Source organism: Colossoma macropomum, unplaced genomic scaffold (assembly GCF_904425465.1).
Source record: "Colossoma macropomum unplaced genomic scaffold, Colossoma_macropomum, whole genome shotgun sequence".
Lineage (NCBI taxonomy): Eukaryota > Metazoa > Chordata > Actinopteri > Characiformes > Serrasalmidae > Colossoma > Colossoma macropomum.
Genome location: NW_023494807.1, coordinates 22,583,512 through 22,655,600, shown reverse-complemented (window position 1 = coordinate 22,655,600; position 72,089 = coordinate 22,583,512). Strand labels below are relative to the sequence as shown.

The 72,089-nt window shown below is 38.4% G+C and overlaps 4 protein-coding genes, 1 non-coding gene and 1 pseudogene across 7 annotated transcripts; 2 read left to right on the top strand and 4 right to left on the bottom strand.

Annotated features, from left to right (window-relative positions):
- Positions 1-4,755: 4,755 nt before the first annotated feature.
- trnal-uaa lies at positions 4,756-4,838 on the top strand. Its single transcript has one exon. It is a non-coding gene; the product is annotated as a tRNA-Leu (tRNA).
- Positions 4,839-23,221: 18,383 nt separating this feature from the next.
- Positions 23,222-27,970, bottom strand: xcr1b.2 (chemokine (C motif) receptor 1b, duplicate 2). Of its 3 annotated transcripts, none has more exons than XM_036556791.1 (3): positions 27,889-27,970; positions 26,598-27,704; positions 25,021-25,129 (listed from the first exon to the last, which is right to left on the bottom strand). In XM_036556791.1, exon 2 carries the CDS (start codon positions 27,701-27,703, stop codon positions 26,639-26,641), a length of 1,065 nt encoding a protein of 354 aa, XP_036412684.1. In that variant the 5' UTR covers position 27,704; positions 27,889-27,970; the 3' UTR covers positions 25,021-25,129; positions 26,598-26,638. The 3 variants fall into 3 exon arrangements, with proteins under 3 accessions (XP_036412682.1, XP_036412684.1, XP_036412683.1); XM_036556790.1 differs by lacking the exon at positions 25,021-25,129 and adding an exon at positions 25,149-25,261; XM_036556789.1 differs by lacking the exons at positions 26,598-27,704; positions 27,889-27,970 and adding an exon at positions 26,291-26,589 and having other exon boundaries at positions 23,222-25,261.
- A 2,894-nt stretch (positions 27,971-30,864) lies between these two features.
- On the bottom strand, positions 30,865-33,234 carry LOC118797099 (chemokine XC receptor 1-like). The gene is made up of 2 exons (XM_036556328.1): positions 33,154-33,234; positions 30,865-32,869 (listed from the first exon to the last, which is right to left on the bottom strand). Exon 2 carries the CDS (start codon positions 32,860-32,862, stop codon positions 31,804-31,806), a length of 1,059 nt encoding a protein of 352 aa, XP_036412221.1. The 5' UTR covers positions 32,863-32,869; positions 33,154-33,234; the 3' UTR covers positions 30,865-31,803.
- Positions 33,235-36,410: 3,176 nt separating this feature from the next.
- LOC118797243 (chemokine XC receptor 1-like) lies at positions 36,411-37,214 on the bottom strand. The gene has a single exon (XM_036556521.1). It carries the CDS (start codon positions 37,212-37,214, stop codon positions 36,411-36,413), a length of 804 nt encoding a protein of 267 aa, XP_036412414.1.
- Positions 37,215-39,478: 2,264 nt separating this feature from the next.
- Positions 39,479-40,571, bottom strand: LOC118797533 (annotated as a pseudogene).
- Positions 40,572-42,096: 1,525 nt separating this feature from the next.
- Positions 42,097-71,411, top strand: fyco1b (FYVE and coiled-coil domain autophagy adaptor 1b). Its single transcript, XM_036556320.1, is given in 19 exon segments — positions 42,097-42,178; positions 44,206-44,316; positions 45,266-45,372; positions 46,904-47,029; positions 49,796-49,902; positions 51,915-52,058; positions 53,591-53,678; positions 55,660-57,918; positions 59,348-59,440; positions 61,166-61,228; positions 61,230-61,285; positions 61,393-61,560; positions 62,065-62,208; positions 62,920-63,131; positions 64,881-65,022; positions 65,697-65,804; positions 66,478-66,688; positions 67,200-67,309; positions 70,470-71,411. Coding segments are annotated over 18 exon segments (4,272 nt in total). The 5' UTR covers positions 42,097-42,178; positions 44,206-44,258; the 3' UTR covers positions 70,546-71,411.
- Positions 71,412-72,089: the final 678 nt, after the last annotated feature.

The following is a 72,089-nucleotide window of genomic DNA, read 5'->3' as shown; positions in this document are numbered from 1 at the left end:
GGACAACCAAAAACCTAATATTATATAGTAGGATGTTAGCATATATGAGTAATACATCTCATCCATATATGAATAATGTTTTCTATCATATATTGTTAAATATATGTAATACATATATTTTATACATGTTCATATTGGGCTGAAATATGTATATTCCAGATGTGACATGGGAAGTTCATTTACATATGTCATGTATTAGAAATGCATATGTAGACCTATATACAAGATTTCCATATGGGAGAACACAAGCAGTTCATAAACAATCCACTTTCCAGGCTGGAAAGGCTGCAAACTGAAAGTATATCTGTTCAGAATCTAAGTACACTTAGAATAATCTGACAGACTCCTTCGTTTCACAGTGGAAAGGTCTACAAGAAAAATGTGTGAAAGTCCACCGATTTTTTAAAATTTCTGCATAATTAAATGGTTGAGATGTAAACAAAGTCATTCTGCATGTTTGATGTGAAATACTCCATTCTAGAGAAATCTTGAATTAGAATTGTTCACAGTAGTGGTGATGGGAACCAGACATCCAAAGTGTTTAACGCCTCTAAAAATAACCTGACAGGGTGTTATTACCCGACATGGTTAAGAATATCGTGCCCAAGACATTGTTTTATGATGTTTTTAGATAAGGTTTTCACACATCAATCCACTGAATGATTTTGTTTTACAATTTCAACGAGTGAATTATGCAGAAATGATGAAAAATCAGTGGAGTTTCTCTTTATGTAGATACATTCTTTATTGTTAGCATTGCCAGCATTATCTAATATGACACTTTAGCAAAAGCCAGCTCTGGTAAAGCTTTATTTTGTCATTTCTGGTCCAAAATACTTCAGTTCATTAATAACACAGCTTTACCTTATGGCCTCTTTAACTCAGTTTACTTTAACACAGGTAAAAGCGATTACGCCACAAAAGCTAGCCAGAATTTCCTTTTAAGTGTTTCAAAGTCCTGGTTACTCTGAGCACATGAGCCTTGAAGATTAGGCTGTGGGTACACTCCTCAAGGTTCAGGTGTTCTTGACCTAAACCCCCTGGCAGATGTGAGTGTGTGTTTTTGTGCTAGTAATTACAGAGCTGTGCACTAATCCAACAAAAGCAATGAAGTCAAAGTCATTTAGTGTCCTCAGAATCTGGCGAGCATGAGAGGGCATGAGGTCTAAATTACCATACATGTTTGTCCCAGCATTTGTGTAGTGTATGACATCACTTGAGGTTAGTTCAGGTGGAATAAGAAAAGTGCAAAGAAATTCCATCAATTTTTAGTATGCCTGCATAATTAACCCCTTAAATGGTCAGGGCCCACCAGCAGGCCCAAAGTTTTATTTACACACTTCTACAATCTAAAAACAGCTTAGCCAGTTTACACTTAAGTCTCCATAGTTATTGAATAATAAGCCTTAGTATGTAATAAGCCTGGGATTTTAAAGGGTTAAATGGTTAACATGTTTAAAAAAGTCATTCAGAGAGGTTTTGATGTAAACTGAAGAGTGTCATGTGTCTAAAAGCTGCCTCATGGAAAGCTATTATAAGAAATGGTTACAAATATGTTTTGTGAAGCTTGAGACATTGTTTTACAGAATATTTGAGAGAAATTTTGGCTGTATTTTGGCCTAAAATATGTTTTTAAAAAGTCATTCATGTCAGAGAGGGACAAGTATGTTTTAAGTTTCCAAAGAATTTATTATTTTTTTTTAACATTTATCACTATTTTACCATCATCAACATTACATATAAAACATTCTTTATATGTTAATGTAGGTACACTGACTGTTTTGCATGACAAATTAAATGGCTATATTTGCATTGCAGACTTCTGGACTCATCACCATTAAAAGGAAACTGGCTGTAGGTTTCTCTACTATGAACCATTTCACATCAAACTACTTTGAATGACTCTGAATGACTCAACAAAGGAATTATGCAGAAATTTTGAAAAATAGGTGGATTTCCCCTTTACATTGTCATTAAACCATTACAACAGGAAGGGCTGTTCCAGTGACCACAGAAGGATGAAGAAAACTTAATCGACAAGGATCACACGCATGACTTTGTGCCATTTTTTGAGTCCCAACCAGAGAGTTACCCGATTCCTTTGAAGGAAATAAACCTTCAACCAGATTTAATCTTTTCTGTCAATATTTAAAGGGATACTCCAGTCAAATACATATAATACTTTGAGCGACATTTTGTTAACTTTAACCATTAACTTTTATTCACTGTTAACATCATTGAGATTATTGTTGTCTTTGCAGATATAGTTCAGAGAAAAATCCAGTTTACATACTTTTTCTCAAATTTATTCCAAATTTAGTCAACCAGCCAAGACGTGTTTCAGATGAGTGTCTGAAGTGTGCCTCTTTAGTTCTACACCAAGGCTAATGTTGCAAACAAGTATGACCACCAGCACTGTACAAACTAGCCACAAACTGTGTTGAGCTATGTGGAAGAAAATTGACAAACATTTTGACAAAATTCTGACTTCAAGATGGATATTTTTAGCTATATGACTTATTCTTTTATTCATTTTTATAACAGCATTTCATACAGTGTCAGAAACCACATTAGCAAGCCCACTTATCAAATCAATGCAGTTAATGCAAGTGAATGATGATTTATGGAAACTCCAGTCCTGGAGGGCCAGATTCCTGCACAGTTTAGTGATTTTTCTGCTCAAGCACATCTGATTCTCATCAGTTAATTGCCAGGTTTAGTTGAAGTGCTGGAGTAGGGAAATCACCAAATAGTGCTGGAGTCCAGCCCTCAGGTCCTCATCCCTGATTTAGGTGTACAGTTAGCACAACACTAATTGGTGGAGAAGCTTCCATAAACTGTCAGCTACATTAACCTCATAGCTCCAGTGCCACACTTGGCTGATTGACAACATTTGTGGAAAGGGAAATGATGTAAATTTGATACATCACAGATATTCATCTGCTTGGATCCTCCATGTGCAGCTTTGACTCTTCAGAATCAGTTTAAACCCAACTGATGTTCCCAAGAGCTCTTCTCTCCATCAGTAAACCCTTCCTCTCACTCGATCACCATGCTTAAAACAGCCATTGACATTCCAGGCAACACCTCTCCAGTCCTGTACGCCAACGCACCTCTACCATTCAATCCCATGATGCTCCTCTTTCCCCTCTCGTCCTCTGGGATTGTGCCCGTCTCTGGGACTCCACCCCCTCCCCACCTGCTGCAGCCATTGGAGGGAAGTGAGAGGGGAGCAAACTTGGGCTGGATCCAAAAAAGCGTCAGACGGGACACGCATGGTCTGCTGGAGGCTGGGACTGGGGCGCTAATGGGCCCCACAGCCGGCAGCGCCACCTGGGGATTCGAGAGAGGGGGAGGGAAGGAGTGAGAAGCACAGAAATGCTTCAGAGTACTGAAATGAAGTGTTTTCCACTCTCCTTTAGGTTTGAGTAGGTGAAGCTGTGAAGTTAAGGGATATGGTCAAGTTAGCATGGTAAATGATTTGTTTTATCAGTGATTTGGGCTGGACTTACTAGCTTATGCAGGGTAATCTCTTTAAAATGACCAAGTGAAGGCTAACTGAGTTAAACAGGGCACAAAGTACACCTAATCCTCAACAAACTGAATAATGCTGGCTGTTCACTTTTAATCAATGTCCCTGTATTGGGACAGTTTGTCTATGAGCTAATACGAAATGGAGAATAACATCATTCAGAACCAAACAGACAAATATCAAGCATTACAAAATAAACAAATGAATTAAGTATTTGAAGCAGAAATGACAAAATAAAAATGGTTATTTATTTTTAATGGTCATTAAATTGTCATGTTATACCCTGTGAAAGACTCCAGCTCCTCCTGCAACCCAGGAAGATAAGCAGCTTAGATCATGAGTGAGTGACTAAATTGTCATGTTAGCAAGTATGCTAGCATTGCTAACAACAGAAAGGTGCAGGAAGCGTGGTTAAGTGGTTAAGGCGCTAGACATAACACACAATGGGTACAGGACCACATGAGTTCAATCCCTGCTCCTGGTCAGTTGTTTAGGACTAATAGAGGGACTTTGCTACAAGTTGAAGAAAGTACCTTGTGCTACAAAGCTAAATTGCAAGTTTGAGCTGACCAAAGATGTTTGGCTTCAAGGAAGGCTGCCTTGAGGTATTAGTCAAAAGCTAATGTTGCTAACATTGATTAAAAGTGAACAGCCGGCATTATTCAGTTTGTTGTAGCACAACTTAGATGGAGTCATGTTAATTTGCGGTTACTATATTCCATTTATTGTTAGCCCTGTTAGCATGGTTGGTTAAGCTGTTCTTTTAAAGTGATCATGAAAGATAAATGCAGATTGATAATAAATAGTAGTTTTTTGATAGCATAGCGGATTGTTAATAATAAAAGTGACTAGTCAGCATTACTGAAATAGCTTTAGCATTATTCAAATGGAGTCATGCTAGTTGGTGGTTACTATATTCCATTTATTGTTAGCCCTCTTAGCATGTTTGGTCATGCTATTCTTTTAAAGGGAACATGAAAGATGAATGCAACCTCATAATTAATAAAACAAGAAGAAGAAAATAGCTTTTGAACATCATAGTGGATAACAGAAAATCAAAGTTTGATCTTGAAAGTCACCTTAGATGAAGGTATCTGATAAAAACCGTAAATGTATTTGTGATGCTGCTTTAGTTCATTGGTGTATCAGTAAGTTTACAGTGTCAACTGTATACAATCTAATTGGGCCCATTCATCAGTCTACTCTTTAGCACCAAGAGTGCAACCAGGATGGCCGAGTGGTTAAGGCGTTGGACTTAAGATCCAATGGGCAAATGCCCACGTGGGTTCGAACCCCACTCCTGGTAGGTTGTTTATGGCCTATGTAACAAGTAATGAAAAAGCTTTGTGTTAATTATTAGCCTAATAAAAGATTTAAGTAAGGTTACCTGAAAGGAGCAATTCAGTCAAAAAGCCAATGTCACTAACAATGAATGAAAGTGAATAGTTGACACTTTCCAAACAGTATTAGAACTGTTCAAACATTGTTGTGCTAATTGATGACTAGTATATTCCATCCATTGTTAGCCCTAAACTTAGAGTAATGATCCATGCAAGAGTTTGTTAAGGGGAAAGTTCAAGGTAGTGTTGAGCTGACCAAACACCAAGAAAGGCTAACACAGTTCAGGCCAAAATGTCGCCGATAGTAAACAGTCAACATTATCCAAATAGCCATAACATGATTCAATTTGGGTCATGCTAATTGTTGACTACTAGCTTAAATGTTAGCCATGTTAGCATGTTTGGTCAAGCTATTCCTTTAAAGTGGCAAACAAGTTGAAAAAATGTTAACAGTTAGATAGCATAGTGCAGGGGTCGGAAACATGCGGCTCTGTTACTGCCCTGTTGCAGCTCAACAGCAGAATTAGATTTTAGGTAAAAATAAAATAATTATCCTTTGCAGTTAAATAAAGCTCTGCTGATTGTTCTAACACAGTTTAAACAATAAATAGTCTTAAACCCTGGAGTTAATGTAGGCTATACCTGCTAATTCACCAACCTTTAACCCTGAAGCCTGCTGGTCACAACAACGCACACAAAAATCTCACCTACCTTGTTGCTAACAAAATGGCAAAGTGAAAGATTTATGACAAACATCGATAATTTGGAGATGAATGGACTTTGCATTTATAAGCACTCAGCTGGTTTCCTAAAACATTTAATCTGCATTGAGAAACTGTCAAACACTAAAAAATTGCAAAGCTGAAGTTCGAATTGCCCCGTTCCACCTTAACCTGGTGCAGCAGTTACATTCTGGCGCCTCAGGCTCCATTTAAGGTGGGACGGGAAAATTTAAACAAAAAGCTGGCGAATGAGAAGTCGACTTCAGCCTCATAAAAAATCAAACACTGAGAGACATTTTACAAGGAACTATTTTACTTCTGTGGAAAAGTTTCCTGCCAGAGATGTGAGAAAAGCAGCTATAGCTTAGCTAACTCAAAGCTTAAAGCAGAGCAAAGTAACTCTGCATTATTTTTAGCCTATACTAGTATATTAGCACATACTGAGACATATTTATAGCTAAGATGGACATAAAATGTTGTGGCTCTCAAGGTGGTTTGATTTTTGTTGAAAGGACAAAATGGCTCTTGTTAAGCTTTGGGTTGCTGACCCCTGGCATAAAGGATAACACAAATGTCTACACACAGAAAATCAAAGGTTTGATCATGCAAGACACACGGAATTGAAAAAAAGGATATGTTGGCAAGTGAAAATAAGTGTAGAAAAAACATCTAATATTTCTTATTATGCAAATGTTGCAAGAATGAAATGATTATTTGGCATATTTCTAAACATTTTTACTTATTTAAGCAATTATCTGAGTGTATGGGTGCTATGCTTATATTTATCTATATTTTATTGCTATATTTATTATTGTCTCAGTGCATTGGCAGATCATTTTGCTTGTTTGTTTGTTGCAGAAATAATGCTTGATGGAAATAAAATGATCTGCCAGTGTGATAATCCTGACATCACTTTTTATAAGTACTTTCTAGAAATAGATTAGCAATTAGACTAGAGGTATATTCTCACTGCAATCTCATAATAAATAAAATCCAAAATATATTTAAACACATTCACCTCTGATGTGGAATAAAGTGTCTACGTTTAAATATAATTGTATTCTTGCATCTCTTTATTAATGAATCTGTCTGTCTATCCCAGTGTTAACTGTACTCATTGTCACTCTTTCTATTCATCTGTCCACTCATTACCACTGGGCCATGTAGAGGACAAACTGTATCTGGAGTAAATGCATTTCCCTGAATTATGCATTTTGAAGTCTCAAGAGAAAATAGACGTTCCCCTTACTGTCAAGGTATTCTCAAACCACAAGGTGTGAATATTTTATCCTGCGTAAACTGCTTGCTTTCATTTAAATAGGATAATGCTATATTTATAAAGGCAAAGAAAAACATAAATTATTTCATTATAAGCTTGTTAGAAGAAAGAAAGCTAGGTTTGGGGGGAGAGAGAGAGAGAGAAAGAGAGAAAGGGGAGAGAGAGAGAGAGAGAGAGAGAGAGAGAGAGAGAGAGAGAGAGAGTCGTAAACAGCTAGGGCAGGTGTTGACGATGCAAATGAAACGGATGACAGATGGCGAGCTTCTCTGTCGCTCACTGTGCGGATAATGGATGAAGGTAATCAAATTCCTCTGTGGCTTTGTGACTTTCTCCACAACTTTGTCATCAATAGTACCATCAAACGCTGCCGCATGATCGTCTGAAGGAACGAGAATGCACACACACACACACTTACACACTCTCTCTCTCTACCCCTATCTCCGTCTCTTTTATGTAAAGATCATAAAAAATAAATATGTCGGTACTTTCAGCAAAGCGAAGCAGAAAATCCAAAGTTCTTTTTATCGTTCTTGTCGTGGTTGAACGTTACAGCTTGTGGCCTTCCTGGGAGGTAGACCAAAAATCAGCTTTCTGAAAAAAAATAATAAATCATGTATCGCAATGCAGTCATTAACAAACAAAGGAAGAAAAAGCAAAACACAGTGACAACACTTTTGCTAACTTCATTGCTTATTAAAACCAAAAATGTATTAGTTTCACAGGACATGATCTCTTAACGAGAATGTCTGAGGACAACCATATGAAATATTGGTGGGAACGTAGAGTTATTAGGGTGGGAACAAGCTCAGTGTGAATTCAACGCTCAAAGTTTGTGACAATGATGGACTTGTCAAAATTGTCTGAAGGACAACAAGCCTGTCGCTAGCCCACCAATGCCATGTAAGTTAGCATGGCTGAAAAGTCTCCCTAGAAAACTCAAAATAAACGTGTGTTGCGCAGGGCTGGAAGTGGGCCAGAATGCATGAAAACTCCATTCTGGGAGTAAAAGTTGGGAAGGAACGGCGTTCCAGCTCAGATTTTGAAAATCTCAGTAACAGTGTTTTCACTGGAAAACCACATATAGTTTTACTCTGTTTTAAAGTGTGTGCACAAAACAAAGTGTCTGGTGAACACACATCAAGTTCAGCCTACAGCCCATTCAGCCATTGGTAAGTCCCTGTGCTGCAGCAAGGTCGGTCTACCCTGACTCCATGGAAACAAATGGTAACACGTGGTGTGTTTGGAATGTGAAGGTGGCCAAGAAACTCCATAATAAATGTAGTGGGTCACACTTTATTTGTATGGTTCCCTATAGATGCTCTACAGATACTTAGATCATTAATAAACATTCTGGTGATGTTCAGTTGATTATCAACATTATTGATTTTATGGTTGGGGTTAGGGTTAGGATTAGATGTAGGTTTTGCCTTGAGGCTAAGGTTAGGTTTAGGGTTAGGTTTAGGGTTGGGGATAGATTTAATAAACGTTTTCACACTGAACTTAAAGTTCAGTTGCATTTAATGGATATTTAGTTAAATGTTACTGAAAAGACAGAATGAGCATTTAGAAAGCACCTCCAGTGGACAATCCAAATAACACTCTACTTCAAGTTCAGTTGCATTTATTAGATGTTTAGTTGAATGTTACTCAACGACATACTGAGCATTTACAAAAAAAAGTGTTACCAAGTGATGATTTACTTTCTAATTTCCTCAAACCTAAGTGTTATTCATTTGGATATCTAGTCTACTTACTGTAACTGATACACTTAAATCATTTTTATAACATTTTCTGCAAATTTTAGTGCACAATTTCTATTTATTTGCTGATTTTAATGTATATAAAAAAATAAAACATAAAATATAACATGCACTATAACTTTTAAACGTATTTTCTGTTTTCTTTTTTTCCCCTAATATATTAAATACAGCAAATAAACAGTAATTGTATATTAAAATGTGCAGAAGTGTGTTCTCTGTAGAAGGTGCATTAACTTATTTTCACATAGAAAATAAAAAAAAAACATGTAATTTGACCAGGAGCACTAAACCTTTTGCACATGACATTACAGACCACAATGTCAGCAAAGCCCTACAACTACACATGGTATAGTTTTCACAACAATATGCAATAATTAATGCTATATACATCATCGATGCAACATCAGCATCAACAACAGGACCATTATTACAAATCTGTGTACATTTACTGAATTACATAGTAAGCATTCATTCAGATATGTATATAATAACATATTATTAAAGTTAAATGTAAAAGACAATAAAAAAAGATGTGTTAGTGGGATGCAGGAGATACATGGCACTTTTTATGTATCTCCTCCTGCAAATGTTGTATCAATGTGCTAATTACGCTTAACACAATTTCACGGCGCTGCGACATATTGGATAAGAGAGGTGTTTAAAATCAGTCTTGGGGAGGGTGCATGTGTATAAGTATGTGTGTGCGCTTGTGTGTATATGTATTTAGTTCTTTATGGGGACCAGACATCCCCAGTATGTTGGAAATATTTTGAAATTGCGGGGACATTAATTATTTTTGGCCAGTGTTTAATAGTAAAAAAAATTAAACCGGCCAAAATTGATATTTTTTTTTTTTGCTGAGGTTAAAATTTGTTGTCAGCATTTAGCATTTAGCACATTGAAAAACCCCACAAACACAGGAATACTCACTCTTGCATGGGTGTGTGTGGTGTGAAATACTTGTTTTGTTATTGTTACCCTCATTTTCTCAGCCTTTATGTTTTTTCTTTCTCTGCACTAAGTTGCTGTGACAGCGATTTAAATGAGTTGTTGGTAACAGAATATGTTGCGTCGGAATAAAACACTGCTGGGGGCTTTCGTTATCAATAGCTCTGCAACATTCTTCCATAACGAACTTACAAATTCAAATTGCATTCATTTTGAGGGCATCACAGATAAACATGCAGTTCAAAAGCTTTCTTATATTTCCATGGAAACTATAGGAAGTTAGCAGGAGGTTTTTAATCAGATGAAGGTACAGTATATCCAAGAATAAATGCCGCATGCCAGCTTCTCATCTCAGGATCTAATTACCTTCACTGCATCTCATACCTGCCTGCAGTCCTTTGTAAATAAACACACTAATTGGTGGAAGGACATGCAGCTCACAGGAATAACCAAACTAGAGTATGAAAAACAATCGCATAAGTGCAAAGACGCATTTGTGTATGGATGGACACAAACACATATTTGTTTTATAATGTCAGGACATGGGGTCATATACCTATTTTAAATATGTATATACACCATTTTACTGAATTAGTTTGAACTGCACAGTGAAAAAAAATCTGCATTCAGGCTTTAGGTATTTAAAAGAATTACCCTGACCCCAAAACTTACACTTGTGAAAAAAATGTTTTTTTCCCCTTTTTAAATGCCATTTTTAAAAAGATACGTTTTAATTTTTTTTAAAATTTCTTTTAAAGTGAATATGAACAATTTAGATTTATCATGAGATAATTTTATTTAAATAAAAAAAACTTTAATTTAATAAATTTAATTTCATGTCATTACTAAAACACTGATTTTTGGCTGTAGGCAGAGCTTTTATTTTAGCCACACCCCTTCATTTTAGAGCAGGAAGTGAGACTCCATGTCTGTCCCTCATGGCCACATGGTGAGCAGTTTGAAGTGAATGTGTTTCAAAGTCTGGAAAGTAAACAAGTCCAGCATTGAAAATTGTCACTTTTCTGCAATTAAGTAAACCTTTTTGTATTTTAATAAAAATATGATGATTTTATGTGGGCAGCTGTCCAAGGCCATGTTTGCTAGTCATTATACTGGTTAGAGTTTTTGAGTTCTGCTCAAAATAAGCTAAAATTTTCACTACCGAAACAGTCACTACTGAAACATTTGTATATTTGTACTAACATGTCCTTTGTGTGTGTGTGTATATATATATACAAATGAATATGCTGCCTGGTATATATAGATGGATGGATGGATGGATGGATGGATAGTACTGTGTTTTAGGTTTTTCATAGATCTGTTTTATGTATATATGAAATGCCAATATGTAATATATGTGCCTATATGTACTAAGATTTTTTTAATGAAACATATTGAGCTTTTGTAAAACAGTTAATTTAACCTTAACCATTACTTTCTAGTTTTCCTACACTGTCGGGACATTTTCTCCTGAAAATGTATGAAAACACACACATACACATGCACATGCCCATACAAACCCATCCTGAAGGAAAAATGTTGTCAATATATTCCAAAATGTAGACAAACTACACTGGAATATATGTCCATGTTGTTTGTATGGGACACACACAAGCCCACATATGTTAATGTATAGAAACGATAATGGCATTGGTGGGTGCGGTGTACGGCTGATAGAGTGCTGTTATCCTCGGGCATGGCTGCCAAGCTGCCAGTCGGCGCCGTCACACCTTACTGCTTTTAAAGATTGCCCTGCAGAGCCATCAGGGAGCGCAACGCAGCCTGGCAGCCCAGGAGAGTTATGGGGCTGGAGCTGCGCCAAGAAATGCCCACAGGAGAGAGGGGAGGGGGCACAGAACCCCCACCCCTCCTCCAGAAGGGCACACTCAGAACGTGGAATCTGTCCCACACCCATTCCGACCTGATCCCTACCACTACCTGCATAGCCAATCAATTCCCCAGCCTGGCCCGGCAGCATGGGCCTGGATATATGCGCAGACATGAAGGCCTACTTTACCCCTCTTTCAGCCCGTGTGCTCTAAGCCACCTAAACGACAATGAGAGACAGAATGTAAATGAGGCTGTTATTACACCGCCGCGTTCATCAAGCCGGCCCTGGAAAGACTTCAATGGCCCTGATGAATATGCATGGAAATTTGTTAATTAAGTTAATTATTCTGCCGAAAAATTCATTCGTCTTCCCAAGGACATTCCGGCAATGATTTTAACATGTTTCTACCATTAGTCATGCACCGTGCAGTTTAAAATCACTTATGTCCACTTATTTATTTATTTATTTTTTTAATAAAAAGTTTTGTGGCCAAGATAAGAAGTAAAAGGGGAAGTAAAGATGTGTGCATGTGTGCTGGGTTAAGCCAGTCTGCCCTAGGAACCAGACGTCTGAAGATTTTGAGGCCTCTAAAAGCCCCCTACAGAAAGTTGAACACACTGCCTGATACCTGATAATGATAGTTTTAAGGTAAGATTTTGGCCTAAAACTTATTTTTTCCAGTTTATTTATGGCCGAGTGGTGCATGTAGGGCATTGTAACCTAAAATAGTCCCCAAAGAAAACATATTTTTTGATTTACCACTATTTTATCATTATCAGCATTACATGTAAAAAACCCGCATCATCCAATGGATTTTATGGCTGCCCAGGGCCGGGGCCACTAGGGGGCCCACGTGAGCAATTATCAGAAAATCTGAACAGCTGTTTTGGCTCACAGTGGGAATTTTACTAGGACAGCAGGAAAAATGAACATATTTGTCATTTTGTAAAGGCCGATAACAATCTCGATGCTCTCTGTAGCTTTCCTCAAGACTTCATTTTTTTCTTCAGTTACTTTTTAGCAACGTTACACTATCACCATTGCCTCAGTCAAACTTTCAGGGTTTAGCAGTGAGCTAGTGCTCCTATGAATGTACTTTGCATTTGAAGCTCCAGATATTCAAAAGATGTGTATGGGGGGTCTGTAAAAGCAAGACCTGAAACTTCAACAGCGTAAAGGATGTCCATTTTCGAAACCAAATATAAAATGTCAGCCACCCGAGTTAAAGAAAAAAGTTGCACCATCCTTGTTGGCAGTGATCAGAGGTAAGATATAAATGAAAAATTAAGAAAAAAACTTCCACACCCACCATGGCAGTATGCTTCAGCTAGGATGTTTGAAGGTTTGTCTTTTTGAGCTCGCTGTTTTTTTTTCTATTTTTATGCACATTTCAGCTGTCCAATTTTAATTCATGTCATCTTCATTAGAGTAAATGTTTTGCTTCTGAAGAGCGGATGCGCTTTATAGGGAAGTGTTGCATTGGTTGTTGGATTCATGTTAAAGGGGACCTATTGTCTTTTCTGGCTTTTCTCTGTCCTTTAGTGTGTTATGTAGATTTTTTGTGCATGTTAATGGTCTGCAAAGTTACAAACCTCAAAGTACAGAAGGAGTAACTCTCTCCCACAGAAACCACTTTGTTCAGCTTCCTGAAATGCCTCATTGGAATTCTAGCCCTTCCCTCTTTCACAAGATGATGCAATCTTGTAATACAATCCTTACTGCCCACCTACCAGCAAGCTTGGCACGTCTTCATACAACGCACAGCAACTACTAGAGGCCAAGAGTTTGTCAGCTTTGTAGCTATGTTAAGAAGACGCTGACCTGACTTTCAGGATCGGCCAAAGCGGTGTTTACAGCTGCCCAGGAAAGAAGAATCTGTCTGCAGACTGCAAGAAATGGTCAGAACATGTAGGGGCAGAATCGATTTGCCAGTTCGACCTATCATAACACATTGGGCACATTGGGACGGGGTCTTAAAGACACAGGAGCTCTAACAGAGCATTTCAGACAGAGGGTGAATTGAGATGTACAGCATGAAAAAATAATGTGTTTTTGAACCACTGAAGCATGTAAATCTATTCTAGTAGACCCCAAAAATAAAATTATGAACACTGAAAATGAGCATAACAGGTCCACTTTAACCTGTGTTCTCATTAATCTGTGTGTAATCTGGCTATTGTTTGGTCTCAGTTGAAATATATGCACTTAAAGCGATGATGTGTCCATCACCATGGTAAGTGTGCTGCCATCGTGGGGCTGGATAGGCCTTGTGTAACTTGCTGTGATATTGTAAAAAAATTCCCTGACCATCCAAATATCTGTGACCAGAGCCGGCATGCATGTGTAGGTCCACTGGTCATTTTGGATAGTAAATAAAATAGCTATATTTACGTTGTAGACAGAACAACCGCTGGTTCCTATCACCACTACTGTAAAGAAATCCAAGTCGGTAGATTTCTCTGCAACGAACCATTTCATATCAATCCACTCTGAATGGCTTTGTTTACATGTCAGGTATTGAATTATGCAGACATTTAAAAAAATGGGTGGAATTTCCCTTAAGTTAACTGCAAGGTTTTACTCCAAGTAATTTTGGACCTTCTTTATTAGTTCATTCTACATGATGTGTTCACACAATGTGAAGAGAAGACAGTGTTATCAAATGACAACAATAAATAAATAAACAAATACATTTGGATATTTTTGAGCTGACTTTTCAGCAGGTATAAGCTAATCAGCATCACTGGTCCAGGTTGTATCCTAATATACAAAACTCCCCATCCTCAGCCTGAATGATTACATCAGATCACACACAGTGATAAACTAATCTAAAGTAACCGATATTAGAGCAGAAGCACAGACGGAACTTCAGACAACCAGACAGACTGAGCGACAGCAAGAAGGACTGTGTTTATGACAAAGATGAGATTAAAAGTAAAATCCTCTGAAGAACAGATGTGTATCTGACTCAATTAAATCTACACCTGGCATTTAAATTCCTAATAAACAACAGAATTCAAGTCAGCTCCTACTGGCTGAACATGACATTCTGGAAGCTAAATAAATTAAATAAATAATAATACGACACAAAATAACACAAAATAACTTCTCCATATCATTAAGATAACTCTTTTTTTTTCAGCACCTAAAAAAGTAAAAATGACAGCAGTAAAAAAAGTTTTGCTTTATTTAGAGTTAGCAGTCTTTTCAGTTATGGTACTGTGCAAAAGTCAGAGATCACCCTTTATTTATTTAATTTCCAGTCAAAACAGCCATTAAGCACGAGTTCATTTTCAGCATTAAGGACAAAAACAGAGAAAATTATACAGAAGCCTCAACTATTTATGTATATATACACTATTCAATATTTCGACTCTTTGCCTTTATTACACATTGCACATTTTGTATATACATAAACACACTGTCTGTGTACTTCTGTGCCTTTAGTTTGTTCTATATTTATTGTCCATTGTCTATTTATTGTGTTGTGCATTTATTGTGTTTTTTTTCTTTTGTACTTAATTTGTGTATACATATTATCTATCATCCAACTGGTACATGTGCACTGAAGTCCCTGTCTTAATGTTTATACACCAGAGAAGCAACCCGAATGTGTTTTGTTATACTGTACCTAAGTAAATGTATAGTAATGTAAGTTGAATTAACTGAATTCTTTTTGGAAGACTTGCTATCAGTTTTTCAAAGAAATCTGCAGGTTTATTTTTACACGCACAAAGTTCAGTCTTGGAAGTTGGATGGATTTTCTGATTCTCGCGATCCAAGTAACACAATGGCCAGGCTGTCTCTGGCCATTTTCTTCATTGTACTTGCCTGAAAAGATTTAACACTGCATTGTTTAACCTATAGGCTGGAATTTTAACCAATATAATGACCACAATTTCTGTTTCTCCAGCCTATTTGATTTCGGTCTACAAGTCATCAAATGCATGTTCACATTAGGCCTTCTCAGTCCTCAGATGCCTTACTTATGTATCTTACTGAGGTATATTTTAAAAAATATTTATTATTGAACTGAGAGTGTTTAGTGTTTTTACTGATTTTGTTGCTGCCCAAACAAAAATATGTATCTCCATTTTTATTTAAGTTTTGTCTACATCATTTGAGCACAGCAGCTGCCCTGTACATTGTATGAAAACTGAATGATTGGGATTAATGAACCAACAGAAATGCTCAGAAGTGTTTGGAATAAAATCTATTTTCAGTAACTTACATTAGAAGTAAAGAACATCTTTGCCTTCTCCTGTAAAGTTGCCATTTTGGACATACTTGATTTTCTCCGGGCAGTAATGATTTGTTTAATACTTTCACCTCTCAAATATGTCTGTGAAGGAAAGTTAGTTAATCTACCTTCTACTTAGAAGCATTTTAGCCATTCACCTTTTTGTGTTTAATTTCATTCTGTTCTGTTGGTTCAGCACTCAGAGGGCTTTCCTGATCCTCACACCTCTCACTTTAGAGCTTTAGCAGTTAATGTTAGACCCAAAACAGAGAAGAACAGAGCCTAACAAATTTTGGCTAATGTGCTGGTAGATGCTGGATCTGCTAAGTTCCATTGCAGTTTTGTGGAGAACTTTTGCTTCATTACGTTTACTTCTACTTCAGCTATTTTAGTGAATTAATGTAACATCCTGTCTTGCCCTGCCCTTGTCTGTCTTTGTTTCTGCCTTTGTTTTCTTTCCCTTGGGTGTCTTGCCATGTGCCTCTGTTGTTGTTGTTGTCTTGGTCTGGGTCTCCTCCCTAATCCTGCGTCCTTGTTATCCGTCTCTCCTGTCTGTAGTTTGTAGCCCCACCCTCTCATTAGTTCCAGGTGTTTCTTGTCTCCCTTCAGTGTATTTATACCTCTGTGTTTGCGCTGTCTGGGCTTGCATTGTTGATGTCAATGCCTTGTTTTTATTGTTCCCTGTTTCCAAGTTGCTTCAGTCTTGTGGGTTTTTTGGTTCTTTTGTTCCTTCTCTTTGTTATGTTTCACTATTATGTGGACATTATGTTCCACCTCTGCTAGTCAGTTTCTGGACTTTGTGAAATCATATTTAAATAAAAGCAAGTCACACTTGCACCTAGACTCATCGCCTCCTTTGTTACAATTAACAATACATTTACTTGAATATGGGTTTTTACTACTGTTCTCATCTGTTCACCAATACACTTTATCAGTAAGTTGTTTTAGAAATTTCGATTTCTGACCTGTGTAGTTGTCCAGTGCCTTAACAAATAACTCCCAGGCCTGTTTGCAAAGCATTTGGACCAGGCCCACCTTCAACCAAGACAAAGCTAGTGACAAATTGTGAAAAAACAACTAAGAGCCAAAGTCATTATACTATAATGACAAAAAACATATACAGCATACCCAACAGTGTTTTTGTATTATTTACAAGAAGACATTTCAGTTTTAATCCTAAGTAGCCAAAAACTAGACGAGAACTCTCACAACATCACAGGCCGTTGTGCAGCACAGTGAAGTGACATGCAATATAACATAATCTAAACCTCATAGCAAGCTGGTGTTTCATTTAAACTGTGGACACGTTAAACTATTAGGTTAGTTATTGTTTTTGGCAGATGGTGAGTGTTACCTTACAGAAAAATCCAAAGCTGTCATTCTTTTGATTTGTTTTTGGTTTTGGAAATCAGTTGATTTACTTTGCTTAATGTTGCATTTGTTTATCCTCAGCAGTTTTCTGATTTGTGATTGCGTAATCATTTCAAGCCTACCAGAAAATGTGTATGTAGCACAAAAGGTTTAACCCCTTTTTTACAGTAGCCATAAAATGCAATTTCTGCCTGCTTTGAAGGAACCTCAGTTTTTGCGCTATTCATTTATTCCTTTAATAACGTTGATGGAACATATTTCAGTAGTAATATGTATGATTTACAAAACTATAGGCCCCCAAACTCGGTCTTTGTCTTTGTAGGCAAAGAAGCGATACAACACTTATAAAAACATTTCTATTTTGCTTCAATACCATTTTTTATTGTGGCAGTCATTCATAATTTTTGATGTAAAGATATAAAGCAGCAGTTGTGCTATCTGTTTTTTCTCAGTACATCTGTCTTTGTGGAGAGTTGTGAATTGTTTTCACAGAAGAGGTTCACAACCCTCCCCGTTCACTCCTTGTTGCTCACTAGCAGCTCAACACAGTCACAATATTTGATACGCAGACAGACAACAGTGTCCTAGTTAATCTGCGAACAGAGTTATGGGGGAAATGTTAATTTTGATTATAACAATGAAAAAAAAATCCAAGAGCAGTTCCATTCTACCTGCAGAATGGCCACTAGGAGGACTGTGGAGAGAGAATAGTTAAAATTTTGTTTGATAATGGTCATGCAATGTGGAAAACATGTTTTGATGTCTTTTTTTTAAATACCATGCAGCTTCTATGTTGTGTCTGGGACACACTGCTGATCTGCTCGTTCAGCAATTGTAAGCAGTCTGATCTAATAACATGGGCCCAGAAATGGAAGGTAACACTTTCTGCACCACTCATGGCATACAGAAGTGACTCCCGGGCCCCCCAAAGCATGGGCCCGTGTGCAAGTGCACACCTTGCATACTCATATGCTAAGCCACTGTAGTTGCCTATATCAGTGAGCAGTAAGGCACTAGACATTTTGTGTCCACACTGTGAACATTACATCAGACTGCTAGTTAGTTAAAGTGCATCAGCCTTTATTTTTCACCAGCTGGCTACTTTTTCACATTACCCTGAACTCGAGGCATAATCAGAGTGAAGTGTGAGTGCTGAAGTGTGTTTATTTGAACTGTGTTATGGGGGAAGGTTGCGTGTGTGACTGTACTGTCAGCAGTTTGGTGGGTGGTGTGAAGGCCCAACTGCTTTTGGTCAAAACCCAAATCCCCATATTGCTTCTAGTTCACTTCCAACTAATTATACAGACAGAATGATTTAATTTGAACCCTCTGATTGGTAAAGTAAAGAAACTAGAAACTAAAAGTAAGACTGTTTAATTGTGTCATATCCTAAGTTTGATAAGGCTGCAGGTGCCACCATGAAAGAGCTTAAATATTTTACATTTTCTTGTATTTCATTTTTGTGTGAGTTTATGCACCAAAAACAATAATAGTTTTTTCACATGACCATGTTCTAACTGGCTGTTTTTGTTACTACACCTATATGTAAGCTGTGCTCTGCCTTAAAGGCTGTCCAGGCTGAAACACTCCTTATAACTTCAATGTGAGTGGACAGGGCTTAACAACTGTAGGTTGAGTAGGTGGATATGTTTTTGTGACATTACAAAAGCAATGAATTCAAACCAGATCCTTTTTATATCCCATTTATAGAATGTATGAGCTGTCAAGAACAGTATGTTTCCAAACTTTACCTACTTCATCAAACTCTTATTTAAAAAAAAGCAGGAAAAATGTAGTTTTCCATGATATGGGTCATCTTTAATCCAATGCTATATGAACTTTGGCTCCCTCTCTGGATGCAGTAGACTTAATACAAGTAGAATTGCTACATGGAAAACAAGAAGAACAATAAAAGCAGCTTCAGATTTTGTTGTTCTTTGCTAAAATATGTTATTTATTTTGCTGTTTATATTGCCTCTCAAGATGTGATATGCTTACTACAGGGATTATTATAAATTCAGAATTGTGCCTTTCTTTGCTGGAATATTTATGTTGTTGTTCGTACAGCCTTTTTTTCTCCTCACTTTCATCAAAAGTGTCAGTTATTCAGATTTACTGTGTCCTTGATAGCACATACCAAAAGTTAGCACACTTACTTCTGTATTCTACTGGGTTTCATTATGAAGCAGAAACTAAAACATTCATAGTCTAACGTTGGACTAATGCCAAAGTTGTCATTAAAGGAAGTCATTTCTGCTGTGGAAAGCAGGTGGCATGCATTTAGAAAATGCACTTTTGACAACTTTTTGAAGTTGAATGTGGCTTCTAAGTAAAATATACTGTAAACAGTGTTTTAATGTGTCTATAATAATTTACTGAAGTCAGAAAAATGTGGTTTCGTCCAATAACAGTAAAGGTTGAATTTGGTCTATTATCATTCATTACATAGAAATGGAGGAAATCTAAGGTATCAGTATCCACACTGACAATCATGGAGATGAATATCAATAGTGCTTTACAGCCCATATGAAAATCTGATGTATGGCAATATATGGATTTTAATTTTAAGACATATATTAGCATATATTTTTCTTATCCAGCTCAAATTTGTCACATATGGACATATGTGACACATACACCAACATATTTGACATATATTTTTCAATATATATTTCAGCTGCATATTAATCTATAGAATTATATACACCGATCAGGCATAACATTTTGACCTGTCAGTGTTACTGCAGTGCTGAGAATGATCCACCACCCAAATAGTACCTGCTCTGTGAGGGTCCATGGGGGTCCTGACCACTGAAGAACAGGGGAAAATGGGGCTAACAAAGTATGCAGAGAAACAGATGGACTACAGGCTGTAATTGTAGAACTACAAAGTGCACCTGTATAGTAAGTGGAGCTGATAAAATGACCCTTTATGATTTGTGTGCATATATGGCCATATATCAGATTTCCATACACTGGCAGAAGGTTCTGTGCAGGTACATTTTTCGTTCATATCCCCCTGTCTCGGATATTGTTAGTCTCTTTATTGGCATTTCCAAAACCTTACGCCCAAACTTAAACTGCTAGAATTCTTTCTTATTCTAAATAAGAAATAAGAAATCTCTTTTTCTAAATCTCATATCACTCCAATTCTTTATTACAGTTGTTACACTGGCTACTATTTTTGGAGTATTATTTCCATTAGTTTCATTATTAATGCATGTTTTTACAGCTTGGCTCTATAATAGGCTACATTACGGTCACAGCAAGGTAACATTACAAACTGTTTTACCATTTCTTGGACTACCTTGAAAAAATGATGCCCTGGTTTGACTTGATTTGAATGTGTACATCATTTCCACATGAACAAACTATATTACAACAACACAATTTTAACTTTCAGTGTGCTTAATTTTGACAATACGTGTGTTAAAGCAACATAAATCTTTGTATCATATAACCGTATTCATGTGGAAATGATATACGCATTTGAATCAAGTCAGTTCAAAGCATCTCTGTTTTCAGTGCAAAGTTTTTAGGTATCAAATTCAAAGTTATTGTAATTACCAATAACTGGTAACAGCATACTTAATGATGGAAAAAAAAAGTAAATAAAGAAAGACGTAGCCCCTGAAACGGAGAGGGGAGTGGGTACTCAGGGCAGAGAAGGCTGATGAGACGCAGTCAAGTAGAAAACAACAGCTGCTTAGCTCCTGGCTACAAACCTAGGTAACACATTTGCAAGGGAGGTACGGAGACAGTGAAGGAGGATGTCTTTCAAGACAGGAGGAAACAGATGCAGTACGCTGCTTTATCCACTCTCCACCCTCCTACGCTCTTACCTGACTATTTATAAAATATGCTCGTGCTCTAGATGCTTTGTGACACAACTGACCTCGTCACCACATTAGTGCAGTAACTGTTAAATGAAGAAGTGACCCTTTAAAGGAGTGAAATTGACTTTTTTTTTTAGGGTACTTCCCTAAAATGTCTCTCATTATGCAGAGTTAAATGTTGACCAAAAGTGGTGACTCTTTTTCAGAAATAACATTTTTGGAGGCCTTTTAAACAAGAAGTAATCGAACATAAAGAAAAGGCACCCTAGATAGCAAAAGGATAGTGGGCCAGTGCTCGTCCATGGACGGCAAAGCTGGCGGCTCGCTGGCTTCTCAGCGTTTTACGAGCAGCTCACTGGTGGTTAAGCAGACAAAACACCACATTTAACCACTCGTTTTGCACTCACAGTCCAATTTACTTGTTTTTCCTGCATTTCTTTCTTTCCTCAACCTTTGTATACATACATACATACGTACATCATCTAAACTGCTTATCCTTCTGGGTTGCGATGGGGTGCTGGAGCCTATCCCAGCTGTCAGTGGGCGGAAGGCAGGATACACCCTGGACAGGTCGCCAGTCCATCACAGGGCAGAACCTTTGTATATTAGTTTAGTAAATAATTTTAACAGCAATATCATAAATAAGGCCAGCTATACAGCTTTTACCAATCTAGCACAGTGTTAGCAACAACATTTTCAACAAAAACATTTTATAAAGGCCTAGCCATCATTTTTTCTCTCAGTAGTTTGTAATATTTGTCTAAGTTTATTTTCCACAGTGAAAGACTATGTGCATTGATAATCTGTTTGACTAAACAGACTGCAGGGCAATAATCTAGGTGGACTAACAGTGGCATTATCAAGCTAGTGGACCGATATATATGCTAGCTATCTGGGACGCAGACATAGAAAACACTTCATTTATGAGGAAAAAGTTTTAATATTACCGCAAAACATATTTTGCTTATTTGACTTTGAGTTAGATGAGGGCTGTAAATGTACAACATTTGCTTTTCTAGTGATTAATACATCTCATTTTCATTATTCATATCTTGAATGCTAACATAAATGCGAATATAAAAGCAGAGGAGCAGGTTATTTGTCCAAATCATCAGGTGGTGAAATTATTTTCAGAATGTACTTGTCAGAAATCAGAAAGTTGTCACTGCCTTTGCACACAGATTAGCATTTGCTAAGAATGAGTTAGCCTAGCAATAAGAAACCTTTTGCTAGCAAACGTACAGGTCTAAACTCACTCAAACTGCAAATAACTGTTTCAGTAAGGTTCGGATAAGGAAAAGCTACTGAATCTCTATTAATTAACAAGTTGAAGACATTAAAGGAGATATTGTACCTCATAAAGCTGTGCTATATAATCTCAGTCTGCTAATTGCTACATTATTGAATCAGGAGTGTAATAGCAGGCAAAAACCTGCACAGAGCCTCAGGACTGCAACTGAATAGGACTGACATACTGTCAGCAACTGGCACAGTCACACATGTGGTTGTACAGATAGCATTATAACATTATGTCTTAGCACTTCATTATTCAAATGTAATTCTCTTGCTATTGAGGTCTACAAAAAACAGAGAAAAAAAATACAAAGCCACAAGCTGCACTACAGTGGATTTTATTTAAAGCATATTAAGAATAAATAAAAACATGAATATCTTTTTATTAACTTCATCATCTGAACTCATTAAGTGCCGCGTGTGTACACTCTTAGCAAAATGGTTCTATACAGTACTGAAAAAAAGGTATTTTGACTTGTAACAATACTAGAACACTTTTTGGTGCTACATAGAACCTTTTTGTTAAAAGAACCATATACAACTGAGTTTTCATTAGAGAAGAGCCATTTGACCATGCAAAAACCATCTATGCATTCAAATGGTTCTCTGAGTTTAAAGAACCCCTAAAGAACCTTTTTTTAAAGAGTGTAAGCTTTCACATCAATGACATCGGCACAAAAAACAAACCTGCTTACATGTAAGAGGGAAAAGGTAAATGGCCTGAGCGCTTATAAAAGGAGAGATAACAGGTTCAGTGCTCTGTGACATCCTTATGGCAAAACTTAATGGAAAAATCTACAGTGTACAGTCAGCAAATCAAACTGCATTGTTTAGTTTCTTCTCAGTATATGCAGTCTTACTGTATTTTTAATAAGCTGAGTTACTTGGAGTAAGCTGTAGAAGTTACATTTCCCATTTTTTAAACCCTCTATGATTTGTTCTTATATCAGACATATCATTTTAAGTCATTTAAGCACATTTTTGTATTATTTCCAAACATGCCAGCCATTGAAACCTCCTGCTCACATGCTTCTCTTGTGCTTTTGTGCCCTGACTGAAATGCTGTCAAGGGCATGAAAATAGATCTTCTTGCTTGACACAGAGCCTCCCAGTGGTTCAGAGTTCAGACCACTGCTGCCATCTACTGTATAGTAGAATAAACTTATCTTTTTTCAGATTGTTCAGCACTGGTGGAGAAAAAGCTTGTCTTGAAGTTTCTCCCATTCTCCTATTGCACCATTCCCATCATTAGATCTGCTTTTCACTCTCAGATTCGCTTCTGTTCTTTCAACATGAATAATTTCAGCATTTCCCTAATTGTAGTAGCTTACTACCTTTCTTTAAAGTAGGACAGCACGAAGTTGCCCTGCCTAAAATAGGAAAGCTCACTTTACCCCATAAATTCTAAAGGTCAGAGTACATGGACTGGACAAACACAAATGTCGGTTCTTTTTTCTGAACATTCCAAAGACAACTACAAACATTACAATGTTCTTACTTGTCTGTGTATCTGGGCTTTAAGGGTCTATATATAGCCTGCATTTTGGTTCTTTGCTCTCATAACTGTATACATTTCATAGTAGCTCATAGAAGTTGCAAAATAATTCATAGTAGTTACTAAATAATATGTCTTAACTCATTAATGTCTATATCTGAAATTTAAAATTCCCTAAATCATTGTCTAAAAAGCGAGTTTTTGAATTACTTAATGTATCATGTTTAACCTAATCTGATCAGATTACTGATTTTGTAACAAAACAATAGAAAATCCAAGTTCAGCTGGAAAGAAAAGGCAGAATTTACACAAAATTAAAAATACTGGCTACCATTAGGTGTTTATCTAAGGTATAACTACACAAGTTTCATCGATGTAGACCAATCAGAACACGTTCTGCGGTAGCTTTCCTCTACTGCATTCAGCTGTTGGACATGAATGGTAAAAGTTAACTGAACAATGAAAAGGGGTTAATTAATCAGGTCAATTTTAATGTCCAGAACATCATACATGCGTCTGTCTGGCCACAGAGGTTTGGTAAGGAGTGGTCGGTGAGCTGAGCGTGTGACTTCTTTCTCTTTCTGACATCCGGCTGAAGCCTCTGCTTGATGGCAGATACCTCCTAAACATCCCTCCTCCAAAGATCTGGATGAGTGGGTTAAGGCAGCAGTGGCAGTAGGCCATGATGTGTGTGATGTAATAAGCATAGACCAGTCCTTTTTCCCATGCGAATGAATGCATTGACTCTATCCCCAGTAGCTTTAGCGAATGCAGGAAGATGGTGACATTATAGGGTGTCCAGCAGATGAAAAATCCTACAATGGTGCACAAAATCAGCCACACCGTGTGCTGTCTGTTCCTGATCTGACAACGCTTGATGGTGGCCAATATCTGGACATAGCAGAATGTGATGACCAGGAATGGCAGCAGGAAGAAGACCGAAATCTGGATGTAGTGGGTAGTCAGCTCCACCACCTCTGACTGATGGCCCAGGATGCATGACATGCCATCCGATTTGTTTACGATCACTGAGAAAAAGGCTTCTGGGAGGCTGCAGCTGGCTGAGAGAACCCAGACCACAGCGCATGTTAAATGGGTGTAGAGCCTTCCACGGCGGGCGTCCAGTGACGAAGAGCGCAACGCGTGCACCACCACCATGTAGCGATGCACTGTCATGCAGGTGAGGAACATCATGTAGCTGTAGAAACCCAAGAAGATGGCTCCACTGAACAGCTTGCAGGCCAGCTCTCCAAGGAGCCAGCCCCAGATGTGGAAGACCGCCCAAGGCACCAGTGTGAAGGTGAAGACCAGGTCCGAGATGGTGAGGTTCAGGAGCAGCAGGTTAGCGGAATTAGCCAGGCCCTTGTGCTTTACCAGCACCCAGAGCAAGAAGATGTTTGATGTGAGACTGATGAGAATGATCAAGCTGTAGAACGTGGCAGTGAGCGAGCCAGCAACCTGCATCCCCTGCTCTTCCACTGGCTTAATGAGAAATAAATCCGAGTAATTGTAGTTATTGTACGAGTCATAGTAATCAGTGAATTCTTCTGACCAACTGTGGTGAACATCCATGCTTCTGTTATCACCCATAACCTCAGTATTGAGACTTTTTACCTATGCACAGAAAGGAAAGTGCTTTACATTTGTTCATAACCAGCTTACACACCTTACCAAAGTCAACATTTATTCATCAGTAGACGTTTTTTAGTGTTGTTTGGGTCATTCTACAGAAACGTCCACTTTTTTTATTTATCCATAGGAGTCACTGGTGTTACTGATCGTCATTGGTGTTGCACATAAGAAAGGTAACACCAGAGACAGTAACACCAGTGACATTTTTTACGAAAAATGCATTTTATAAAATGGCTGCTACAGAGCATCAAATCACATGTTCCATCAATTATGGAATATCCACTAAAATATTTAATTTAACCCATTTGTATTCTATTTTTCACAATTACCTAAGAATAAAGTAGGTCACACCAGTGGCTTCAACTAAAAGCTTCATATGAAATCATGAGCTAAATGAGAAAATTTCTGATAACTGAAAAGACACAGTGGACTTACCACGTGCTTTTCTTCTTAGATCTTCAGAAAACGGTAAAGGAAGTCAAGTGTTGTCATTAGTGTGATTTTTATTTCAAAATCAGAGATTTTTTGTTTTGCAGTAACACCAGTGACACGGCTCCTGGGGAGCTTTCATTATAAGTTTTATAATATTTATTTGGCATTTGTTATTTAATTCATATATTTCATAGTCATGTATAGATTATTGCAGTTGAAACTGCAGAAAAACATGTTTTTTTTTTTACCTCAAAATATGGGACTCACCCTTTACACATGACTGTGAGGATGAGCACTTGTGTGGTGCTCTGAATTCTATGTAACTGATTTAAAAACCAATATTGCTAAACTGGTATGTCAAGAAGGTGTAATTGTTAAAATAAATTATTGTTTTATTTTAAATAAAAAATTAAATTAATTGATAAATAAATAAAAATATAAATAAATTGTAACCGTAACGTTTTTCAAACGTAATATATCGGCAGACGCTAGGGACACAAAAATGGACTCTTCTGGAGAATGACTCGTTTATTGGATAACAGAGAAGCGGATAAAAGACCACAAGCTTCTAGATCTTACCTTGAATGGACTCCCCCTAAATAATTTCCTAGACTTGACTTAGCTTGTCTACAAAACTTGTGGTCAACCATGCAGGAGAGAAGTGTAATTATACGGTCTTCTCAAGTCCAACCCCCAACCCAACCCAATACGATGTTTCAAAGCTCCAAAAAAATAAAACATGGCTGCAGCCTACTATTCCACACACTTAGTTTGTTGTAGTTTGTAGGAAAAAGCTAATGAGTAGCAAACCATGCCAATCAATTCCCTTCCATATGAAATTAGTTTCAAACATCGCAAAATATCAAATTAAAATGAAGAAATGTACCAGTTTTGAGTCCCAGAAGTCGAGTTCATCATCCTTCTCTCCTAAAGCCCCATTATGTTTAGCTCTTTTGCTCTGCAGATGTCGGCACGCTCAGTTACTGAGTGTTGGATAATGTTGGAATGGCTGGGGTCAGTCTGTCTCTCCTGGTGCTGAGTCTGCCTCAATTCGGGGGAGCAGAAGAGAAGACTGGACAGAACTTTCCTGGACCTCTCCCTCATCATGTACAACAGTGGATTCACGCAGCAGTGGGCATAGGCCAAGATGCGGCAGGCAACATAAGCCTGGTTTAGTTCAGTCTTCTTCTGACATTCCTTAGGTCTGTACACAGCATTCAGTATCATGAGAATGTGGTAAGGTCCCCAGCATATCACAAAAGCCACCACGATGCACAAGACGACCAGCACCGTCCGGTATTTCCGCCTGGCTGAGGTCGACATGAGCGTGTGGAGGATTTTGCTGTAGCAAAAGACGATGATTAGCAGTGGGAGAAAGAAGAGCAAGATGAGTTGCGTGTAGTACTCTGCGTGGTCCACTTGGGAAGGGCTGGCATTACAGGTATAGGTGGACTCTATAACTTGAACATTGGAGGACAAGGCATCTATTAGACATGCTGCTATGCTGATGATCCATGCACCTGCACACGCTGCTCTTGCACAGTTGAGCCTGCGTCTACGGGTCAGCCACTGGCTGCGGACCACTATGGCAAAGAAGCGGTCAACTGTCATGGCTGTCAGTAGAATGAGGCTTCCATAAATGCCCACAAAATAGGCCCCGGTTAGGATCTTACATGCAGCATCTCCAAAGATCCATTGGTGAAGGTGTTCGACAACCCAGAAAGGAAGTGTGAGTGTAAACAACAGGTCAAAGACAGCCAAGCAGAGTATGAAAAACATGGTGACTCTCTTGAGGTCCTCAAAGCGAGCCAGGCTATAGATGAGCAGGCTGTTCCCAAGGAGGCTGAAGAAACAGATCGTGATGTAACTCGCTGCCGTGATTTCGAAGTAACTCCCCAATTCGCAGAGCTTGATTAATCCATCTCCGCCACTATAGTCGCCATAGTAGTCATATGTGTCATTGTGACTGTCACTGCCGTTATTGATGTCCATGCTAATGGGTGATTTAGAGGGGCAACATGATGATAAGAATTAGGCAATTGTCTGTGATCTAGAATGTCCCTTTTGTATTGACCTTAACATTTAAGCTCCATTATAAGATCAGAACCTGCTCTCAAATCATTACCAGCAATTTTATTTTATAACAACAGACACCTCATATCACATTAGATGCCTACCTTAATGCGTGGACTGGCCTGGATGTGAACGAGTTGCGAGTTGTCTCGAGGGAAGAATGAAGCTTTCTCGTGGAAAGTTCTCTTCCTCTTTTTTTTCTGCTCTGCTCATCTGTTTCAGAATGACTTCAGTTTTTTTCTTTACCAAGAAAAATAGGAGGTGCACTTCACGCTATAGGCAGTACACTATAGGCAATAAGTGCATGATGGACGAGATTAAGATCAAGATTAGGTGATATCATTTACAGTTTTTTACAATTTGCTTGCACACTAAATTTAGAATTAACACACAGTTAGTGAAACCTGATACTTTATGAGCAAAACCTCAGCCCAGATCTGCACAACTGTAAGCACATTATCAGAGTCACACTTTTAGCAAAACACTACACACAGTGATTTGCAGACCACTTCTCTACATTAGACACAGAAATCTAACATGATGTCACTTCTTTGCCATTTCAAGGCACTGCCTTTCAAAATGCCACACCTGTGAATCAATTGATCAAACATGGCCGTCAGGTGTACAGACACTTATGTGCTTAATTGTAAACTCACCAATCAGGCATAAGCACTATGAAAAGACAACAAGTAAGTTTTTTTTAATTCATGCTTTCTTTTTGTCTCCTTAAATGTTTTTGCTGTGTTTATGTAATGTATTCTATTTAGAAAATGTTCAGTTCTGAATTTCAGTGGAAAATGCAACCTTTGGAAATGCATGGATGTAATGACTGATGTTGCAATGTGGAGAGGAATAAAATTTTTTATCCGTGTGCAGGGTTGGGATGTAATGGAATACAAGTATTGGGAATATGTATTTAGAATACAGAAATAAAGTGTCTGCATTCAGTCCAAGTTACATTTAGTAAAGTCAGTATTTAGAATACAGTTGCTTTTTACATTTTTAGGAAAATAGGAGAATATTTTACCACTAAATAAAAAAAAAACATAAAATCTTCAAAAGAAATGCCATTGATGCTTGTTTTTAAATCAGCACACTGCATATAGCAAACATGCTCGTTAGATGAATCCTTAAGAGGTCCTCAATAAACAGTTTCTTTATTAAAAGTTATTCTGGCTAAAGCCTGAGTAGACTGACAAATCAGTGTGAAGAGTCAATTATTTATCTCAATGTTACTGAGCTCTGCTAAAGCCTGAATAGACTGATAAATCAATGTGATGCTCAGTTATTAATCTCAGTGTTACTGAGCTCTGCTAAAGCCTGAGTAGACTGACAAATCAATGTGATGATCTGTTACTAATCTGTGTTTCTGAGCTCTGCTAAAGCCTGAGTAGACTGATAAACCAATGTGATGATTAGTTATTGATTTCATTGTTACTGAGCTCTGCTAAAGCCCGAGTAGACTGATAAACCAATGTGATGATTAGTTATTGATTTCAGTGTTACTGAGCTTTGCTAAAGCCTGAGTAGACTGATAAACCAATGTGATGATCAGTTATTAATGTCAGTGTTACTGAGCTCTGCTAAAGCCTGAGTAGACTGATAAACCAATGTGATGATCAGTTATTAATGTCAGTGTTACTGAGCTCTGCTAAAGCCCGAGTAGACTGATAAACCAATGTGATGATTAGTTATTGATTTTAGTGTTACTGATCTTATTTAAGGGATTATTATCAAACTAATAATCTCCTCAGTAATGGACATGTTTGCAAGTGATAAGCTTTGCATCAGTGTTGTACTGGACTCTTGCTGGGGGGATTGTGGGAGCAGTAGATTGAAGCAGGTGGCAAAAAAAAGAAAAAAAAAGAATTTCTGATCTTCATTTAAATAATAAGTTAGAAAAAATGACCATGTATTCTAAATGTATTCAGAATATGTTTTTATATATCACAATGAATACATTTAGGACAGTGTATTAAGTACTCAGCCATTACTACTTTTTTTTTGCCCAACACTGTCTTTGTGTAGTTCTGTCTTGTGTGTTTGGTTATTCATATATTTCACTCTAAGAATATCAAACCCAGACTATATAATTAGAAAAGCAGAAATGTTAAAGGTGTTTTAGATTGAGCACAGCAGTGTGTAACTGGTTTAAACAGAATCAGATCGTATGAACTCCATGTACACCATACGGTGACAAAATTGGGTTTTTATAAATTGTTGTACAGTTTTGAATGAAGTGTTTCATGTTGCAAAAGATCTGAGGTGTTCTGCTGCTTGTGTGTGTGGCTGTGTAAATTGTGTGTAGTGTTTGGACAAAATGAGCCCTTTTTTCAAAATTGTACTTAAGCAAACGTAAAAAACTGTATTACATATGCATACAATTCTTTGAAGTGTGTAATAAGAGGATAAAGTGTTGGACAGTTTTCAGAGATTTGAATACATATTTTGAGAGATACGTGAGTATAAATAAAAGAAAATATATCATTTTTTCCTTTGTTTTCTACTGAATATGAATAAGGTATATGTGGCTCTTGAAAATGTATACTCTGAGAAAGTGAAGAACATCTCAAACTCAACACCAGACGCAGCTTCATTCCTTCATTTATTTACATCTGCTCTACATCTGACTTCACATTTGATTACATTTGTTTTGCATTCAAGTCAACCTTTGATTCTGTAAAGTGATTAATATGTGCATTGTGCAAAGCATAGTCTGCAAATTGTAAACATACAATAATTTAAGAACATTTTGAATTTATAATACAGAAGTATAGCATGGTGGTGCAGTAGGTAGCACTGTCATCTCACAGCATGAGGGGCCTGGGTTTGATTCCCTGGCCGGGGAACGAGAGTCTTTTCTCTGTGGAGTTTGCATGTTCTTCCCGTGTCTGCATTGGTTTCCTCCCACAGTCAAGAGAAATGCAGCCAGGCTAATTGGACATGCTAAATTGCCCCTGTGTGTGAATGTATATGTCTGTGTGTCTGGCCTGCGATGGACTGGTGACCAGTCCAGGATGTTTCCTGCCTTCTGCCCAGTCACTGCTGGGATAGGCTCCGGTGACTCAGAAGGATAAGTGGTGTTGAGTCTGGGTGTGTGTATGTAATACAGAAGCATATGTCAGAGACCACTCTTCATTTCAAAAAAATATAAAAGATATAGAGATAATGGAACTTCTAACAACCATTCAAGACCTGGTAGACCACCAAAACTGTCACCATCAGATAAACAGTACTGTCATCTTTGAGCGAGAATTCAACCTTTACTCTTGCTTCAGATCTGAAAAAATCTACAAGTGTGTCTGTCCATTTCAATGCTATGAGTCTGAAAGGATGTGTAGCTGTCAAGAAGTCCTTAAGACTTAAGACTAAAAGCCAAAAAAATGATCAAAGATCAAAAATGCAACCAGCATCTAAGATTGGAGGTGTGAAAAAATATTCCTGCTGATTTCTTCGGAAAACTGAAAGCAAGTCTCCTGAAAAGATTGGAAGCTGTAACATAAGCAAATAGTGGACACACTAAATACTGACAAAATAATACTGTATTTAGTTTTGTAGTTCTGTATTTTTTTGTTAAATAGTTTCCTGCTTTTACTGATGCTGAAAGATGAATAACTCATTTTTAAAGGCTGTTTTGACTAGAAATTTCAAGAAAAGAAAAAAGAAGGGTGGTGTCTGATTTTTATGCAGTACCGTATTTGATTTAAACAAAGCAGTCTTGGCAAGAATGGTGAGAACAAAAGTTCAAATTCCCACAGTGGAATTGCATACACTATTTTTTTTTTATTCTAGACATCTTCAGGGTGATTCTGAGAACTGTATAATACTATTTTAACATTTCATGTGAAGTTATGTTTATGAAGCTCATACATGCTGTACTTTATTTGATTGAGTGAAAATGTGTGGCATAATAAAATTAAGTTTATACAATGATTTTTTTTTTTGCAAGAAATTGTTTTGCTGTTTGCAAATGGGATTTATTTGACGTCATTTGAAGATAACTGGATGCTTTCTTACAGCTAGTACATGGAGATTTCTTCCCCATTTGAGTAAATGAGGTGGCTGTGGCGGTTCTGAGGTTCATTCGTGTTCCCACAGATGTTCCACAGCATCTTCTTCAAGTGGCTTCTGAACTTGATCCCCATAAAGACGTGAAAGATCGGATTGAGGCAGCAGTGAGAGAAGGCCACCAGACGGGAGGCCAAATAAACATAGTCTACAGCAGTGCTGACGTTGCATTCGTTGAATGGGGCAACTTTCCAAGAAATCAAAGAGTCCAGGAAGATGGCCACATTGTATGGTGCCCAACCGAGGAAGTAAACCACCACTATGCAGAATATGAGCCTGATAGTCTTGCGGCGGGTGTGGGCTGTGGGTCTGAGGAGACGCCCAAGAATCTGAATGTAGCAGAAAGTGATAGTGATGAAGGCGACGAGGAAAAAAATGTTTTGCTGGTAAAAGCCGAACAGCTTCCAGTTGATGTCGTTATAATCACAGTATAACTCACTCATAGAGCTATTGCCATTGACAGTAGGGTGGGACACAACCTTATTGAAGATGGCATGAGGAGTTGCAGCACAGAAGCTCAAAATCCAGACGACCGTAGAAATCAACACGCAGTGGTATATTCTCCTGTTCAAGATGACTGACAGTGGACGGACCACGGCCATGTAGCGGTGCACCGTCATTGTGATTAAAAAGATTGTGCTGCTATAAAAGCCCACAAAGAATATGAAGCTAACGGCTTTGCAGGCAGGTTCTCCGAATGTCCACTGGCCAATGAAGTGGTAGTACGCCCAAAACGGCAGGCCAACAGTGAAGACCAGGTCAGAGACAGCCAGGTTGAGGAGGAAAGCATTGGTCAAGGATCTCAGATTTTCATATTTGAGCAGGACCCACAGGACCAGTGTATTGCCCACACAGCTGAACATGACGACCACTGTGAAAAAAACTGGGGTGACAATCCCTCCAAATTTGACCACCTTAGTCTTAATGCATGCTTCATCAGTATAGTCCTCATTATAATCAGGTGTACTGTAGTAATAGTCAGGAGTCGTGAAAACATCACCTCCTGACATCTTCCTCCTAATGAAAAATAAAAATAGCAAAAAATGAATGGTACAGAATGTACACAATGAATAATCAATATTCAGGTAAAGGGAGGGCAAAAATAAAAAAGTAAATATAAAGTATTGCAAAACAAACTTAAAATACACTAAAGTTGCCATTCGTTTCAAAGTGGTTACCACAAATCAAGCTTTCCACTGTGCACACATATTGATTGCACCATGGAAAGGAAACCAGGATGCAAGAACTGATTACAACATTTTGATGTTTTGTCTTCTGGATGGATTAAATAAAGTGCATACCTTAAACAAGAGTTCCAGACTGTTCTCAAAAACAAGTTGGTTGATTTAAGGTGATTTGAAGCCTGATACGGCACCTATTCCCTTATGAAACCCTCTCAAAAAGGCACTGTTCCCATTATGTTTTAAAAAAATCAGAACATCCCACTTGTAGACCAATCAGGACATTGAAAGATCTCATGTAAATATAAAGGGTAAAAAAATAAGTTGTCTGCACAAGCTAAAAGAGACCTAAATACAAATACAATGTAAATATAATGGGCTTCCTGGACGTCACAGCATTCAAATGGAGATTCTCCATTAAAAGAAAAAGTGTAGTCCAAGACTAGGCTTAATCCCTGTCTGGGAAAACAACCTCAAATGTGTAAATTGGAAATAGACTAGATTTATCTTTCCTTCTCATTTTCTACTGAACTTGGAAGATCAGCTCTGTGGGGAGGTGAAGATTTTGGAAATCTTATCTCAAACTCAATAACTGTTTTTTATCCTTGCTTGCATGTGAAGTGTATTTAGAAAAGTAGTTTTATAGAGGAAGGTAAAAACACTCTTAACGTTGAGTATAAGCTGATGTCTGAAGTTCCAAGTATCTAGGAGTGCCCTGTGTGCTCTGTTTGTGCAGGGGATAGGAATGTGAACGAGGGGGGCCTCTGGGTCCATAGCCCCTTAATTTAAAGGTCCAGAGGAAGGGGGCCTCTTACTTTCTCCCTACTTCTTCTCTTAGGTCCAAATAGATGAGGTCATGTTAAAAAGAACCATATGTTCTGTCTCCTGTTTCAACAACAAGAACCATATATATATGCTGTTGGTCAGTCTGTTCGGGGGAGGACATTTAGAATTGGCACGGATCCTCTCTCAGGTGCTCTACAGTGCTTGATATGATGCTGTTTTACTATGTAATAAATCTTTTGCTAGCAACTCAGTGTCGGCGGAGTTTTTCTTCACAACATCTAAACACCATCGCCACGAAATAAACAACACATGTTTGTTTAGTCTCATAGTTTCTGTGCTCTCTCATTTCAGATCAGTTTGAAACTATGACTATTGGTTTTCAGTGACCCAGTGGTTTATTAGTAGAGTTACATGAGGTGATCATCTCACCTAATGGAATATTTATGCATTGTTTTTGTTTATGGAATAACAACCACCAGACCTTAATGTAGATCAGTAAAATTGAATAGACTGCTTTGCTCATGTTCACACTGCTCACATTTGAGCTTCAGCATTCAATTTTACACCAAAAGGATCCAAAATGAAATATCCTCTGTGCTGACTGATAGGCATATGATGATATTTATTGTTATCTAAATAAATAATGTCACAATATACTTCTCTGATCATCTCATGGTACTGTTCACACATTCACCAAGGCTCTAGTCTAGGGTAATGAGGAAGAAACATAAAAAATATGGACCAGCACATCAATTTAATGCTCAAGTGAATAGTTTGAATTATTAGTTAAGGCAATCAGTCCCAGAACACCTGTTACACCATTAGAATCCTTTGCACTGTGATATCAACCCATCAAGAAAACACGGAACATCATTAGTGGCGCAGAAACCCACAGAAGCTTTTAATGGTTACTACATAGTTTGGTTTTAGTGCGGCATATTGCGCTTCCTTTTTTATTGTTACTGGCTGTGTAGCCCTTATCTTGCTAAATAGCCAGCTAGCTGAGCAAAGTAACGAACTTCAGACGCTATCAGTGACACCACAAAGGTGAAATGGTGTGGCAGGTTCACAAGGTCACATTAAAAGAGTACTGAAATAGAGAGTAGAGGTTGTCGTTGAGGATGTTTGAAGATTGTACTGTTAACGTGAAAGATTACCCTGCTGGGAAATACCAGCACAGACTAGCATGGCTGATCACCAGCAAAACCAGAATATGTTGTGTTTTGGATGTTGGTATGTTGGTTGTTTGGCAGTGTGCTGGTCACTAGCAAAACCAGCATATATTGTGTTTTGGATGTTGGTATGCTGTTTACCTCTACTATTCTGGGAACAGTGAGAAGTTATAGCAGATGTTTTTAAACATTTAGAATATTGACCTCATATTAAAATCATTTTATCCATGTATCTACAACAAACCTAAGGACAAATATACTTGAGTAGATGTAAAAGTTTTGTTATTTGAAAGTAAAAGAAGTTCTTTTTTGCCACTTCTTGTGTCTGTGACGTTTTCTTTTTGCCCCACGGCCCTTACCCCTGCCCGATGATTCTTGTGTGTGTCCTTCAGATGGTATGAAGACAGTGTAAACTCATAAACCACCTTCACCCACGGGCTTCACAATGGCATCACTAAAATCACTATTCACCAGTGATGCTCATTATGAATCTTTTGAACTGTTTAAGCAAAATGAAGCAATTGCAGTCTGTTCCACGAATCAATTCCAGTTTGCTTCAAAGTTCCAAAATCCGGGTGTCGCACGTGACCTGACACAGGCTACTGTTAGCAGGAATGTTAATATTTGGTATGTACTGGCAGCTCGGACGAAAGCAAAACATGTTGAATATGTTGAAACTGAAAGCAGGTCTCCTGAGAAGAATAGAAGCTGTAACATAAGCAAAGAGTTGACAAACTAAATACTGATTTTTCATTATACTGTATTTAGTTTTGTAGTTTTATATTTTCTGTTGAATAGTTTCCTGCTTTTTTGCCTGATGCTGAAAAATATATAACAACTTGCACTTAATGGCTGTTTTGGCTAGAAATTAAAAAGATGGGTGGTCTCTGATTTGTACACAGTACTGTATTTAAGATAAGATAAGATAAGATAAGATAATCCTCTATTAGTCCCACAACGGGGAAATTCACAGTGTTACAGCAGCAAAGGGATAGCAAGGCAATCAAGAAAAGAAGTAACAAGAAGAGAATTAACAACCTTGTTAATTACTTAACAATTTGCTACAAACAAAAGAGTCTTCAAAATAATATCAAAAACAAAGGTTACAATTCCCACAAATTTTTAATGCTGTCAAAAAACAGTGGCATTGCATACATTTTTTATTCTAGACATCTTCAGGGTCATTCTGAGAATGGTATAATGCTATTTTATGTTTCATGTGAAGTTATATTTATGAAGTTCATACATGCTGTACTTTATTTGACTGAATGAAAATGTGTGGCCATGTGTGGATCACTGGACGCTTTCTTACAGCTAGTACATAGAGATTTCGTCCCCATTTGAGTAAATGAGGCTGCTGTGGCGGTTCTGAGGTTCCTCCGTGTTCCCGCAGATGTTCCACAGCATCTTCAAGTGGTTTCAGAACTTCATCGCTATAAAGATGTGAAAGAATGGATTGAGGCAGCAGTGAGAAAAGGCCACCAGACGGGAGACATAGTAAACATAGTCTATGACGGTGCTGACGTCGCAATCGTTGAATGGAGCAACTTCCCAAGGAATCAAAGAGTTCAGGAAGATGGCCACATTGTATGGTGCCCAACCGAGGAAGTAAACCACCACTATGCAGAAGATGAGTCTGATGGTCTTGTGGCGGGTGTGGGCTGTGGGTCTGAGGAGATGCCTAAGAATCTGAATGTAGCAGAAAGTGATAGTGATGAAGGCGATGAGGAAAAAAATGTTTTGCTGGTAAAAGCCAACCAGCATCCAGTTGAAGTTTTCATAATCACAGTATAACTCACTCATAGAGCTATTGCCATTGACAGTAGGGTGGGACACAACCTTATTGAAGATGGCATGAGGAGTTGCAGCACAGAAGCTCAAAATCCAGATGACTGCAGAAATCAACACACAGTGGTATGTTCTCCTGTTCAAGATGACTGACAGCGGACGGACCACGGCCATGTAGCGGTGCACCGTCATTGTGATTAAAAAGATTGTGCTGCTATAAAAGCCCACAAAGAATATGAAGTTAATGGCTTTGCAGGCAGGTTCTCCAAATGTCCACCGGCCAGTGACGTGGTAGTAGGCCCAAAACGGCAGGCCAACAGTGAAGACCAGGTCAGAGACAGCCAGGTTGAGGAGGAAAGCATTGGTCAAGGATCTCAGATTTTCATATTTGAGCAGGACCCACAGGACCAGTGCATTGCCCACACAGCTGAACATGATGATCAATGTGAAAAAAACTAGGGTGACAATCGCTCCAAATTGGACAACCTTAGTCTTAGGGCATGCATCTTCATATTCATAATAGTCTTCATAAAAAGGTGTACTTGTACTGAAGTAATAGTCAGGAGCTGTGAAAACATCACTTTCTGACATCTTCCTCCTAATGAAAAATAAAAATAGCAAAAATGAGTGGTACAGAATGTACACAATGAATAATCAATATTCAAGTAAAGGAATGGCAAAAATAAAAAAAGTAAATATAAAGTAGCGCAAAACAAACTTAAAAATACACTAAAGCTGCCATAAGTTTCAAAGTGGTTACCACAAATCAAGCTTTCCACTGTGCACACATATTTAAGCACCATGGAAAGGAAACCAGGATGCAACTAATTACAACATTTTGATGTTTTGTCTTCTGGATGGATTAAATAAAGTGCATACCTTAAACAAGAGTTCCAGAATGTTCCTTAAAACAGGCTGGTTAATTTAAGGTGATTTGAAGCCTGATACGGCACCTATTTCCTTGTTAAACCCTCTCAAGAAGGCACTTCCTACTATGGTATATAAAAACGAGACCATCCAACCTCATAGGCCAGTCAGGTGGGTGTTGAAAAGTCATGTTGTCTGCACAAGCTAAAAGATGATCATGCACGTTTCTGGACAGTCTCAATCTGGTTCGACAGATACTGTGTCAGTTTTCCATGCCATGCTGGGCAGACGTACTCTAAAATGGGGTGAATGTAACCAGTGTATATCAAAGTTAGGTCAGAGATTGCCACTCCGGTTCTTCTTAGTCTTCTCAAGAAATGAAGTCTGGTATTTTCTTTACAATAGCATGTGTGTGATGGTCCCATTGTAAATCTGACTGAATCAAAACTCCAAGTACCTTGATAATTTTGCAAGATGGTAGCTGTTTTCTGGACAGGTAAAGGGGTGTAGGGGGAGGTGGGTTCTTCTTAAAAGTCACTGTCATGATGTTGCATTTGGTTGGATTCAACATCACTTGGCTACTACGAACCCACCTGTCTAGATTATCCAGGGCCTCTGAGGAGAGGTTACATTGGGACCTCTCATTTTCTACTGAACATGGAAGATCAGGTCTGTGGGGAGGTGAAGATCTTGGAAATCGTATCTCAAACTCAATAACTGTTTTTTTAACCTTGCTTGCATGTTTGTTTAGTCTCATAGTTTCTGTGCTCTCTCATTTCAGACCAGTTTGAAACTACGACTCTTGGTTTTCAGTGACCCAGTGGTTTATTAGTAGAGTTACATGAAGAGGGGCTTTGAGGTTGTCTTCTCACCCAATGGAATATTTTTGCAGTATTTTTGTTTGTTTTGTTGAATAGCAACCATTAGACCTTAATGTAGATCAGTAAAATTGATCTACTGCACTTTTTTGGGCTTTTGGGTTTTAGTATGCAATTTTACCAAAAAAACAAAAGAGAGAGACTCTTTGTGCTGATAGGTATATGATGATATTTATCATTCTCTGAATAAATAAGACAGCTCAGATGATAGCAAAAATACGCTGAATATATTAAAACTGAAAGCAAGTCTGCCAAAATAAAACAGAAGCTGTAACCTAAGCAAAGAGTGGACACACAAAATACTGAAAAAATTATACTGTATTAGGTTTGTAGTTTTGTATTTTCTGTTAAACAGTTTCATGCTTTTTTTCCTGATGCTGAAAAATATATAACAACTTGCACCTATTGGCTGTTTTGACTAGAAATTAAAAAGAAAAGAAAAGAATGGAGGTTTCTGATTTTTACACAGGACTACATTTGCTCTAAACCCTGGATGTCCAGTCTCATCTGCAAAGGGTCGATGTGCCTGCAGGTTTTTACTCCAACAAAGCAGGAGGTCACCTGATGAAATGTTTGAAGAATAAGATTGGCTGATTAAACAAGTAGAATCTGGTGTGCTTTAGCTTGTTTGGAGTGAAAACCTGCAGCCATACTGGCCCTTTGTGGATAAGATTGGACACCCCTGCAGTCTTGGCAAGAATGGCAAGAACAAAAGTTAAAATTCACACACATTTTTAATGCTCTCACAAAACAGTGGCATTGCGTACATTTTTTTTTATTCTAGACATTTTCATGGTCATTCTGAGAGCTGTATAATGCTATTTTATATTTCGTGTGAAGTTCATAAATGCTTTACTTCATTTGATTGAATGAGAATGTGTGGCATAATAAAATTATGTTCATATAATGATTTTTTTTCTTCCAAGAAATTGGTTTGCTGTTTACAAATGCAACTTATTTAAGGTCACTGGATGCTTTCTTACAGCTAATGCGTGGAGATTTCTTCTCCCATTTGAGTAAATGAGGCTGCGTTTGGCGGTTCTGAGGTTCATTCGTGTTCCCGCAGATGTTCCATAGCATCTTCAAGTGGTTTCTGAACTTCATCCCCATAAAGACATGAAAGATCGGATTGAGGCAGCAGTGAGAGAAGGCCACCAGACGGGAGACATAGTAAACGTAGTCTATGACGGTGCTGACGTCGCAATCGTTGAATGGGGCAACTTTCCAAGAAATCAAAGAGTCCAGGAAGATGGCCACATTGTATGGTGCCCAACCGAGGAAGTAAACCACCACTATGCAGAAGATTAGCCTGATGGTCTTGTGGCGGGTGTGGGCTGTGGGTCTGAGGAGACGCCCAAGAATTTGAATATAGCAGAAAGTGATAGTGATGAAGGCGACGAGGAAAAAAAAGTTTTGCTGGTAAAAGCCAACCAGCTTCCAGTTGATGTCGTTTCATAATCACAGTGTAACTCGCTCATAGAGCTATTGCCATAGGCGGGAAGGTGGGACACAACTTTGTTGAAGATGGCATGAGGAGCTGCAGCACAGATACTCAAAATCCAGATGACTGAAATCAACACACAGTAGTATGTTCTCCTGTTCGAGACGACTGAAAGTGGACGGACCACGGCCATGTAGCGGTGCACCGTCATCGTGGTTAAAAAGATTGTGCTGCTATAAAAGCCCACAAAGAATGTGAAGCTAATGGCTTTGCAGGCAGGTTCTCCGAATGTCCACCGGCCAGTGACGTGGTAGTAGGCCCAAAACGGCAGGCCAACAGTGAAGACCAGGTCAGAGACAGCCAGGTTGAGGAGGAAAGCATTGGTCAAGGATCTCAGATTTTCATATTTGAGCAGGACCCACAGGACCAGTGCATTGCCCACACAGCTGAACATGATGACCACTGTAAAAAAAACGGGGTGACAATCCCTCCAAATTGGACCACCTCAGCCTTTTTGCATGCATCTGCATCTTCATAATAGTCATCATTATAATCAGGTGTACTGTAGTAATAGTCAGGAGCTGTGAAAACATCATTTTGTAACATCTTCTTCCTAAAGAAAAATAAAAATAGCAAAAAATGTAAGTATTACAAAACAAACTTAAAATACACTAAAGCTGCCATAAGTTTCAAAGTGGTTACCACAAATCAAGCTTTCTACTGTGCACACATATTGATTGCACCATGGAAAGGAAACCAGGATGCAAGAACTGATTACAACATTTTGATGTTTTGTCTTCTGGATGGATTAAATAAAGTGCATACCTTAAACAAGAGTTCCAGACTGTTCTTAAAACCAGGTTGGTTGATTTAAGGTGTTTTGAAGACCGATACTGCACCTATTCCCTTGTCAAACCCTCTCAAGAAGGCACTTCCTATTACGGTATGTAAAAAATCAGAACATCCCGCCTCGTAGACCAGTCAGGTGAGCATTGAAAAGTCACGTTGTCTGCACAAGGTAAAAGAGACCTAAATACAAATACAATGTAATAAATATAAAGGGTTTCCTGGACAGGGAGCAAACCCAGTCTTGGATGTCACAGCATTCAAATGGAGATTCTCCATTAAAAGAAAAAGTAGTCCAAGACTAGGCTTAATCTCTGTCTGGGAAAACAACATCAAATGTGTGAAATTTAAAATAGACTAGATTTATTTTTCCTTCTCATTTTCTACTGAATATGGACGATCAGCTCTGTGGGGAGGTGAAGATTTTGGAAGTCTTATCTCAAACTCAATAACTGTTTTTTTTCCTCTTGCTGACATGTTTGTTTGTTCTCATAGTTTCTGTGTTCTCTCATTTAAGGCCAGTTTGAAACTAGAACTGTTGGTTTTCAGTGACCCAGTGGTTTATTAGTAGAGTTAAATGAATAGTGGCTTTGTTTATTCAGTGTCTGTTTTAAGAAAGGAAACTATTTGGAAGCAGCATGTCCTAAACACAATTTCAGATATTAATTACCGGATATATGACATCAGAGTATATACCAGATGTACTGTCGATACTCTCATTTTCATTGTCTCATACTCTCTGATTGAGGTGTTTCCCATGAAAATTTGAATAGGGCAACACTGAACCCTGAAGGTACCGGACCTTTGGAATATAGGTCAGTTTCCAAAATTCCAAACTGGGAACAGAGGGCCCGGGCAACACAGGGCCTTGGAAAATCAGGGCTGTTTTCTAGAAATTTCAATGAGAAAACAAAGGGCCTGGGGAACATAGAACCCAGAGAACACAGGGATGAGCCTGTTAGATGTATTATAAAGTTCCACTGCAGGTCTAATAAGAACTTCAGGAGTTTTTTTGGACCTAACACGTTTTGACTCAAGTTGTTTTAATAGCTCCTTGTACTTCCACTTGACTCTAATATTTCACTGACGTAGCAGCAGGTTTCTTGAGGATCTGACTGCATTTAGCCATCCTTGAGCATCTCCAAAACACAGGCATGTTGCCCGAGTTCGCCTCATCAGTCACATGATCTTATTTACCTCGTTAATACTGTGCAACCAAACCTTCCCTGTTCCCGAGCCTGTGTCGCTCATTGGCGCTTCCTGATTGGCCCAGACGACTGTCGCTCAGCGGCTGGTACCGCCCCCTTAACGCCAGCACGCCTGTGGCTTAATCGATTTGGAGGATCATCTTTCCTGTGGGAAGTACAGTATGTGTATACACTTGTTTTTTCTGTCATTCTTCCGTGTAGCTTATCGATTAATTCCTCGTGTCTTAAAAGGGCCGTATCGTACGGTGGCAGTGAACGTTTTGTGATCATTTTTCCCCCCTGAAAGTGAGGAGTTAGCAGCAGGTGCACTTTCCTGTTATGATGTATCCACCGTTTCTCTGCTGCCACCGGGGGACAGTTCAACTATAGTTATTAACTATAATAATGGCTTTAAGCTTGCCGTGGCATTAACTGTAGGACGTCGTCGTTCTAGACTTGTTTGTCAAAACAGACATGGATTCAAATGCGGCTAAAGTGCTTTGAGAGTTGACAGTTTTCTTGCCTACTGTGGTTCTCACACCCGGCGACACTGGCTCTCTACGTTCTAGCTCGGTCATTGGCTAGACGGTGACGTAGGCACGGCCAATGCAAACTTTGCTTTGCGTGATGCTTTTAGCATTTTTTCCTGGTTTGTCTCAAAGTTTTAATGAGTTTATGATTAGACTGAGTGTAACACTTTCTTTTCAGACTTATTCAGTAACTTATTCAGAAAAGCTTGAAAATTGTGAGCATCTTTATAATGGACCTCATTTATTTACTACTGAGTGGTTTATGAGCAGAGTTAAATGAAGAGCATGGCTCTAAGGTGATCAGCTCATGTAACTGGATCTCTGTGCAGTATTTTAGTTGTTTTGGAAGAGCAGCCAAAGTTCATTCACTAGGCCTACAAGTCTTGATGTAGATCAGTAATACTGATACACTAGTCTGCTTTGCTGATGCTCACACTGCTCAAGTTTGAGCTTAAGCATTTGATTTTATTCCAAAAAAATCGAAAAACCAAATAAATAAATAAAGGAAGTATCCAAGAAGATGCACTGCAGTTCAAACGGAAACTCACTTATTTTTTTTGATCTGTTACTGCTCAAGTTGTTTTTCATAGCTCCTTTCACTTTTGTTTTACTCAGTATTTCGCTGAAGTAACAATATCTTTCTAGAGCTGTGTTTTTATTTCATTTATCTGTTATTGAGAGTTTGAATGAGAAGCCTGTATCCATCTTCCAGTAAAAGTAATGTTACCGCCATTGATATAATGACTAGCCACTGAATTTGACTAAAGAAAATATCACGTGAAAGAGCTCCTTGGTGAGTTCCCTGTAGAACTGCAGTGGAACTTTTTAGTGCATGCAGCATCAGAACTGAAGTTAAGTCTGTAAAAGCTCTACTCTTCCTCTTTTTAGTGTGTGAAATGCTGAAGCACCAAAGTGAGCAACAGTGAAGCACTTTGAGTGCTGAATCAAACATTTGGAATCATCACTTGTCATGTAATAACTGTCTTTTGGTCATAACTTATACAGTGTATGAAATATTATAAACTATGCATCAAAACATAAATGAATGGTTTATTCACAGTTTCAAATGTTTTGTATGGATGCACTGATGTAGAATTCAAATTTTATTGGAATTCAGATTGGCTGTTTTTTGCCATAGTTGCCAAAATAAAAATATACATTGGTCAGTTACTGACCTTGTGTTTGGAGCAAAAATCTTGGCTGATTCTGTTTGCTCACCACTAGTATTTTGGGTAAGTAAGTTATGTATGTAAAAAAAAAATAGCGCATGCTATTAAATGATAATCTGTTTTTCTATGTCATTTGTCATCAACATGGAATCACTTATTTGCATATTCATTTCATTGTAAGTTTGTTCTCAGTGCTGTGCAGTGTTCTCTATTATTATGGAACCTTTTACAGCTCTGTTCATCACCCAAAATGTCTTCAGCTTTCTACAAATAACTTGAAATGTTGACAATATTAACATCATGTTTAAATCATTTTCCAAACTTTAGAACAGTAGCATACAGTACATGCTAAAGTATGTAAGGACAAATATAGATGAGTAGATGTAAACATATTATTATTTAAAAGTAAAAAGAAGTTCTTATTTGCCACTTCTTGTGTCTGTGATGTCTTCTTTTCGTCCCACCCCTCCATCTCCCCGTCCCAATGACTCCTGTGTGTGTCCTACAGACAGTATGAAGACAGTGTAAACCCACAAACCACCTATATCCACTGGCTTCACAATGGCATCACTAACGGTTGGAGAGAATCAGCTTCAGAGGATAATCAGAGACTTGCATGGTATCCAAATACACAAACAAACAGTCACATATTGTTGAGTTTATTTCAGTTTGATGTAGTCTGATAAAAGATGATCTCAGCCTCCACATGATCTTTAGTATTTGTGTCATACTATGTCCACATAGTGAGATCCATATCATCTGTTTCAAAATCCGAGTTTCACATGTGACCTGACACAACACAGGCTAATGTTATCAGGAATGTTTATATTCAGTGTGTATTGACAGCTCAGATGAGCAAAATCCGTCCACAGTTTCACTTATTGACATTACTTATGTCTGTCAAGGAATAGAAACATTCATAAGTTAATATAAAGTAATATAATCTGTAAGGTTTAGCCAGTTTATTTAAAGGGGACTTTCTGCATAATTCAGAGGTTGAGATGTAAACAAAGTCATTCAGAGTGGTTTGATGTAAAATAGTCAATTGTAGAGGAACGTAATGACTCAGATTTCTTTACGGTGGTGGTGATAGGAACTTCTGAGGAACTTCTTTATGTGTAATGCTCATAATGATGAAATAGTGGTAAATCTGAAAAAAATAGATTTTCTTTGGGGACTATTTTGCCTTACAATGTCCTGTATGTACCTCTCCACCATGAATGACCTTTAAAAGAAATATGTTTTAGGCCAAAAGCTTATCTCAAAACTATTGTAAAACAGTGTCCTAGGCATCAGGTAGCATATGTACAACCATTTAATCTAATAACTTTTACATTAAATTGTTATAAATATGCTAGAAGAGTGCATAGCCTATGGGAGTTGTTTTCAACCACCTATTTTAATATTTTAAGTACACATTAAGTGCACGCATTGTGACACATAGACCACTGTAGTATGGTTGAGGAAACATCTTGATTAAGATACTCTTATGCTTTGAGAAATCTAGGCCTCATATAGTGACGTGTGCATCACCTTGTGCACTGAAACCCCTGTATGCCCTTGTTCAGATGCAGTTGCTGAGTTGAGTAAGGAGCATACAGACAGTGGGGAACCGATCACAGACGACAGCTCAAGTCTCCACAAATTCTCCTCTAAACTCGAATACTTATTGCAGGTATGGCTGACTACTTCCATTGACAAGGGGAGCACAAAAATTTTCCAACTGAAGAGAGTCATAAGTACCTACCCCAAAAAGTATTTTAACATACTTCAAAATGTATTACTTACATTAATAGGAAACCAAGTAGCATTTATTTTAAACCGACCATTTAAGACTGTTGTTTTATTGTTGATGAAGCGTTCTTTCAAAAGGTGGCTAGTGTGTTTTGGGCTCTTATCATCTGAACAGTTTCTTTTCCTTGTTTATGTCCACTTCTTAATTTATGATCCCGTTAATTAACACAAGCTGGCTGACACCATCGTGAAAAAAACAGATGAACGGCATTCTGCCCAAAATGCCGTGATATCTTATGGTAGGACATTTTTTCTACTGCAGATCCTCACGGATTGAGTTGAAAAATGTTCCATTTTAGTGGAAAAGCTCAGCTTATTATGTGTCAATTTTCACCAGGTAACCAGTCAGAACAGAAGACAAGTAAGACTTAACTGGAGAGTAAACACAGGGCTGTGCAGTAGGACAGTTTTGCCTGCATTTACAATAAAAAAATTAATCAGCACAAAGATAAATATTAATTCACTGGCATATTTACTATGATCTACATTGTTATTAGCAAAGCTTGCTAAAAAAAAAACTTGAGAAATGAATGATGAGTACCCCTTACCACTGTAGTTTGGTGAGTAGTTTACTTTAATGTAGAAATACGCTGTGTCTCTTTGCTAGTTGTGATGTTCAAGGCACTTTCTTATGTTTGCTAATGTTTACTTGGGCTGATTAAGAAGAATTAAACTTGGTGATGGTAATTTCTTCAGTCTGTTCTTTTAGTGTGATGTTCCCACCCCTGACAAAACTGGCCACAGGTGGATTCATCACAGTTCAGACGCTGATATTTTAAAGAATACGCTCTGCCGTCTGAATGCAGCATTTGCGCAGTCTGGAATTCTTCTCCAGGTTTTCTCCACACAAAGAGTCACCATCAGTTTGATGTTGTGCTATAATTGTTTTCTTCTAGAAGATATTTTATTAAACATTTTTGGAAGTAACCTAAGTAACTTCATGAAAGTTTAACATTAACCTTGGTTAAATGGATAAAATGTCCACATACATTTTGGAACCACCATGCATGTATTATACTGTGATTTGTATTGTTAAATTGCAAAAATTTGAAATAATCAGTAGGAGTGTGCTGATACGGAGTGGTGAGCTGATGCTGCTATGCGATGAACAAAATGCAGATACTTTAGCACAGTAACCCAACGTCGCCTAAATGTTCTGTTCTTCTGGAATACAATAAATGCGTCATCAAACATATCTAATCAATTTTTAAGCAGTTATCTACCAATATGATTCTAATATCATCCTCTAATATCATCCTGCTAGTAATATCATCTAGTTATGGGTATCGATATTGGCTGCAACAAGGTGTTATTAGTTCTCATTACCAACCCAGAAGTTCAATCTGTTTCTCTTCCAATTGAAATAATTTGACATGGCAAGACAGTCATCTTATTAACTATTACTTCTCCAGTTTGACCAGAAAGAGAAGACAACATTTCTGGGCAGCAGGAAAGACTACTGGGACTATTTCTGCGACTGCCTGGCCAAGATAAAGGGGGCTAATGACGGGATCCGCTTTGTCAAGTCTATCCCTGAGGTAATCCACAGCATGTGCACAAGACGACACATATACACACACATACACATGCGGAGGTGATTGTGGTCGGTCTTGACTGCACATCTGACTGCCTTGAAGCCTTCGTATTTTTTTCTTTTTTCAGATTGAGTTTCATTTCTTTTTGTTTGTTTTTGCTTTTGCTTCCTGATTTGCAAGTGTCTCACTTTTCTCTGCTCTCCTCCTTGGAACACGAAGCAGGAAGTCACAGAGAAAAACTGCCTGAGGTTGGTCACATGCTGTAGTGTTAGAGCACTGAAGAAAAAAAAAAAAGAATTTAGAGAACATTTGATAGTTCATAGTTGCATTGTGTAGTGATCAAGGCAAGTTGTGGTGTTGGCCCTTAAATGCTTCACATATTCCAGATAGTGAGGAGGGACATAGAGTGTGCAATGTTAAGATCTATTGTAATAGACATGGATGCACAATAATATCAGAATAATATCGATATTGGCAGATAATTGCTTAAAAATCATAAGTTCCGGATAGTTGTTCTGATTTTATGGACATTTCAAACCAGTATTTGTTGATGTATTTATTGTACTTTAGAAGAACAGAATGTTTAGGTGATGTATATATTTCTCTGTATTTCTCTTTTTAAAAAATGTTTATGTGTCGACAGAAGCTGGTATGTACGTGAAAATGTTTGGCATCACCATCAGCCCACAATTCTCATGTTGGAGAATCCCTAATAATACATTATAATAATATTAATCAAAGTATGCTGCCATTTTTTGCTATTTTCACATGTACAATTTTTAACTAAAGCTTTGTCTGTTGTGTTTATTGTATATATTACAATATTAGTTTTGCAAGCTATTTAGTGTATTTTTAAATATAATCAATAATAATTCATCCAGTTAAACTGAATTGCGGTGAAATTTGAGATGTTCAGTGGTGCACTAATAAATCATTAGGAGGTCAGAGATTTACACCCATTACAGTCATATGCAAATGTTTGTGCTCCCCTTGTCAAATTAGATGTTTTTTTTTATAATTTTCTAGGTGAAAATAAGTTTACACACCTACAGAAAACACACCTGGGCACATTTCAATGCACGTTCACTGTTTAATTGCTGAATTTAACATGTTGGAAAAAATAAAACATAAAATGTTACCTGTGCAAAAGTTATGGCAATTTTTATATTTTATTTGTCATTTTTTTGCTCAGCTCAGCAAGTAAATAGAAACTGTGTTCTCAATTTTGTAGAAAAATGCCATATTTAAATGTATTCTCTGGAGAGTAAATTCTAAACTTATTTTCACTTAGACAATTAGTAAAACCTCATTTGTTCACACTTTTGCACATTACTGTATAGACATAAAGCAAGTTTGTTGACCTGGATTTGCACTTAGCACTTTCAGTGTTGTAAATCAAGGGTAAAATTGGCGCAAGTGGCTTTGAAAAACCGGCAGACTGCAGTACTGTGGTAGTGTGCAGTATATTTCACTATTTTACTGTAGTTTCTGTGGGTAAACTCAGAGCTAGTACCAGGGAAGCTTATTTGGCAGCTCCTGGTTTGGGCATCCTTTTGTAGACTTGGCCCTGTTTAAGATCAAAACTGTCCTTATTTATTCTCACCTCTGGGTTTGAGACATGCATATGTCCACACAGCTGACTGAGAAGGATCTCAATAAGATGCCGTAGCACATGACGGAACGTCCTGACGGAGTCCCGGTACACTGTGAATGTGTTATCTGTCAGCTGTGATGTGGCAGTCCCATCTGCTGTCCGTATGTTCTTTAATTTGGCCACTTACTGTAATCCAGCCATCTGCTGTGCTACTGGGTTAGACATTCTCACAGTGGTCTGGCGGTGGGTAATCTGGTAAGTCAGGTCAGAACTTTTAACCTCTTAACCCGAGGACAGTGGTTTTTTGCCCTTTAGGTTGCTGTGCTATTGCATTGGAAGATGTGTGACATGTTTGTGATTAGTTCACTTAGTTTTTCTCCTTTTGTTGGCCTTTGTTGGTGTGAAATAAGCGTAGTGAAATTGAAATAGATGTGAAAGAGAGAGTAAATTCAGTTCAGGTTTCGACAGCTTTGCGGTGACCTTCATAGCGTTTGTTTGTGTTGCCAGTTTATTAGAAACACCTACACTGTACCTACACGCATTAACCATTTCATCAGAAACGCCTAGCATGTATGTGCACTTTGTAGATTCACAATGACAGACTGTAGTCCTAGCAAGACAAAAAAGATTTTAAAGGACTGTGGATTTAATAGATGTGCTGCGTGTCTGTGTATGTGGCATTACAGATGTCTGGGAATATAGTTATTATAATTTAATTAAATCCGGTCAGCGGTTGTCCTATGGTGGCCTCCATTGATGAATGGGGTAGAGGGCAGCGAAAAAAATTGTGCAAAGTGCGCCTACAGTCGTATGCAAAAAATTGGGCACCAGGTCAAATTACATGTTTTTTGTTAATTTTCTAAATGAAATTAATACATCCTCTGCAGAAGCACACATGCACGTTTTGATGCACAGTTACTGTTTCTTTGCTGAATTCAACATATTGGAAAAAATTAAACATAAAATGTTGCCTGTGCAATGGTTATGGAACATTTTATGTTTTATTTATTGTTAAATTCAGCAAATAAATAGAAATTATACACTAAATTTGCCAAAATAATTGCCATATTAGGTTTGTTCACTCTAGAGGATGGGCTCTTCTTGTCACTAAGAAAATCAACAAAACTTTTTTTTGTAAATTATTCACTGTCGTGTATTTGTTCTCTGTGCCACAGCTGAAGACGTCACTGGGAAAAGGACGAGCCTTCATCCGCTACTGCCTGGTGCACCAGAGACTGGCAGACACTTTTCAGCAATGTCTTATGAACCAAAAAGTCACTTGGTAAGGCAACAGAAACTACAGTGTCCACTTACACAGCACCGGATTTATTTTAATATGTTTCGTAGGAAGCAGGGATATTGTCTCTGGTAACGTATGAAGTCTGCTTGAAGTGATAAATCAGCTGGAAACAAATGATGTAAATTAGATTTTTGGCTGAACCACTGTTTTAAAGGGGCAGTCTAACCAAAGAGACAATGTAACCATCACTACATCTGTTGTGAACATGCCTACCCGTCTCCTACAGAGGTGCCACAGACGTCACTAGAGTGAGATTTTCCGGTTTAAAGACTAGCAAAATCCACTTTGGATGATCCTTGTTGGTGTTCCTTGAAGGTGGGAGGAGCGTTTGAAAAACTAGAAACACTTTGGGGCACTTTGAGGCTGTTTGAAATGTTTTTTTTTCCCCCACTAGCTGACTAATGCGGAAATAAAGATATTTGCTTAATGCATGATAGGTAATGTAGTGAGAGAACAATAATGAAAACACAAAAAGGATCCTAAAACTATGAATTCTATCAAACTGAAGAGGACGAAGCCTGCAGTTCCGGGCTACAGAAACGAAATAACATAACAAATAAAAAATAAAATCACAGTTTTAGTCCAGAATGCCCCTTTAAGTATTATAGTGTGTGTAGAAACTCTATACAGGCTTTGGAGTCGAGCCTCTTGACTCTTGAGGCTGCACCGTCATGTGTGAAGTGAACTCCTTGTACTACTAGTCTTGTGACACAGGCAGTGTAATCAACACCAAAACCGCCAGTGCCTGCAGTCTACAGGACCAAGATCTAAACTGAACTGAAAGTTCACATTAGAAAACATACGCAGTGGAATGGGGAAGTAAACAATAACTGGAAGAGTACTGGCAGGGTGTGAGTCTCCACACACTACAAAGAAAGTATTGGCAAATCAGGGAAAGACTGCATTTCAAATAAAAATACTCCACTTAGAATTGTCTGAAGTAGGAGCAGTGCTGAAGTGCTGAGTCTCCTTCCACAGTGCAGTTTTGCTGAGGATAGTTTCTTCACTAGCAAACAGCTTTGGCAGAAATGGTGTGAACTCAAGTGTCATTAGTGGAAAAACTGCTTTTGGGGCTAAACACTAATAGCTAATTGTAATCTTATGATGATTCAAAATGCTTTTTTTGTTTAAAAAAAAAAGAGTTGTATGTGTAAAACAAAACCATAATTGTAATTAGATCACTACAAGCAAAAGTAGTGTAGTAAAAAAACAGAATATACAGTCTTATGCAAATGTTTGAAAAGCGCCAGTCAAATTACATGTTTTGTTGATTTTCTAGATAAAAATAAGTTATTACATTCTTTACAGAGAACAAACGTAAATAGGACATTTTTCTGCTAATTTTGGTGTACATTTTCTATATATATTTGCTACATTTGTAATTTTTCCTCAATATGTTAAATGTAGCAAATTAACAATAATTAACAGTAAAATGGGCTCTGTAGAAGATTTTCACTTAGAAAATCAAAATTGACAAAACACAGAATTTGACAAGGGGTGCCCAAACTTTTGCATACAACTGTAAAATTCTGTTTGTAGGCCATATTAAGAGCAGTAAAACACTGAACATGAAATAGAATTTAAAAAGTCACAAATACAGAAAAATGTACACAAATCCTGAAAAACAGTTAGAGAACATCCACAGTTTTCATTTGTGAATCTACAATTTTGAGATTTTTTTTCCCCTTAATTTTGTACATTGTCACATATTGGTGTAAAATGATGGGGTGTAGTTTTGCCTTCTTTTAAATGTTGCAGTGCTGAACTGAGCTAAAAGTACAGTGTGTAAGTCAGCTGACCTTTTTTGTCAATTTCTGTTCCTTAGTTTTACTTCTTTCTGAGATTTCAAAAGAATTCTCCCTTCCTCTTGGCTAGTTATGAACAGCTTGTTAGTTTCCTTCAGAGTATTTGCAAACAGTTCAACTGCATATATTGGTTTCTTCCATGCACCTATTCTTGTTTAAATATTTGTGATCATCTTTCTTTCAATGCAGTGACTGGTACTACGCCCGCAGTCCCTTTCTTAAGTCCCACCTCAACGCTGACATCATCAACCACTTGTACGAGCTGAATGAGGTCCAGTTTGATGTGGCGTCCAGAGGATATGATCTAGACTCGGAGTGGCCCACCTTTGCCAGGTTGTGCAGGAGGTTTTCTGGCATCCACTTGCTGACAAGAAGCTACTATATAATACCTCACTACAGATGGCACAGTACCACTTTTTCTGTGGTTACTGATACTAATATTGGAGCCTTCGGTAGTGGCAGATACCGAGCCAATATACAATACTAAGCAAAAGTTAGAGAGCACCTTTCATTTGTTGTATTTTCAATCAAAATGGCCATTAGGTACAAGTTATTATTTTTTCAGGAGATGTTTCTGAGGAGATTAGATGTAATTCACTTGTTTCTAGACTCTTCTTCCAATTTCTCAGGTCAGTTTACAGTATAGGTGCCCTTTGTTGGGGTGGTGCAATTATTTGGGTGGTGGATCATTCTCAGCACTGCAGTGACTCTGACGTGGTGGTGGCGTGTTAGTGTGTGTTGCACTGATACAAGTGGATCAGACACAGCAGTGCTGCTGGAGTTTTTAAAAACCTCAGTGTCACTGCTGGACTGAGAATAGTACACCAACCAAAAATAACCAACCGACAGCGTGTTGTGGACAGTGTCATCTGCAAGGTGGACCAACCAGTTAGGAGTGGACAGCGAGTGGACACTGTGCTTAGAGAACTCCTGCAGCACTGCTGTTTCTGATCCACTTGTACCAGCAAAACACACATTAACACACCACCACCACGTCAGTGTCACTGCAATGCTGAGAGTGATCCACCACCCACATGATACCTGCTCTGTGGTGGTCCTCTAGGGGTCCTGGCCTTTGAAGAACAGGGTAAAAGGAGGCAAACAAGGTGTGCAGAGAAACAGATCAACTACAGTCTAATTGTAGAACTACAAAGTGCACCTATATAGTAAGTGGAGCTGATCAAATGGACGAAGAGTGTAGATACAAGGGGATGTACTTAATAAAGTGGCCGGTCAGTGTATATATTTTTTAACTGCAAAGCACTTTATCCTGCATCTAAAAGTAGACTGTCATGCTGAATCTACTCCAACAGAGTTTTCAGCATTTTCTGCTGTCTGACATTGGCAGTATTGATGCCTGGTATTGAATCAGTGCCATCTCTGTATCTAACTATACATAATAGAGTAAATCTTGGCACACCGTCTTTCTTACCCACCCTGTATACCTGATTTCTTCTTCAATCTTGCTGTACTATTTTTGTTATTGCAATGCATGTGATGCAACTGTGGCCTTTTTTCTAGAGACATGTTTCAGCTAAACCCTGCTACACCATTTACACTGTAATGCACACCTCTTTCCTGTGTACTTCACCTCAGTCAGACTTTCTTCCTGTTTGCTCATGACCACATCCTCTTGTGGTCATCAACAAGTATATGTACGTAACACATAATGAGTTACTGCCCTCACCAAACATTTTACAAATGAACCCTACTGATCTCAAATCAGGTCCTGTCCTTGCCCATAATATTCATGTAGATATAAAAGTCTAACATGGATTCTTGCTCAGTTGTCATACTGTAAAGGGAAAAGTGCTTTTCAAGCAGTATTTTAAATACAGGTTTATGTGTATCTTCAATGTTTGTAGGAGAACTCTTGGATCAGCAGCTTCCCACGTGTGGAGACCGCCTAGTCGCTGCTCTAGTGTGAACAGCCTGGTCAGCAGCTACTCACAGGTTTACTTTTGTTTTAATTGCTTTCCATACAAACAAACACTACTTAAAGGGGAATTCCATCACAGTTTTGGCATAAGTAAAGATGTAAACAAAGCCATTCAGAGTGATTTGATGTGAATGTACAGTGGTGGTGACAGGAACACAACACATTTTGTTTACTATCTGAAACAACCAGTAAGCTGATCATCGTAAAATAAAAGTAATTAAATAGTAGTAAAAATATGTTTTCTATAAGACTATACAACATCATCCAAATACATATTAAGCCCAAACCTCATCTCAAAACTATGATAAAGCAATGTTTCAGGCATCAGGAAGTGTATTCATAACCATTTCATAATTGTTTTCTATGAAGTAGATTTTAGAGGCATTAAACTCTTCAGACGTCTGGTTCCTATCACCACCACTGTAAACAAACCTGGTGAGTTGCTCTAGAGTGGAGCATTTCATCATTCATCAAACATTCTGAATGGCTTTGTTAGCATCTTCATGATTTAATTATGCGGAAATGTTGAGAACTCTATGGAATTGCAATCCTTGAAGGCAATGCCATGCAATCATGTCTTTTGAAAAGTTAATCATATGCAGGCTTGCATATTTTGAAAGATTTGTCACTCATCATATGATGTCCTTTTGAGGAACAAGGATACTATACCACTTTAAAGTGTTTCATACCATATATTCTTGTTACTTTCATGAGTTACTTTCAGTTCAGTCTTGAAGTTTCATGAAACTTGTGCATAAATAAGCCTGGTGTTTTTGATGTGAAATCTAGATATTGTGTGTCCAAATTCAGCCTGTAGACAGATTTCAGTTGGACCACAGTTTCTCTCTCAGAATGCATTGCAGGTTGCAGATTTTTCTTTCATTTAGTGGTGGCAGCAGTTCAGTAAACTTAAAGTCTATGAACATTTTTTTTTTTACTAGATCTCTAATTTACTGAATGACTGAATCTAGTCATGACTACAGCACAAAAAGCACAAAGTTGACAGAGAACTGGCAATTTCAGGAGAGTTGGAAGTCAGGATTATTTATCATTGAGACCACTAATAAGTGTGTGTGCCTCCTAATGTCACTGTTTGAAAAAGAAGTGTATCTCCATTTTTTTAGTTTTTATTTTTCTGCATCATTTGAACACAGCAGCTACCATTTGTAGTCTGTGAAAATTCTAGGATGAATGGACTGATAAAAATGCTCCAAAATTACTTGGAATAAAATATCTTTCCATTAACTTGCATCAAAAGTGAAGAATGTTTTTGCCTTCTCCTGTAAGGTTAAGGTTTGGAGATACATGCTTTTTTGGAGAGCAAAGATATGTCAAGAGACAGAAAGATACCAAAAGACATTGTTATAATGGACATTGCATTATTTAATATATTTTTTTTATTATTTAATATTATTTAATATTTTGAATCAAAATTTGGCAAAGAGTAATTGGCCGTCAGGTATTTTTTTGATATGGTTTATTCTGATTATTGAAACCCCCTTTGAGTGCTTTTGATGTGACGCACTGCTCTTATGAAGCATTAAAAGCTATTTGACTACTAATGGCACCACCTTGTGGGAAATGTTCGACATACTAAAAGTGAGTGAGTGAGTTACAAGCCAGGTCCGTGAGGTGCTTCAAACCTAAACTACTTGGACACCCCTGGGATACATCTGCTATTCCTTTTTGTTCACATAGGGTGGTCTTATATCCTTTTGCTTTTGAAAGAGGCTCAGGGGTTCCTTGCAGGCCCTGGGTTTGGTACCAGATCAAGGAGAAATAGAAGAACACTCTTGAAGTGCTATTTAGTGTTTTGTGCCTCAAATTCTTGTTAGTTTTACAACTAGATGCCTGGTTCAGTATTCAGCTTAATCATGACATCTGTGTCCAAATGAGCCTGATATCTTTGAATGGAAATTTGGGTAGCGTATGTGTAATCTTATATTATAATCTTATACCGACAAACTGAAATCCTATATTCTTTGTCTTCTGTAGCAGGCTCAGGAGTTCCTCCCAGGCCCAGACTTTGGCACCAGTTTGCTTGGGGATCTAGGAGAACTAGGAGAACTCTCTTGTAGTGCTGCAGATGACCTACGCATTGAACTTGACCAGTCAGAGCTACGGCAGCAGCAGCTTCTAGAGCAGGTCCGTCTACTCACTGACGAAGCTGCCGAGTTAAGACAGGAAGTCAGTCATCTCCGAGAGAAGCTACTCACAGCTGAGAGAGCCAGTCAGAAGCCACATAAGGACAGTGACCAATCATCTGACTCGTTCAAGAAGCAGGAAGCAGAGAAAGCTAACGGGCAGTGGACTGAACATCTTCAAGCTGAGACACAGGAAACATCAAGAAACCTAGAGGAAAGACTTAGCATTGCAGAGAACAAGAACATGGAGCTGCTAGCTAAGCTAGATGGGGCACTGAGTGAGAAAGGCCAGCAGGTGGCCAGCTATTGCGATTCAGCCTGGAAAATCCAGGAGCTGCTGAGCAAGCTGAAAGAGGTGGAAGTGGAGAGGTTGGAAGCCAGGCGCGAGAGTGACGATCGGGGCAGGAAGGCTGAGAGACTGGCTCAAGAGCTCAAGGCTCGAGAGGAGAAGCTGAAAGAAAGTGAGGAAAAATTTGCTAAGCTCCGGGTGTCCACTGAGGAAGAAAGAACCACTGCACTTCGACAGGCCGATGAGCTCCGTGCGGCTATTAACCGTCTCCAGGGTGCACTGTCTCTGAAAGAGCGGGAGGCAGGGAACCTGCACACCCAGATGCAGGATGTGCAGAGTTCACTGGAGGCAAGAGAACAACAGATGGAAAAGATGAAAAAGGAGTATGAGGAGCTGCACCAGCAGAGCAATGACCTAAAAGAGGCACTAAATGGTCAGGTTGTATCGCTCCAGGAGCAGCTGAAATCGAAAGAGACAGAAGTCTCAGTCAGCGGCCAGAAGGTCCAGCAGTTGGAAAACCAAAACCGAAGACTTTCCGGACTCTCTCAGAAGCTGGAAAGCCAAGGCAAGAAGCTTGATGAGTACAAAACCCAGTGCGCCAGTCTTATGGAGATCAATGCCAAATTGCTCCATACGGTCAAGAGGACTGAAGAGAGTGGCAGGGAGCTGGCCCAGAGCAGGGTGGCCCTGGAAAGAGAAGTGGCCACTCTAAAAGCCTCTGAGAAGCAGCTGAAAGATAGGCTGGATTTGGCAGGGCTTGTGGTTGAGGAGAGGGAGAGGAAACTCCTGGAGGACAACCAGCATCTGGAAGAGAGAATTCAGCAAGCCCAGATCAAGAGCGAAACTAGAGAAATGGAGGTGAAGAGATTGGAGAAGGAGGTTGAGAAGCTTCAGGTTGCTCTGAAGGACAGACGTGAAGAGTTAGATAATGGACCTAGTTCTAAAGAGGCTGACTCACACTTGAATAATGTCAAAGATGAAGAGGAACCTGAAACCAAAAAGGGAGAACGGCTGAAAGATCTCTACCTAACCCAGAGCTTTGAGACTGGACAAGCGGCCTCTAGGCTTGCTCTGGCGGAGGCCCAGCTGGACCTGAACATGAAGGAGGTCTCCAGACTTCAGGAGGAGGTGGTTGAGCTCCGCACCCAAGTCCAGGTTAGCGCTGACGAGAAGATGAAGCTCCAGGCGTTGCAGGAAGTGACTGAATCCTCCAGGGAGGACCTCCGTGCCCAGGCTGAGCAACTCAAGGCCCAAGTGGAAGAGATGAACCGTCGGCACATTGAGGAGCTCCTCCGCTGCCGCGAGAGAGAGGAGTCCCTGGCAAAGGAGCGGGACAGCGAGGCCCAGGCCAGAGCAGACCTCCAGGCTCAGGTGACCTCTATGCGAGAGGAGCTTCGCACGCTGAAGAGGCAAAACAGTGTCCTGGCTCTGGAGAACGGAGAAGCCCGGGAGGCCCTGCACAGGGCTAATACTGAAACGGCAGAGCTGGGTGTTCACGTGTGCATGCTGACTGGCCAGAACGAGGAGGCCCAGCTGCGCTGGGATGAGCTTTCGGCCAGGCTTCAGGAGCTGGAGGAGGAGACACAGAAGGAGACACAGACCCTCAGCCACTCGGTGGAGGCCCTGAGCAAAGACAACTCCCGGCTACTGGAGGAGTTGAAAGAAAAGGAGGGTCTACACAAAGCCATTCAGGAACTGCAGGAGAAGTTGGAGGAGGCACAGAAAGAGTCCAGGAACCTGAGGGAATGTGGTCAGAAAGAGATGGATGCTCTTCGGCTTCAGCTAAATGAGGAAGCCACACAGCATCAGAATCAGATGAAGGTTATTATTCCTTAATTTCTATATTCAGAACAGATTTCTGGAAAGAAAAAATGGATGAATGGATTCGGGATGTTATTATAACTTCATTCTCAATGTATTGTAGCTTTCTCATTCACTGAGGAGTACTCTGCAGCTTCCTCTGAGTACTCATTAACAGCTTCCTACTAATTACTTGAAAATTATGAAGTTGTAGAGTACTCTCATTATATTAGATTAATATTTAAAACATGTTCACTAGTGTTCAGAAGTTGAAATTGTTTTTCAGACGTTTAGAATCAATGTTTTAATAGTATAAATTAAGAAAAGTATATAAAAGGATTGTATATGCTAGCAACTTCACAACTTTTTAACTGTTAGATGTGCCCAGAATGATAAACAGAGCTGCGAATGATTCTAAAATGACTGAAAAGGCTGTATGGGCTGTATAACGTTAAGTATTAAGCTATGATGAAATTAATATGCAGAATTTATCATATTTCAAAAGATGAGATCGAACACAAGATATGTAATGTTTTACCTCATCAAACTAATTGTTTTCGTCTGTATACACTTATTCATGCTCCAAAAAGGTTGGGATAGGAGCAATTTAAGACTAGAAATGCTGTGGACTAGGAAAGACCTAGTCCTTCATGAGCAAGGATAGGTTGAGGATTTTTGGCAGTTTGCAAGAAATTGAAGAAAAGGACCATCCAGAAGTTCAAAAGCCAGGTCTGGCATGGTGTGTTGGTGTATTAGTGCCCAAGCCAGGTAACTTGCCCATCTGTGAAGCCACCATTAACACTGAAAGATAGAAAGATAAATACATATGCTGCCTTCTAGACACAGAGACATCATTGCTCATTTCAGCATGACACCGCCAAGCCAAATTCTGCATGTGTTACACCAGCATGGCTGTGTAATCAGAATGTGGTGCTAGACTGGCCTGCCTGCAGTGCAGACCTGTCTCCCACTGAAGACATGGGCCGCATTGTGAATGCAGAAGGCAACAATGACGGCCCTGGAAGAATGGCAGAAAATTTCACTTTCAAAACTGAATCAGTTGTTTTTTTTTCAGTCCCCAAATGATTATTAAGTGCTGTTAAAAGGATAGGCGATATAACGGTGGTAAGTGGTAAACACGCTCCTGTCCCAACTTTTTTGGAATACGTTTGGAACGTGTATTAAGAAAAAAGTTCATAACAGCAAAACATCAAATAATTGATTTCTGTTTTTATTCGCATTTCACAGACTTTTTTAACCTTTTTGATTTTCAGGTATTATTGTATGGAAAATAACCGCAATTATCAATATGGCGAGTGATTCCAAACTTTTAAATGGCAATGGAAGTGAATATTTTGCACATGTATGTGTTGTTAAAGATCATGGAAAGAATACCACTTTGCGTTACTGACGCTGGTCTGACGTTGGAAGCCTTGTCCCCTGTGTGCAGGTTTTGAATGAGGAGCTGCAGGGAGTGAGGGCTCAGATGGACGCTAAGCAGGAGAAGGTGTCCACCCTGGAGACCAGACTAGCAGAGCTCGAGGTACACTTCCACAGGCCTGTTGCCCAGGGCAACCACATCTGTTGTCTAATTTGGGACTAATTTGAGCACAGGGGTGGGCAGTATAGCAGCACGACAAGCACACTAGAAGTTCATGCTGCAGTATGGATAGACGCAGGACTGTAACCAGGATCTGAATTTTAGGCCCATGGTGCAGAAATGAAACCTACTTCACATAGTGCATAAACCACATGTGCTAATGTCTGAACTTCTTTAGTTTGCACCACATTATTTCCTTTTTGACCTGTAATGTTTGTTATGCGCCTATTTTATTTGTTTGGTTGCCTCCATTCCTTTATAAACAGTTTTATCTAGTTAATCATTTTACTGTTTTTACCAATTTATTTTAACCTGAAAATACATGTTAAAGGCTATATAGGCCTATTTAATCAATTAATAGTTTCACTTTGCTTTTGATCAGGTTTAATTTATCACATCATAATATACTGAATGCTTAGTTTTGATTGTTCAAGTAAAACAAGTTACCTTATTTAAGTGACAGAATTATACATTACTCTTATTGGCGCCAGTGGTGTTCCTGCTTCAACAAGGTTAAGTTGTCCATTAACACAACTGCTACATGTAGATTTCTATGCTAATTTAGCTGGCCGTGTTGACAGCAAACTAAAGAAAAAAATTCAGGGGTTGTGTTTTACAAGCTGCCTCCGTAGACACTTACATTTGTATCTAATATACTTGCGGAAACACTCACATTCATTTCATAGATTTAGACTGTAGTATTGCATACATGTGCATATTAGGTCAAAGTCCTAGCATATTGTGCAGGGATAAACATGGGTAAATCTCAAAATGCACTACTCCCTATAAAGTGCATTGCATAGGTCATAAAACTATGGCTTTTACACCCAAATGCTCTAAGTGTTGGCCAGAAAGTCGTGCAGCTAATGGCTGAATATAAATGGCTTTTTATTTAATATATGAAGCACTATGTTTTAGAAGCCATTTTTTAAATGACCTTTGTAGTGCAGTAGGAGTAAGGAGCTGTTTGAGATTCAGCCATAGTGGACAATGAGTCAATGGGCATACCAGTGCTGTTCTGAGGTCAGTGGAGAATCAGTCGTGTTTCTGGAGGTCTCGGTATGCAACCATATGCATAAGGATGGCGCTGTTTCCAAGCTGACATTCATAATTGTGGTACATGGAAAAATCTAAACCTTGTGAAACTACCAAGGTCCTGACCTTGATGTCTTCATAGCTAGTTATGGCCATGGATAGAATGTGTTCTTTATTCTCTCAGTGCGTTAGTAGAATAATAAGCATAGGCAGCATAGGCAGGGCTGTTTCTAGATGTGTGTGTATGTTTGTACACATACAAAACCTTGTATCTCCATTTTTGTAGTTTTTCAGTTTTTTTGGCATAGTTTGAATTTACATTGTGCATACTTTTTATGGTGAATGGGCCAAATTAAATGACCCAAGAAGTATTTGAGAAGATGTCTGGTTCCATTGACTTACATTAAAAGTAAAGTATGTTTTTTCCTTCTCCTGTAAATGTGTCATTTTGGAGATACAAGGTTTTGTATATATAAAATTATATACAAAATATATGAAATTGGTTGTGTTTTTTTCTGTAGTTGTTTTATGTGTTTACATTTGCATTTATTTATATATATATATATATATATATATATGTATATATATATGAATGAAACTGTATATAACTCTGTGTTTTGTTTGTTATTAAAGGCCATTAACAGCAGCTACAGTCAGATGATTGAGGAGAAAACCACTTGTGTTGCAAACTCTGACTGCGCTGCTTCTTCAGAAAGAAGAACAGCTTAACCAAATGAAAGGGGACTTGCTGAAGTGAGTCAATTTAATGATGCTTTTCGGAACAGCCAAACTGTGTCATCATGTCTGTTTGACGCCTCTGGGGCTTTGTTCACCCACTGTCTCGTCTCTGTTTGTGTCAGAGCTCAGGAAGAATTTGCACTTGCCCAGAAAGCCTGTCAGGACCTTAGTGAGAACCTGCGTAGGATTTCCTTGGAAAAACAGACATGCGACTTGAAGACGTCTGCAGAGATAGATGATCTTTACCGCACCAAAAGGAACCTGGAGGAGAGGCTTATTGAGCTTATTAGGTACCCTTGATCAGGGAATGTTTCACTGAGACAACACTTAATGAATCTCGAAAGACCATAAAAGTGATGGTTCAGCCAAAAATTTCTATTTTACAAAATTGTCCTCGTACCACAGATGTAGTTGATTAGCCAAGACATGTTTGGTGTCTGAACTTTGCTTTTTTAAAGTTTTGAATTACACAAGCCTAATGCACCTAACAAGAAATGAAATGAAAATTTCTTTGCACCTCATTAGCACTGTGCCAACTGCATGTCAAGTTGTTAGACAATCTCAAATAGACTTGTTTTCTGTTCTTTCTGACACTACACGATATGATGATATCTCTAACAATAGCCTAAAAATAGACACAGCTAAAAACAGTAGCCTGAATTTTATCTGTCCTTTTGTCCGTTTTTATAAGCCAGTCCATCGCTTTGATTTTGAAGAGCATGTGTGATAAATTTGGGCATTATGCCACTCATTGTAGAGGAGAGTAATTTATAGCTTTCTGGCGCCCCCTACAGGGACAAGGATGCACTGTGGCAGAAGTCAGACGCTCTTGAGTTTGAGCAGAAGCTGCGAGCGGAGGAGCAGACAGATAGAGATTTGCCCTACTGCCTTAGCTGCCACACGCAGTTCAGCTGGTGGCTGCGCAGACACAACTGCAAGTGAGCAACACACTCACGTGGAAGAAGTTGCACCTCAGTGACAGAGTGCTATGTTTGTGTTTTTAGTTATGTACATTGACTCAATATGAATGAAATATGTTACATCAACTTAATTACAATGTGCAAGTACTTAATTTACTTAAGTTGATGTAACATTTTCATTTGTGTAGAATTGATGTACAACTTTTGTGCCAGTGTGTACAAAAATCATGAACTACCCTATATTTGTTTAATTTCCAGTCAAAACAGCCATTAAACACACATTGTTCATTTTCAGGAGGTATTTCTGAAGAGATTAGATATAAGATAATCTATGTTTTGCATAAGGAAAGGCAAAATCGAAGGAAATTAAGTGTTCCCAAAACAGGAGTTCAAAAAATTATTAGAAGATACAGACTCCTATCAACCATGCATCCATAAAGACAAAGTGTGCACACACTAAATACTGAAACATTTGATATTATAATTAGTTATGAGTTGTTCTGTGTAATTTTCTGTTAAATATATATTTTCTGCATTTTTCTGACACTGAAAAATGAATAACTCACACTTCATGGCTGTTTTGACTTGTAATTAAATAAATGAAGGGGGTCTCTGATTTTTACACAGTATTGTGTAATCATCATATTGTCATAAACCTTAAGTAACGGCATAGGTAAGTTGTGTAGTTGTAATAGTTGTGACGTTTGATTTTTTAATGTTTCGTGCCAGGCTGTGTGGTCGCCCTTTCTGCTACTACTGCTGCAGTAATACAGTGAGCACCCAGCAGGGCGGCAGTAGAGAGCGCTGTTGTAAGGACTGCTACACTCAGCACAGTGCTGTGGTTGAGCGCCACCCTCAGGACGAGCTGGGCAGTCCTACTCAGCCATCGTACAGCCCCATGGCATCCACTCCCACCAGAGCCAGCATGCCCAGCGTCACAGGTAAGACGACAAGCTCTGCTCCTTGTCTAGTTTTTAATATTTAATATTTAATACTGCAATCTACAAAAAATCAACCAAAGTACTGACAAGTGTCAGAAACCACATAAGCAAGTCTATTTGAGATTACTTGACCCAAGTTTGTGATGATTTAGGCATCCAGTTTGCACAATATTAAGTGGTAGTTATAGGTTTTCATTGCTTCTTAGTTTTTATTGCCTTGTAGCTCCAGTACAAAAAAAGCCATCTTTAATAGTCCCAATAGTTCAATAGTCACCCAAATGTTTCTCGTAAATAAATCCCCAAAACTTCTCTCTCTTGGCTCAGATCACATCCAGGTCTTCCTTGAGGTTGTGCACTTATTGATGTGGTTTAGGTTACAACATACGTGAGCTACAAAAAAATGAACAAAATCTAGCACTCCTGTTTCTTAGTTAGAGTGTTGCCCCGTCTCTTAGTGACCACGAAAGACATTGTTCAGCTGTTGTTGATGCTTGCAAGGAAAGCTATCATGATCAAATGGGTTGGGGACAGCCCTCCTTCTTATAAAGACTAGATGACCCTGATAAAGGATTTATTAGGTCTGCAGAGACTTGAATTCCATCTTAAATGTAAACTTCAATCATTCAACAAGACATGGGACAGACATCTTAGATGCTTGGGGATTAAAAGGATTTCTTGTAGGCATCCCTAACTGTAACTTATTGATATCCTTACCTATAACTTCTAATATCTGTGTGCTAAACTGTGTAACTCCTAATGACCACATGTTTAACTATGTAACTTGTAATATCCATGGTATAAAGTAGTCATATAACATATAGCATATAACTTATTCTTTTTTGTTTTTTGATCATTTGATGCCATTCGTCTCTATATCTGTAGAGATGGCATATAAAAATATGTCTTCCTTCTGTTTGCTTTCCTGAACAAAACCTACCAACCACATTTGACAGAAGAAAACAACAGGTGTTGTGCTGAAATCTGCCTCCCCTGCAGTATCATGACATGTGCTAGATTCCGTTTGAGATGTCCGTTTGAGTTGTTTCTGTTATTCAACATATATCTTTGGTTAAAAATAGCAAGACTGACAGTTACTTATATTCAGAAGCAACAGAAATTGTGAACATAGTCTGTAGTGTCCATATGCCTGTGTGACGTTGTGCACATAAAGGGCAGTCGGATTTCAGCAAAACCCCCGTTGTCTAAAATAGCTGACCAAAACATTGAGCTACACTGTGAAGTTTTGTTCATATTTTTATAGCTCACAGTAAATCATTCTATGTCTCAGATCACCCTGGCAAGTCTGCATGACTCTAATCAAGACCTGGACGCGATTTGAGCAGGTTGAGAGAAGTTTTGGAGATGCATTTATGAAAAAGACTTTGGGTGACTATTGACGTCTAGTGTTAGCACATTAGTCTCATAGCTCCTGTGCTTATCTAAAGAAGCAGAATTTGGACACCAGTCATGTCTTGGCTAATCAGCTACATCTGGGGTGAGTGGAAAATTGTGTAAACTTGATTTTTTTGAGCTTTGAAGCGTGCTCTAAAGAGACGATTTCACAGATAGAACACCAGCAGAGTGTGCGACTGTGTTCTCAGTGCTTTGGACGATATCGCATCAGTCAGGGAAAACATGCCAGAAATTACACAGTAACCCAGGGAAATCTTCTTAGCATGTTATCACTGCAATCTGGGACTAATTGGTTTGCAAATCTGTAATGAGATTGATTTGCTCTCGACCACACAGTGGCGCTGCAGTCCCCCCGGCCAGACGACGCAGTGTTCGACATCATCACAGACGAGGAGGTGAACTGCATCTATGATGGCAACTCCCTGCCATACACCACTGCTCAGTCTCCTGGAAGCGGGCAGCAGGGGCTAGATGAGCTGTGAGTCACATTCACACCCACACATACAGAGACATCCTGTGCAAGGCTTTCCAGTATCTCTGCCTGTGTTACCATTCAGAAGTTTGAACTCAGTTGTCAGTGTGTTAATTGTACATATCATAATAACGTATAGGGCACGTTTAACATTTGTCTAGTATTTTTTTCCCTTTAGGTTCATATATAACATTTGTGTGGTCTAATTCATTTAATATGACCATTTTCTGACTCTTTATCCCTTTATTTAATTAAACTGGCCGCTTTTGTTACTGTGCAGTTAAGACTGATATATGTAAATGCTCTCTGTTCTGATTCACTGCCGTGTATTACACCTCATTGAAAAAAGCAATCAAGGCTGAAACATTCCTTATACGTTATAAGTGAGTGTGTGGGGCTAAACTGCTATGAATAGGTGGATATATGTAAATGTGTTGTTTTTTGTGACATCATACAAACAGTGAATTCAGTGAATGGTACAATTTAAAACTTTGACAATTTTACATACTACCTCAAACTCTTATTTCAAAACTGCGGTTTTCCATGCTACATTTATCATAGATTTTAGAATCATTTTAGACATTTGCAACCAAACTGGTTTTACATTATTGAAAAGGGTAGTGTGTGTCGCTGCACTGGAGTATGGGCAGTGTTAAATGCAGTTATATTGAATATTGCAGCAGCAGTGGCAGTGCCAGTGGGGGTGATGTCACTACAGAAGAGTCTGAGGAGCTGCTGGCTTCAGCGCAGGACGCAGAAATCTGCCTGCTCAAGTCCGGAGAGATCACGTATGTGCACACACCGCATTAAAGCAAAGCTTAGGCTAAAAATCTGATTTACACAAATGTCCACTCACCCTGGATGTAGACCATCAGCCAAGACATGTTTGGTGTCTAAACTTTTAACTTTGCTTCTTTAGTTTAGCACTGGAGCTATGAGGTTCAAGATGCTAAAACAGTAGGAGTCAATAGTCACCCAAATCTCTTCTGCAAATACATCCCCAAAACTTCTCTCAACCTGCCTAAATTGCATCCAGGTCATCATTAAGTTTGCACAGACTTGTCAGTTTTTTCAAGAATTTGATACTGATTTGATTCACATGGTCATTCCGAAAGATTGCTGTACATTACAGGAAGCGTAGGGGGTGATTATGCCTGTTTTGTAACACCATAAAAGAATAAATAAACAGATGGACCTGTGAATGATGGTGGTGGCAAAGGGGCAGGGGCCAAAAATTACACAATTACACAATTAGTATTTTAATCGAATAATAGATTAATCAATTAGTTGCAGCCCTACAGTCTAATCCTCTCTCAAAAGACATTAATAGAAACCAAAAGAGAGTCTGCAAAACAGTGCATATATAGAGAAGAGCAGATCTGTTTGTTTTTCTGTAGGTAGTGGGTCAGGTAGGCTGCGTGTCCTGTAGAGTGACTGTGTGTCATGTGTGTTTCCTTACAGGCTGTCTGTGCCATTCTCTGTGGAGGAAATTGCTGAGTTTGGAGAGCAGTTCAGAGAGCTCTTCATTAAATCTAGTTGCTACAGTCTGGTCCCCATCACTGTGGGTGCTGCTGGGCCCATCATCAGCTGGGTTTTCTCCTCTGCACCAAAGAGCATCTCCTTCAGCGTGGTGTACCGAGAGAGCACAGACATACCAATAGAGCAGGCCAAGGTAACCCAGGCTACCGTTTAAAACTTAGCAGTAAATGTTTGGAATCAATGTTTTTAGTGTGTGTGTGTGTGTGTGTGTGTGTGTGTGTGTGTGTGTGTGTACTTGGTATTGCCAGATACTTCAGGATCAGGTATCGGTGTTGGAAGCATAAAATTAGTATCGGTGCATAGTTAACAATAATGTAAACAAATCTAGATGTAACAATACATGACCATAAACAAATCATTACAGTATATTATTTTTCCTTAATAACTTCTTGTTCCCCAGAGACTTCAGATAGTGAATAAAACATCTAAACATGTTTGTATTTAATTTATGGCATTTCAGTCTTCACTGTAAATGTTATGATTTAATAAAATAAATAATTAATTTGACAGAGTGATTCAAAATATCTGAGCAGTAAACGTAGGATGCTGTGGAATAAACGTGAGTGACGTGAAGGTAAAACTTTTTCAGAATGTGCTAGACATCGTCTCACAGGCTCTTTAATGCATCTCTCTCTTTTTTGCAGGTCCTGATCCCCCTGACCAGGTGTAACTCTCATAAAGAAAGTATGCAGGGCCAGCTGAAAGCACGCAACCCTGGAGAATACTCACTCATCTTCGACAACTCCTTCTCCAGGTCTGTAATCAAAGCCCCTTTTGGAATATTTGTCTATCTGAACTAGAAGTATATTGAGATTATATTGCCTTGCACTGTATTAAAACACACTGGAAAACTCTTGATGTGACAAGATTACAGATTCGCTTGCAATATTTGGACCAAAATTATTTATGATGGTTTGATCACAGGAATACCTTAATTCATCAAAACCCCCCCAGAAACATCTGTAACTGTGATAGGTCATAATGCCCGCTTGCATATTAAAACCTCTGAGGTCATGTGTCATTCTGTAGTCTTTTCTCTGTGGGAAAAATGAACAGCAATTCCAGAAATTTCTGCTGTTGCATCTTGTGGTAAACAAAAATGTTCCAAAGCTGATACATTTTGAAAGGATTTCACATTAATTTAGGATGGGTTGCACCAACAAGGATTAAGTTAAACAGAGTGTAGAGCTAATCAAGGATTTGTTAATCTTTTATTTTATTTCATGTTGTGTTACACCACTTAATTTCAAACATGGATTAACAAACCTGTGATTAAAGGCTTAATCAATGATTACAAACGATTCCGATTAATTCCGATTGTCAGCAATAATGGATTTGGTAGTATAAATAGGCCAATGTTCCGCTCAACAGTAAACATTGTTGAAAAAACAGCTCTCACAGACAAAGAGGGAATTCAGACATATAAACAGTTTACCGTTGTTAGACCCGGAGGCCAGCTGTTGGCGGGGGTGGGTGGCGGCATTCTGTATGTTATTTTGCGTTAAATTTTACAAAATCTTACAGTACAAGCTTAATACTCAAATTTAAAGCCTTTTAGCCTGTCAGCTAGCTATCTGTCAAGCTCATTCTAGATCAACTAGTTCAACAAAACCACATTCGGACCTGAAGTACATTTTATTTGTCCTCAGCTGTTTTCTTCATAACACGCAATTTGTAACTACAAATTGTATGTGCGTTAGCGAGATCCCTGTGATGTGCTGTTATCTTCTGTTTCAGTGATGCGCGGAATAGCTACTTGAGTGTTTGCTCTCTCATGTGAGGAGAACAGTTAACCATCATTGAGAGAGTGTGTGTTACAAGCAAGATTTCTGAGGTGCTTTATATCTAATTTTACTTAGGGAAAGAGAGAGAGATCCTCTGTTTTGCACAAAGCACCCATTTTTTAAACACACCACCAAAATTGGAAGTTTAAATTTAATCCCCAAATGAAGTTTAAAGAAATGGTGCAACAGGATTAAATTTAATCTGGATTTAATGTAAAAGTTATCAAGGATTAAATGAGCTAAATGTGAAACTAGGTTTAAAGTTTGATGCAACAGGATCAATAGATAAACCTTGATTCAATCCAAGTTTAAACTTAATCCTTGTTGGTGCACCCCATCCTTAATGTTCTATTAAATTTCGACACTATTATATGACATCAGATTTTCAAACTGTTGGCCTCTACTACCAAAGCAACTTAATTACCACATTTTACAAAATTTGCTGGTTTGCGTGGGGCATTTTGAGATCTTATGATCTCAGTTCAGTGTTAGCTTGCATGTAGCTGCATTCATATTTTGGCTTCAACAACCTCAACCTCAATAAAAGTAATTCCAAATATCCAGTGAAAATGTACATGCGGCAGGTTTGCAACATTTTATTTATCACAGGGTGCAGCAGCAGTGGTTTTTGAAAACAGCATTCAATTTTCTCATAGAGAAAACCAGCTTAGACCTGGAGTTCCTAATGCAGGCAAGACACCACCTACAGAATGACAACATGACTTCAGAGGTTTAGTAGCCTATATTACATTAATGTTTAAAGTAAAACGCCAGTATTCCTTTTGTTGAATAGTCATTGAATCCAATGGAAAAAAAAAGGCACATTACAATGTAGAAAACATCTATTTGAACGTTTAAAGCCTCTACTGTGGCTCCTAATGTGCTCCAGACCAAACCGAACAATCTGCTTCAGATGGCAGGCTTCTCTGAGCCAACGCTCCTAATGTGGACACTCTGTAAGCACACTAAGCTATTAGTCACATAACATTTACTGAGTAAGCTGCTAGTCTAACTGCATGGCTAAGCTGCTACACAGCTACTGCAGCCACTCACGCCAGTTACAGACTTCACCTTTCACTACAGTCAGTGTGCTCGTGAGCTTATATTAATAACAGGATATCTCTAACATGAGGATTTCATAGATAAGTCATTCTTAACCCCTGACAATCCCTGGGCTTATAACATACTTAGGCTTATTATTCAGTAACTACAGGGACTTCAATACAAACTGCTCGAGCTGTTCTCACGTTATAGAAGTATGCAGTAAAACTTTGGGCTTACCAGAGGACCCTGGCCATTTGAAGGGTTAAATGTATGTCAGAAGAGGGCTTTTTTGACAACCATCTCGTGAGTTACGACCCAGAGCCTATCACTGGTTTAAACACTGTGTTATTTTGAGGATACTCGGTATTCTAACTTTTTTAACTGTTAGAATTGAAATATATTCAAATATTTGACAAACAAACCAGGGGGAAATTCGGTTTTAATCTCTGATCCCATCTGACACCTTTAATGTACGTGCTTAAGCAACTGCCCATTATAAATGCGTTTTCATCCAGTGGGTTTTCAGTTCTGTTCTTACTACAGGGAAACATGTCAAAATGTCCATGGAAGTAGACCATATGCACTTATTATAGAACTTTAAGAAACTGCCCATTGACGTCTCTTATAAGTGTGTTTTTAGTCAGTGGGTTTTCAGTTCTTTACTAAGAACAGGGAAGTGTGTCAAGTTTACTGTTCATGGTGACAGATCGTGTGCTACAGACGCAGCAGATGGAGATTAGTTTAGTTTAGTTTGTTTATTTTGACAGGGACCATACACAATATACATTAGTCTCAAAAGAGAAGAGATGTTTTGCACCAAATTTAGCTGTAAAGCAAATCTGCAGTCCCAGGGCAGGTAATCATATGAATAATACTAAAAGTACAATATACAGTACAAAATTACAGAAACAAAACACAATATCAGTTAAATATATAGCCAACCCCAACCAACTGAAATGCATTCAAGACCCTCATCAGACAGACGGACAGTATTCCTTTAACAGTATATATATTATACAGCTCTAATCGGACTACCTCCCTCATCCTCTATCTGACTCTAGTGTGTTCATGACTTTCTTCTTGCAGGTTCATCTCAAAGAAAGTGCTTTACAGACTCAGCGTGGAGCAGCCGCTGGTCTACGATGGCAGCGACTGTTCGTAACTGAGAAGCTTCCCTCGTACACATGCTTCTGTATGTACTGGGTCTAGAGGCTACTACTCTTTGAGAGATCTCTAATGACTCTATTGATGTTGCTATCTAGCCTCTTGCATTTTCATGCAGTCACTTAAAAGCCACATTCATTCTGGGAGCACTGACCACTAATGCCATATCAGTACACCCTCAACAAAGACATGATCCAATGCCACATATCAAAATGGCAAGCTTTAAAAGTTAATATGGCACCATACTTGCCCTCTGGGGAACAGAACGGCAGGTATAAAGTGGTCAAGCCCACTGGCTTGTAGTGGACTGTGTGGTCAGTAGAATAGGTTTAGTGTGAAGAAGGGTTCTGACACGACATGCACTACAATATAAGCTTTATTACTGAGCTGAATTGCAGGGAAGATGTCGAACGTGGAATAGTAGCTATTTTTATAGATACAGTGTTGATCAACAGACAAATATGCAGCCATATAGTACAATTAGGGATTATGAACACAAGCATATCTGACATACACTACTGTTCAAAAGTTTGGAATCAGTGTTTTCAATAACGTAAAAACAATGTGGAAAAATGAAGAAATGCTAGATGTATCTGTTTAACATTCATAATTAAGTTGTAATAAAATTATTATTCAGAATGAAATAAAAGCAAATAAATGTCTAGAGTGAAATTCTAATACAATGATTATCTAGAAATAAGTTATAACAAAAAAATTAACTTCTAGAATTTTGTTTTGATAAATTAACATCCAGAATTAAGTTATATGAGAGTTATGACCTGACAAAAATTACTGTAAATATTTACTGTAAATTATTTATTATTTAACAACTTTGTTCTCCTTGTTGTTCAAATGCTTGAAGTGCTGAATATGTATAATACATAAGTCTAGACTGTATAAGTTGGTGTTGCATAGAAAATAAGAAAAAATCTTAAAATGAAAAGTGATTCCAAACTTTTGAATGGTCATGTGTGATTTGCTTCGTTTTAGATTTCTATCAGAAATTCAGAAAATGATTTTTTATATGTATGAAATCTAAACAATGCATTTGAAGAGCTTTACAGTAGTTTTAAATGGAGTTATGCAGTAACTGAAGTTTGGGAGAAAGACCACACCTGAAACTCTTAGAACCTGTTTATTATACTGAATGTCAAGCCTGAAAGGAGGCCAAGTTTACTGAATCTCAGTAGGAATTCTGGTCTCTGAAGAACAGAATGTCTGTGCATGAGCATATTTTTAGAGCACAAAGTTCAAATTTAATTAGCAGCTTGTGACAGACAGCACAAATATCCCATCTCGTTATGTGAAAGCGGCGGTTCTGCAAGTTCAAAGACTTCCTTGGGCGTCGTGCAAAGATTCTCCATATGCTGAGCCGAGATCTGTAATTGTACTAGCACACCATAATAAGAGGCAAACTCGCTTCCCTTTTTTTATAGCCCACAATGCGTTTTCTGTTCCGCTGATGTGAGGCAAAATTTTACAAGCAGTATCTTTTTTTTCTGCTGATGTTTCTGTGCTCTATTCAAATAAGACTCAATCTGT

Bases quoted from the DNA above. Each gene is read 5' to 3' on its own strand.
- xcr1b.2 (XM_036556789.1), bottom strand. From the start codon at position 25,237: ATGGGTGATAACAGAAGCATGGATGTTCACCACAGTTGGTCAGAAGAA.
- LOC118797099 (XM_036556328.1), bottom strand. From the start codon at position 32,862: ATGTCAGGAGGTGATGTTTTCACGACTCCTGACTATTACTACAGTACA.
- LOC118797243 (XM_036556521.1), bottom strand. From the start codon at position 37,214: ATGTTCAGCTGTGTGGGCAATGCACTGGTCCTGTGGGTCCTGCTCAAA.